Source organism: Poecilia reticulata, chromosome 2, assembly GCF_904066995.2.
Source record: "Poecilia reticulata chromosome 2, P_reticulata-male-v2, whole genome shotgun sequence".
Lineage (NCBI taxonomy): Eukaryota > Metazoa > Chordata > Actinopteri > Cyprinodontiformes > Poeciliidae > Poecilia > Poecilia reticulata.
In genome coordinates, this window is record NC_088831.1 from 319,821 (window position 1) to 391,909 (window position 72,089).

Here is a 72,089-nt window from a genome sequence, read left to right on the forward strand (position 1 = left end):
TGGCTAAGCAATGTAACGTGATCCTCTGATTGGCTAAGCAATGTAACATGATCCTCTGATTGGCTAAGCAATGTAACGTGATCCTCTGATTGGCTAAGCAATGTAACATGATCCTCTGATTGGCTAAGCAATGTAACATGATCCTCTGATTGGCTAAGCAATGTAACGTGATCCTCTGCAGCAAAGCGGGGCGTCATCACGACTTTACACCAGTGTGTCTTTACCTCCGCGGCAGATGCTCCGACGAACCCCTGAGATCGACTCACCGAATCCCTGGGGTTCGATCGAACCCAGGTTAAGAACCACTGATGTAAAGCCAAACGGCTAGTCACTAGTGAAAAAGGGTCATTTATGTCCAAATTGTGTGTAATATTACATTAAGGTGTGTGGTGGAAAATGACTACAAGTTAGCATCTGCTGATCATGTTATATGAAATGCTTGTGAACTCTCACCAAAAGAACTATTTGGGTTGGAAGTTGTTTTCTACAGCTGCATCAGAGCCCGACTGTCTCGCCTCTTGTTTTGAATTCCTTATCCTTGGTATAAAACTCATGTGTTGACTCTGCCTGGCAGAGCTTTTCACCCAGACCTGCTTCATTATTGATTGTCCTACAAGCTCTCTGTACAATATATGAATAAACCTGATTGAGTGATTTCACCTGACAGTGCTTGGTAATAGTTTTTTTCCACAACAGGTAGAACTCAACAAACCTACTTACATTATATTCCACAGTTCCCTTGTAAGACCTCATTTACCTCAGTAGGGTGAGAAGTGTGCACTACTCTCATGCCAGTTTTTGAGATTTCAACAACTAATAAAGCTGTGTGACATTTCCAGTGAAAACACTCAAAGAACCCAGACATTGTTGGTTATTTAACCATGTTACATAAATAGAATCTTTATTTCAGTTTGCATATGTTAGAAGGCTTTATTCCAACTTGAACAGCCTTGTGTGATAAACATTTAGTCAGAAGGAAAACTACAACATGAGGACAAACAGAACCAAGGCCTGTCATTTACTGCTAGAAGTCTTTACTTAGTTTCAACTAATAAAAGATTAAAACAGTTGCTATACATTACACTCACTATACATATTTACATAACTTACAAAGGTACAGTCATGCATACTTTATACAATCTCTGTGTAATACGTCCAAGCATGTCAGAAGGGGTTTAAAACCACCTAGATGGCAGCTGAGATCTCACCATCTCACCATCAGCTACAACGGAGAACAACAGAATATTTAGGTACCAGAAAGAAACACCACAAGTGGATTTACTGACTGGCTCAGTTCCATGTTGTGCACCGGGTCTGCCATGACAGTGAGGCATCCTGAACAAAAGCAGGAAGCTGTTTTAGATGCAATACATCCTGTACCTTCCTGACTGAGTGTCACAAACTGAAATGTTTGCAGTAGGAAAATAAAAGCTGTCTATGTGGAGAACAGAGGGCCGGTTGAGGCAGCAGTGAAGACGGGGCCGGTGTAGAGTCCAGGTCCGTCTGCAGGAACCTGCCAGAAAAAACAGGAACACATCTCAAAACAAGTTCATTGATACATCTCATGCATTTTATCATGACACTGGGTAGCGTTATTAGTCTAATGTTCCTGTTATGTTAATATTAAAGTTTCTTTAGGACAAGCAGGAAATGCTTGGACCACTATGGCATCTAACTCCAGTTGGCAACTTTATAATCTCCAAGTACATCAAATAAATTGCAATGTTATCTAAATGACTGTTTCAGAACACAATTTAAGTGATATTTATATCATTTTTTAACCATGTCAACCGTTAGAATTCAGCTGCATATGACTTTTTCCCCACTACATGGCATTAAAAACAATAACTTTGTTTTAGAACAGTGAAGATTACTTACATATTTTTTTTTACTAAACGCCAGATTACGACGACGCATTAAAATCATCGTAGATAGAAAAAAAGAGTGTAATTCCACCAACTGAGAAACTTTCTAGGAAAACTTTCTACAAGAGTTTAAGATATTGAACATTTGCTTGAAAAATCCCTGAAATTTGGAGATTAATGTCAGAATATTTTGACTTTTGAAAATCAGTATTTGAATTTTTTTTCTAGGAAATGCAAGGAATTCTCAAAGTTTCAGATTTTTTTCTAGCAAATTTTTGACTTTTCAAACTCAGAAATTTCCTTGTCTTTTATTACATTTCTGAGATTTCTGAAATTTACTCTCACCCCCCCTCTGCTCGGTACAACATGACCCACTGGCCTAGAATCATAAGGAAGACTGCTGACATTACAACTACTCAGCTGTCAGAAGCTTGACCACAAAGTTATGTAAATAGGAATTATGAAACTAAGTTTGCTTAATGGAAACACGCCAAGTAAAAAAAAAAAAAAAAAGTTTGAGGTGGTTTTTCCACTGCATCAAAATTGGTGTATTTTGCAGAACTGTAATGGAAACACTTTTTCTGTATTCCATGAGCCGTGATCAACAACTGAATGTTACCAATAAGAAGTTAAACAGGAAGTGGTAGCAGGATGATGGTGCAGCTTGTTTTTTAAATAATGTGAACAAGCTTTTGCAAAATTGTATTTTTTCACCATTAGCGGAATATTGAAGTGCTGCGCACATTCTTAATGCAAACTTAGCTACTGATAACCTCCACAATTTGGCTTAGAAGGTTGGCGTTTCTGTTACTGTATCCTAGCATACAAGTGGAAAGTTGAGTGGAAGGATCACCAGAGTAACATCTTGCAGCAAGTTAATGCTACAGTCCTTCACTGCACCAGCAAAACTATCCAAGGTGTTTTGTTGGCCTCATGTAATATTCTAATATTCTGAAAACTTGCCATATTTAATATATTGCTCTGGGGAATTAATTGCTTTAATGAGCTGAACTTTATAAATTTAATTACTAAAATAAATTAACCTTTTTATGCTGTTCTAATCTACTGAGATGAACCTGTTTGGAAGAACAATAGGCCATGTCCCCATAATCAACACCGAGTAAAAATATTTGCCGTTATTGGCTTGACTCCTACCGTTTCCATCACATCTGATTGTTTGCGGCACAGGAGTTTTCCAAGGAGACTCCAGTTAAAAAGAACTTTTTGTGAATAGCTTTGCATACAAATGTGTGAATAATTAGAAGTTTGCAAAGAGGCTAACAGCAGCCACAGCGCTGAAGGCTGCTCTCACTTCTACCTTTCCATGTTTGCAACAAGATGTTACGAATCTTCAAGAAGTTTGCGGCTGAAAGAATTTCCTTCACACCCATCTGTTGGGGCAGCAGCAGTAATTTAAGGAAACTGATTGGAAAGTTCACTGTGTGGGGAGCTGCCTGTCTAATGAGAGGCTACAAAAATATCTCAGATTTTTTTATTTAGATTTAGTCTCTGATGGATGTACATGTAAATAACTTGTAGTCTTGAAACTATTAAGGCAAAGTCATCAGAAAACTTTTTTTAAACCTAATATTAAAACATCATTTGAAGATGTTCTTGTTTATAGTTGAATTCCACACAAAATTAGGTTTTTTTATGGGTCTACAAGCTAGAATAGCTGGGAAGATGGACGTGACTGATTACCTTATATTTCTTAAAAGTCAGCTGGCCTTTCGATAAGGAGCAAAAACAATGGAAATATAGTTTATTAAAAAAAAATACTAGACAAACAAAACTATATGTAAGATGTGATCATTTCCATATTTCATCTACAAAAAGTGTGATAGAAAAATCTCATCTCTGGTTTGTACTTTGAAAAAAAAAAGATCAGTTTTCTACACCATGAGACACTGATGCTAACCTTTGTGAAATCTTGGATAGCGGCACCAAATTTTATCTAAGAGCAGCCAAATGTCTGGAATATTGGATATCAGGAAGTGACCTTATAAAATGCTTCCAAATACGACCTTCAATAAACTGCTGCTGCCTCTGAGACTGATGCTCTTTACTGATGGAAACATGTGTCAGCACATCTCTGCAAACGAAAGTCACACAAACCCAAAGCTCTTTCACTTTAAAAAAAAATCAAAACTACACTTAAAGTAAACAGCAACTCCACTGCCTGTAATGCATCGATGGACTGACTGACCCCTGAAACATGCAACACCCTCCATTCTCCAAGTTAAAATCCTCCAAAGCTGCATCCAACCCCCCGAGGGCCGGACAGAAATAATGGCTCCAACCATATGGGTCAGGATCTTTCTTTCCTAGCCAGGCTTTCCTCTTCAGGCTGTGAGCTCAAATAAAAAGGAGCATTTTAAAAGGAAACAATCTTCCACCTGACATGTTAACCTCAATGAGGGTCAGTAGGGTCAATCTGCGGACAGCAGCAACAGTCCCTTCTCTTGTTTTTCTTCTTTTACACTCCAGGGGCTCAATACAGAGAATATAGAGAGTAGAGGTGGAGGAAAAAAAATGATTCCGTAGAGAATCACAATTCTTAGTACTGGGAATTCTGAATCAATTCAAAATGTTCAAAAATCAATTTTAAAATGTTTTTAAGTTATCTATTTTATGACAAACACAGCACACTAGTCAAAGTCCAGGTTGAAGAATCTGTTGAAAAGCAATTTTTAGTCAGACTTTAAACAAATATGGTGGTTATGGAAAACCACAAGGGGTTCTGTTTGTAGTTTGCCACAAGGGAGCCACAAAAGAGCTTAAATTAAAAGAAGCTTTACTTCTTTTAATTTAATTTCAGAAAGTACTCCTGGATCTGTGTTTCTGTTTATTTTTGGGGTGTCTGTTTTGTTTTCTCAAACCCCCAGTTGGTTGCAGCAGATGGCTGCTCACACTGAGCCAGGCTCTGGTTCTGCAGAAGTTTTCTTCTTGTTTAAAGAAAATGTTCTTTTCTGTTTTTGCTACATGTACCCACACAGTCCAGTGTTGACTGTCAGTGACTCAGCTGGCCAGCATTTTAAACCAATTTGAATAACATCCTCATCTTGACTGCACTGACTAATAACTAGAATCAGTTGGAATCTATGGAGTTGACCTTTGAATGTGTCTGTATGACTGGACTGTATGGAATTTTATGTAAAGTATCTTGAGACAATATTTGTGAAATGACAAATACATAAAACTAAACTGAACTTTTTAGACACTTAAATCCTCAGTCAGTGACATGCCAAAAAAATCCCAAGAGCTCCATCTCAGACTCCACAGGCCTCAGTTAGCAGATTAAAGGTAAACGTTCAAACAGGAGGTTGCATCTGATTGGAAGACAAGACTTCTGGAACAATGTTCTTTGAACAGAAGAAACCAAAGTAGAAATGGGACAGAATCCCAATCGCCCCGCAGTCGACCATGAGATACCAACATTTCCCAAAATTCTAATATGAGGCCATCGTTCCAAATCCAGCAGCTAATCTACAACAGAAAAGAATCAACAGTCCAGACATCAATCTGTTTAAAATACAATGACTTCTTTTCTTACTCTGAGGTTGAATTTCACTCATTTCAGAACATTCAAAACGTCTTGATAAATAATCACCATGAATTAGAAAATGTGATTCCAGCTTAATTTCATCAGGTAGATGTTTATTTTCATTCAATATTTATAATGAAAAGGTCAAACTATTTCATCTCTTATGACAGCTCACTAATGGACTAATGGGTACAGTATGGCTGATAACTAATGGATCAGTGATAATGGAAGCATTAGTGATTCTATATGGCTGATCTATAAGCTGTCACTCTGTCATTTCATCAAAGTATAAAACCAACTCAAAATCTACTTCCACTTGCTTCCTTGGAGAAATTTTCCAATATTTTCATTTCATGACCTGCAAGCATTCTACATTACAGGAAAGAATGTCAGCATAAACTCAATAAAAATGAAGCACACCTTTAGAAGATGCAAAAGAAAAAGCAACAATTCTGCAACGCTGCAATCAATCTGAGGAACAGACATGCCGTTTTTAGCTGTGTGTATATGTAGATATATGAGTCTTTTTTTCTTTTCAGAAAAATTCACTACCATCATCTTGGCCCATTTTCAATTCATTCAGCTAGATTAAAAATACATTGTTTATCCTAAAGGGAAATAAAATGTTATCATAACTCATATCATCCAAGTATCTTCAAAGAATTGCTGTGGATGGTGATGATGTGGGCAGGAAGGATCTCCTGTAGCAGTCAATCTTGCAATAATTTTGAAGAAGCCTCTGACTTAAGACTGTTTTATGACTATCAGGACATGTAACAGATCAATTTCCAGGCATCAGAGACAATATTCCATGGCAACATGTCCTCGATGACACCATCAGTTGCTGGTTAGCTTTGCTAATCCACCTCATTTGCTTTTGCTGCATCACTCTAAATCTGTCTGACATGGTTAGATGTTTGCGTTTCTTTGTGCAATGTGAAAGAATTTTTCACAAAGACGTTGTTGGTTACTGAAGCTGTGTGGTGAAAGGACGTCTTGGTCTATTTAGACTGGGACTCTGAATAGAGGCCGTCTGCAGGCATTCCCCATCTTTAAAAGGACATTAAAGATTTAGACACATTGAACAACAGTAGGAAAATATTCTGGAAATAGATATTTTCACTGCGTGTTGATGCTCTGAAGCTCCATCCATTTCCCTTTTACATCTCCAGTTTTTTTCTTTTCTTCTTACTTAAAGCTAATTGTGGGAACATTTACCAACCAACGTGTGGTCTTTGGCTGGTTTTCTACCGTAGTCATCTGTGATCAGGCCACATCCCAAATAAGTGTTTTATGTCAACCAGACAATTGTAAAATCCACTGATTCCTCTGTGATGGACTGCCGACCTGTCCAGATTGTTCCTCGCCTCTTCCCAAAATGAGATAAGCACCAGCACCCCTCCTGACCCCACTGGGGACCAGGGTGTAAAGAAAATGGATGGATTGATGATTCCTCACTGATGACATAATCAGAACAACTTTTTCATCAAAGGGAAAAATACTACTTGTGTTAATGCTTTAAATAAACATTAAATTCTTTGCTTCATAGTCTTCAGTCCAGCAGTTCTACAATACCTTATCCTACAGCTGAACTTTTCCACAGTAATATGTTATCTTCTTAAGCAGTGATGGTTGTGGTCTTCCCTCCTTGTGGAGGGTGTTGATGATTGTGTTCGACAGCTGTGATGTCTATAGTCTTCCCAATAATTTTCTAGGCCTTAACATAATGGATTAATAATGTAAGCCTGTATATCTGTGGTCAATCTAAACACGATAAATGTATTCAGTTGAATCAAAAATGAGCTCAGCTTTACAGTGATCTGATACTCTCACCTACACAGCAAAGCGTTGAAATAAACAACTGAGAGAGAGAAAAGCTGAGGCATTTTTAACAAGTTAAAGGCCACGAGAAAATAACAGCAGCTGTTTAAAGGCTCTCTAACGGGGAAGTGCAGTTACAACAACAAGTGTATTCTGTTATTTCGACCCAGGTGGAAAAGAAGACGAGGCCATACCTCTCCGAGAGCCTGCAAGGCGACGGTGGCTGCCATGGCCTTGGCGTGTTTCTTATTGGGACTGGCAGTCTGCGGCTGATAGTCCACCCCGTTCACAGTGACCTGCAGCAACACAGCATATGGATGGCTTTAATAACACAGGAGCTATGGATTCAGTTGATTTACGCTTTTAATTACAGACAGTGAAAACAAGAAGGTCAGGAAGATGTAAACACAGAATATTAGATTTACTCAAAAATATATGAGAAAATGTATGACACTAGCTGCATTTCCATGAATCATAAAATTGTGCAAATTGAAATTACAAAAGTATTTTTGCTTAAAGGGGCAATACTATGTATTAAAATGTATTGGGCAGGGGTTTCACAGCGGCGCAGTTGGTAGAGCTGTTGCCTTGCAGCAAGAAGGTTCTGGGTTTGATTCCCAGCCCGGGTCCTTCTGCATGGAGTCTCCATGTTCTCCCTGTGCATGGTGGGTTTTCTCCAGGTACTCCAGCTTCCTCCCACAGTCCAAAAACATGACTGTCAGGTTAATTGGTCTCTCTAAATCCTCTGTGTGTGCATGGTAGTTTGTCATGTCTGTCTCTGTGTTGCCCTGCGACAGACTGGTGACCTGTCCAGGGTGACCCCTAGTTAGGCACAAGCCCACCTACTAAGGACAAGGGTGTACAAAAAATGGATGGATGAATGGAATAAATTGGGCCTCTGTCTCTTTAAAAGCTCCTCCTCTTTATGAAACTCAGCTTTCAGGAAGTCAAACATGCCTCCTCTATTAACCCTTTAATGTGTTCATCAGTGTTACACTGAGAAGTAGCTCAGATGATGTACAGTTCCACCAGGTGTTAGCTGATTGCTGCAGGCTAGTCTGAAGGAGCTGAGTGTGGGAGTAGAAGCTCTGTGAGGCAGAAGCCTGGAAGCTTAGAAACTGCTAGCTCAACCCGAACGTTTTTCACAGCTGAATGGTTGCCAGGGGACATTATAGGATTTCTCAAACATGCATGAAAGAATCAAAGCAACACTAGAGATATGTTTTTAATGAGGGAATAACAAATTAACATGATGTAAAGCTTAAAATGTTGACTTTACACAATACTGCCTCTTTAGGATGTACACCTGTCACCTCAGTGATTTTAAATGACTTATCATATGAACAAGATTATTCATGTCTGACTCTATTTGCATTTCCAATTTAATAGAAATAAGAACTGGAAATGCTTTGTTGATTTAGCAGAAAATCGACAAAGTTTCTCACACAGTTGTACAGGAAACACAGCTACTGAAATGTTGTTATGGACAACTGGTTTATTGTTTGGTTGATTCTGCAGGGCTCAATTTTAATGAAGTTGGTAAGAAAAAAAAATCTTCAAACGTTTTTAGTTCACAGTTGAAAGAAAAGCAGAACCAATGTGGAGCCAAGGTATACTAAAATTATAGAGTAATCAGCTTCGATGAAACTTTCATCTGTTGCCAAAATACGACAGAGAATAAGGTATGATCCATAATCATGTTTTAAGGATCCATGCTAATACAGACACTGTATCATTCTGAATTTACAGTCATACTCAGTTAATTGGAAAATAAGTCGCAATGAGCCTTGATTGTCATATTACATGTACCAACAACTATACTTTTAAGCAAGTATAAAACACCTTTCACAAAGCTCACATTTCTATTTTTAAACACGATTTTTTATTGGTCAAATATAATAATCTACTTTTAAATGTAAAGTGGAAAATCATCATAATTAACAGAAATAAAGGTCATCTGTGCAATTAATCTTTATAATGTATGTCACTTAGTGAAAAAGTTCCTATAATAAATCGGCTTTTCAATAATATTCACATTTATTGAATGGGTCTGCTTATCAGACGAACCGACCTTGAAAAGGAAACTCTTGCGGTGGTCTGGTCCGCTGTGGTGAACCATGACAAATTCTGGCTGCGTGATCCGCTTCTTGTTGCACAACTCAATGAGAGCAGAAACCGGGTGCTTCCCTGTGCACAAATAAAACCAGCATGAATAAAACGAGAAGGAAAGGATGGCGACCATTTTCACAAGTTTAAATAAAAGACATTTTCTGTCAGAATCTGAGTCGTGTCTTCAGAATATCAGGTTTTGATGGAGTTCTTTGAACTGCTCCCATTCTGGGCCACACTGTGATAATGAGAACATGAACAAGCAAACAGATCAATCTAATGCTAATTTCAAGATTTACTGACTTATTTTATGTATACAGACGCAAGGAGAATCTTTTGTTTAAACCAGCGGTGAAATCAGGCAGGTGGGTCACCATCTATTTCATTAAGTTCACTGATCCTTCCTGAAGAAAACATTTCTTTCACAGTCAGGAAATGTTCTAACACCTACAGCAATGGGCCTTATGTCCAGTTTCAATGGACCACAGGACAAGTCTATGTATATGAATGAGCGTTTGCAAACTGTAATCTGGATTTTAATGCTTCATTAGAGTAAGGGCTTCTTCCTCCCTGTGCAGCCTTTCAGGTCATGTCAGAACACGACTCGTTTATCTCTACAAGATTTTTAGCTTTTGTTCTGGGGTTGAATCACAGATTCAGTGAATCAATTCCACTGAATCTGAGAAGAGACGGGTTCTGCATCCCAAATAGGACACAGAACCCGTTTCTTTCCTGAGCAGTAAGGTAAACAGATGAACGTGGAACCTTCAGATAAATTGCCCCAGTAATTTTTGTGATAAACAATAATATTGTTGTTTTGATATCACTTTCAAGTAAATATACTGCTCAAAAAAATAAAGGGAACACTTCAGTGTTCACTTAAATGTTAAAGTGTTCCCTTTATTTTTTTGAGCAGTGTATATTGATAGTGGTGTAATAATGCAAGTTCTCCATCTCAAAGTGGAATCAGTAGATTCCAGAGTGGAATTGGAAGTTATTTTAAACATCCAAAATAAAATACAACAGCCAAAAACAATAAATAAAATGGAAATAAAAACCACACACAACATGAAGCATTAAACATGGATTATGAAGTCTCTGTAAACAAAATTGCCCTTCAAAAATAATATAATTAATATTGAAATGAAATTATTTTTAATTTGTAATGTGATTAATTAAGAACTAAAAGTTCCTGAGGTCGATTCTGTAAGATGTACATGCCTCGAGTAGCTTGATATTTTCATTTAACTGATTATTTTTCTGTTGTATTTGTTGCTGCCTCTTGGCCAGGATGTGTTTTTATCCTGGTAAAATAAAGGTTACCGTATTTTCCGCACTATAAGGCGCACCGGATTATAAGGCGCACCTTCAATGAATGGCCTATTTTAAAACTTTTTTCATATATAAGGCGCATAGAATAGACGCTTTAGTTTGGGTTGACAATTTGTTCCGTACTCTATTATTACACATCCACATTTGTAAAGAAATGGTCCCCGAGTACTTTATATAGTAGCTGCCCCAGTCATTGTTTCACTCATGGTGTTGGTGTTGGGATATTGTGCCCAACTGCTTTCTGGGTAACACAGACCAACCGACACTCTGCCGCCGGAGTCTCTGTCTCTCTTCCCCTGCCCCTCCCCCCCTGGCTTTAAATGTATTATCAAACTTTATTAACAAACCAGTGTTCTGACAACTATCCCAGCATACACCGCGCACTTCTTCTTCTACGGGGGAAAATGAAGTCGGCAGCTGCTTACCGTAGTTACTAGACCTGTTGTGGCTCAATATTGGTCCATATATAAGGCTCACCGGGTTACAAGGCGCACTGTCGGTTTTTGAGGAAATTGAAGGTTTTTAGGTGCGCCTTACAGTGCGGAAAATACGGTTAACAAAGTGTATAATTTGAGAGGATCAGTGACTTCAAAATAAAAAATAAAAAAAAACAAGTCAGAAATAAACAAATGGAACATTGCATTTCTGTTTATGGAACAAATCTGTCTAAAATAACCAGAGTAGATACATTTTTACTTCTTCAAGGTAATAACATATAATATTCTAACAAGGTATAATGAAGTAAATTGACCCAGTAGAGTGCTGTATCATTACAAAGATATTTAATCTGTTTTGTGCAGAGATATGGTATCTATAAGGATGGCTGATGATGACAAATTGACTTTTGGGAGAAGGGGCAATTTTTTTTTCTTCCAACTACTCCTATTTATTCAAAACTTTCTGTTTACATCAAGATGGGACATGTTCATGTTTAATTGTAATTGAATGAAACAAACTAAAGTGTGTGTTAATGGAGGGGAGCCTCATCTGGAATCACTCCACTGCCAGGGCGCTTTGAATAAGACAAGTCTAAACCCAAGTGCTTTAGAGACAAATCAAGAATCAATCAATATATCTGGCACACAAAGTTATTTTTCCATATGAGTCTTTTCAGCAAGAGCAAACAGACAGACATAATGCAGTAAATGTGTTACCCATTAGGTCCTTGGTTACAACAAGTCCTCCTGTTTGCTTCTGTGGCTTTTCGCCCTCAGCAACAAGACCTGGAAGATAAAAATCAGTGAGCACAGGAACTCCATTAGCACTGCTGCCATATTTATTATGATCATCTGTCTGAAAATCTCCCTAAAGAGTCTATCAGTGGGATGTGGAAGGGGCTGATGGAGCTGCAGAGAGAAGCAGGAGATTTAACAGGAAATTCAGTGTTTGCATGTGGGGAGTTATTATACAGTACAGAACCAAGAATTAACCCTTTAAATGCCTGTATAATAATTTTCATGAAAAAAAAACAGCTAATAATTTTCAATAAAGTAAATGATTTGTACTAAATAACCCAAAAAAGATAAATTCACACCTTTTCTGTCCACCTTGAAGTCAATGACGATTGGTTCCACCGTCCCTTCGCGGTTCCTCCCTAAACCCTCCCCCGTTCTCCAGCCCATCTTCCTCATGAGGAACTCCCCAACGCCGCCCGACACCGGAGCCGCCCTGAGGAACTGGTCCTACACCCAGGAGAGAAAAAAACTCTGCATCAGCACAACTCTACATAGATCCAGTGGAGTGACCCATTCCAGGTCACTGGAATGGGTCACTCCACCAACGTTTATGGCAGGAAGAGGAAGTTATTCAGTTATAGTTTTAATTGTTCGTGTTATGTACACGTTTCATAGAGTTCATTCAATATGCTTAAGAACCAATCGCAATGTTTCTGACTGACAGACCCAAACCTGACAGTTAAATCGGATCTAAACTGCTGGTGGGTTTGACACAACAGACTGTTACCATCCACAGAGTCAACAGGGACAGACATGCACTGAGGCTCCTGACAGGCACATGTCAGCTTGGTGTCTAACAGCCCTTAGTAAGACATGTAACCACAGACCTGCAGCGCTAACAGCTGAGGAGGACTTTGCAAAGTTTTACCTCGGGGGAGCGAACGTTTGGACTGGTAAGATATGAAAGCATGTTACTGTGGGGGTTTGAAATCTTTGAAAGCTATTTTTCTCTCTCTTTTTTTCATTTTGCTGTTGTTTGTTTGCCGTTTTGATTTTGTTTAAGGATTTAGGACACAGGTCTCATTGATGTCAGTGATTTTACTACCTTCCTAGAGCTGTACTGCTCTATCAAACATCGGATATTATATGTGGTTTAAAGTATCTGCACAAAGACAGTGGTAGGCAGGCTGAGGAGAGTAAGAATCAGCTCCATAATTTACAATTGAAAAAATACACTTACATACACTGAATAAAAAGACATATTTTTCACTATTTGAAGTAAAATCAGACCAAACTATTCCTGTTTTAGTTTCACTAGAATTACCAAAATTATTTGTATTTGTAAATCCAAGCTTTCTAGCAAACAGAAATAAATTTGGTGATCAGATTTTTAACAACATATATTAGTTTTTTTCATACACCAAGATAAATCATTCAAATCAATCTTTTTCATTTCCATAAATAACTTGTTCACATCCTTCTGCCTTTCCTACAGGACAAATCCAGAAGTTAGAACAGAAAGGGAGAAGATCACACCGGATTACACAACACAGTGTGTTAGCCCACAGTTTGTGAGACTACTTCAATGTTGTTGACTGGATGGCAGGAGTCAGCATATAGAGAGAAGCAGTCTAGAACTGAGCTGGCAGCCCTACCACTGACTGGTAAAAACTGATCCATCTCATTAAACAGGTGAGCTGCCGCCGTCAGTCTCAGCGCCCGGTTAAGGTCAGTAAGTGTGTTTTTGCAAGAGGAAAAAGGTGAGATGTCTCCTCTGTCATAAACTTTCACACCACAATGTCTAATTTGTCATTGACAGCTGGGTTTAAAGCAGTTTGTCTGATCCTGCTGCTAAGCTGCTGGTCAGCCGCTGAGCTGTCACAGAGGATAAAGATGGACGGAAACCAGAAACAATGCAGCAGTGAACGGCGATCGGTCCTGAACTTTTAACAAATGCCAGCTCAGATCCCAAATACAAACAAAACACAGAAAACTGTTTTCTCAGGGTTGGTAACAAACTGAAGGTTTTGTACTGAACGGTTTCTTTTCAGTTTCCTTTTAGAAACACTGCATATTTTTTTCTTAACTGGTATTAAACGTGATGCTGCACGCTTTCCTAAATTCCCCATAGCGGGGTTGACCGGCACCTGATGACATGACTTTTGTGAGTCCTGACTCAGCGATTGAGAAAAACTGCCTCAAGTCAACCTGGGCCTGAACGCCCCACAGATTTGGTCACCATGTTTTTCTTCCAAATACTTTTGGGTTTATCATCTAATTTTTTAAAAGTTCCTGCAGAGTTTTGTTTAATTTTCCTCTGAGGCAAGTAGTTTGGGGTTCAATTCCCAATTTGTGACCTCTCTGATTACTGTGAAAAAAGAAAATATTAAAACTTTTTGAGACCCAAAAATCCTCTTCTTTCAGTTTACACTCCAAACCTTTCATTCAAAGTTCCTTCATTCAGAACAAACATGATCTCTGAAAAGACGCTGGTACATGTAGGGATTAACATTTAATCAGCCAATATTTGTTCTCCACTCCCTTTAAGTGGTTGCCAGGTCCATGATTGTTTTTTTGGGTGTTGTTCTTTAACCTAACTAATCACTAAAATATATTTGTGTGATTCCTAAAACCAGTTTCATGTTAAAAGTGCAGTGTGATTGAGAGTTGACAGTGTTAGGGAGTTGCTGTTTTTCCTGAAGAAATGCAAATCCTCTGCTTAATGGACCAAAACTTCAATGAGGATTTCCATGTTTTACACATTGAACCACTGAAGACCGATGATGAAAGCTCTGCAGAGAGTAGTGAAGGCTGCACAGAGGACTGTTGGAGTCAACCTCCCCACCACCACAGACATCTACACCTCCAGATGCAGGAAAAGGGCCTCCTGCATCATGAAGGCCCCCACTCACCCAGCACACTCACTTTTTGTCCCGCTACCCTCAGGCAGGAGGCTGCGGAGCATCAAATGCAGGACAACCAGACTGAGAAACAGCTTCATACCTGAAGCTGTGAGACTCTCAAACTCCTCTCAGTCTCTCTCACTGCACTGTCCCTAACAATAACTTGGTCACTTCAACCCCCCAATGACACTGTATTTGCACTTTACACTCGGACACTTTAAAATGTTGCACTGCTAAATTTATCTTCCCATGCTGCTACATTATTCATACTTCATCAATTTTGTACATTCCTATTAATATACATTTCATTTTTCTACTTCTTGTTTTTATATATTTGTAAATATTTTTCCTATTTATAACAATTTGATCTTGTAGCTAGTTTTTATATTTTATACTTATATTTGGATGTAACTGGGGCCGTGACTCTCAATTTCGTTCCACCTCATGTAACACGTGATGTGAATGACAATAAAGTCTCTTGAAATCTTGAAAAATGTCTGTCCTAGACATCCTTCATGTGACTCACCATAGGATTTTATGTTAAATGGACTGAATTGGGCCACAGTGGCTAAGTAACCCTTACCTTCTTTAACCATGCTTGTGGTCCGCTGGTAGACAGCTCCTCTGAGCTGAGAACCTGGGCTCCAGTAGAACCAGTAAAGAGACCAGGAACGTTACTGGACTGAGCCCATGCATCCACCTGTTAAAAAAACAAGTATTGTCTTAAAAGCCAGCCATTCAATTTTAAATATAACTATTTGAGAAATCAACATTTCCTTATTAATCCTGAGTGAGAATTATTCTACCTGCTCTTGAGCGCGGCTGAGCATACAAATGGCACTGATGTCATAGGGGTTCTCAGCCAATCGCCTCTGAGCTTTGATTCTCTCCGTCACTGCCTGGGTGATATCCACATTCTGAGGGGGAGAAGAAGAAGAAGAAAAAAAGGCTATTTGAAGTGATGGAAGAAAACTACCACTAGATCGGTTTGGACTTTTCTCTATGCTTCACTGCTCATCTACAAGGACCCATCTGTCCCAGCTGCTGCTTCAAAACTTAAGGCTTTACTTAAATCTTTGCTGTTTCCACACAGGAGCAGCAGTTATGATATCTGCCAGAGAAGTTCCAGATGGGAGGCAAAGGAGAGCTGGGTGTTTAATATACAAATATGTCTGACTGGAGTTAGCTGGAAAGTGCTGAGGAATATATTAGAATAATAAGATGCATGTTTTCAAATTAATTTATCTGGAGTGCAACAGCAAATAGAACAACATAACAGCAGTCAGGTTTCTATGGCTTCAGGTCAAACCCACTTTATTCTTGCTTGCAGTTAATGCTTTCATTAATTATCTTCTGCAGAATAGAAGTAAAATAACTGTATATTTTAGCTGCAGGTACATCTTTTGATCAAGCATTCACTAGATAAATTCTGTTATCACATTTTAGGCAATAACATTTTTATTTTCTTATTTAAAAAGGGAACTATTTTAATCATTTGTTATTGGGGCCTGCCATAGCAATGCATGGCAGGAACCTATTGTTCTACACCCAATAAGCGGTCTCTTTATTAGTTTATTTATTTTTATTCCGTCACCGTTAGTGGAGCCCAAACCGCTGCGTGCACCCCCACAGAACTGGTATCAAAACGTTCAGCTTGATCCCGAGAAGGGAGCTATTATTTTTTAGTGGGATTCTGAGTTACAATGACAACATAAATTGATAAAAACGAGCAAAAATTGAGGCTGAGTGTCTCACAGAATCAGTAATCTTTCTCTCTGAAACACACACACACCACAGTGGATTTCTGACTCCAAAACTCTTTTTAACTCCCCCTCACAGGCACAAATATCAGTCTACTGGTCTAAAAGTCGGTCATGACATAGATACACATGCCTGCTCCCGTAAAATGTTTTTAAAATGTTGCTAGGGCTTATGGTTTTTTTGTCAGGGTCCTTCAGACCGACGCTGGGTGTCTCACAAATATAGAAACTCCAGCACACTGTCTGACAGCGAGAGCCAGCCCAGGTGCAGATAATTACCATAGCAACTCAGCTCAGTGAGTAGTCTCACAAACAGGTAGAGACAGGTCTCACAATGCATTGTGGGAAGAATACATATTTCCTGTGACTATTCATATTTAGCTTAAAGTAAATTATTTCTCTGAATTTTCTAGTGTGAATTAAAATCCTTAGTATGAAGGTTGAAAAATTTCGAGACATAAACAATTACCCACTGTCTTTTTTTTTTTAATTTCGAAGCGCGAGTAATAATCACGTGCGAAGCTTATAGTCGTCAGTCTCAGACTAAATTTCATTGTGCATGAGGTTCAGCAATTGTACTATTGCAGTGAACCATGTCAGCACATCAGTACTGCACTAATGTGCTCTTAGGTGTGTCCAACTGTGCAATTTATAGCTCAAACGACGGGTCCAAAGTGACGGGCACACTTTTACAGGCCCCGGTTAAATTTCTTCAGGAATTTTCTAGTTTGCATCTTTTAATGTATTTCTAATGTATAAAAAAAGGCTGAAGAAGATAAATAAAAAAAATCTGCAAAATGTGATAATTACTAACGAATTACGAATACGAATAAATGATAATCGTCAGTATAACTGATTGACTACTCTAATAATTGTTAGCTGCAGCCCTAATATAAATGTGTGAAAGTCCTTAAATTATTGGGGTTTTTTTTTCAGAGCTTCTTTGGCTCAATTTAACACATTTTTCTAACTATGAACACAAAATGTGCCCTGCTACAGTTTATGCTCAGTTCTACTTTATTTTTTACTCTTCTTAGTCTATGAAAACTATTGCAAAATGCAGCTCTAGTTCTCTGGAACAAAAGAATCAGACTTGCACAAACATGTGAGAGATTCTTAGATCATTCTGATCAGGGAGTTTATAAACACAGCCAACGTATAAATCTTCTGTAGCATCTGCTGCAAACACTGTTTGGGCAACTAGTTTTTTATTTTATGACACTTTCGCTACATCAAGAACAACATACATCTGCTGTTTTCCACTCAGAAGCTTTTTCTGAGATTTCCAGCTCCAAACAGCCTGAGTTTGGCGTCTAATAAACACACATTCTGACAGAGGTTTTGTAGCTTGTTCTGTCTCAGAATAATATCCCTGCCTGCCTACAAAATACCTTCATCCACATGAAAATATAAAACACTGCCAGAGCACTGCAAATTGAACAGTGACAACGAACTGTAAATACTCAGAGTCCAAGTGTCTTGTTATTTCTCATATTGCTTGTATTGACAGCCCAAAGGCGCTGGCAGTGATGTGTGATCTCTGCCAGCGCTGACAGCCGATCTCATTACAGCTGTCTCTCTCTGCATGTGCCCACCAAGCAGAAGATGGTGTCTTGTTATTCTGCAGAAACAGCTGCTTTCTGCTCAAAGCTCTGATCAGCACGGCTGGGTTGGGTAACAGTGACCTCTGTGGCACACATGGATCAGTGTTGATGAAGAAGTTATTCATAGCATTAAAGTGATCAAACCAGAAGCTTTTTGCATTTTCCACGGGTGAAAGGCCTCCTTGCCAACACCATAATCTGTAACTCCTCCACAAATTCTCTAAAACTTCACATCTACACATTAAGAAGAGACACATCATTGTTTTGTCAATTCAGTTCAAGAACACTTTATTAATCCCAAATACATGCAACTCATCTTATCCAAGGTTCTTCAAAGAGTTTGTGTTGATGCTGATGACTGTGGGTAGGACTGATCACCTGGAGCGACTGAAGAAGCTCTGTTGTGTAGAAAGAAGATGCCAAGGGTTCTGCAGATTTCTTTTTTATTTTATTGTATCCAGCCAATCCTTTAACAGCAATACTGCAATGACGAATGGGATTTTATATAATGTGGAACTCTACCAACCATCATCCTCTTTAGGAAGGTACAAAATGTTCAAATCAACCCAGATACAAACTGCAACAATACTCTAATCACACACAAGTTAAGAGATAGTCAGTAAGTCCTGTTACTACAGGACATTGGCTGAAAGGCCATTCAGAGGAAGAAGACATTACTCCAGATGCAGCAAAACAAATCTAGATGAGATTTTTCAAATGTACTGAGGTTCTGATGAAACTAAACCAAACATCCATCTATTCCCTCTCATCCCTGAAGCTTCTCAAAGGAGGCTGGTCCTCAGCGTTCACTGGGCAACAGGTGCAATTCTTCCTGGACAGGTCGCCTTCAAACCATTTCACTGAAAATAAATCTAATACACAGAATAGCTGCTTCTGTTTTATCTTCAAATATTTAGTTATCTATATGGAGGCTATTAAATAACATGATAGACCTTGTAAATTCTTTGCATGTCTCCACCTGACTTCAGTGTTGGCGTCAGCAACCAGCTGCTTCTGAACTGGAGTCTAGCACCACCTTCTGGTTCAGAAATGAACTGCCATCTAGACAAACATGCCAGACTTCTACATACTTTTGCTTGTAAAGTTTAACATTTCTATAAACTCTTTTTAATAAACATGCATGTAAAACAGTAAAACACCAACAACAGTCAACAGGCATATTGCTGCAGTTTTTTTTTTATATGGAGGCTCAAATAGCCACAATGCTAAAATATTTCATATTTTTTGGGCGCCATGGTTCTCTGTTTATGGCACCACGTGGCACAATTCACTGGGATTTAAACTATAGCGCTTTGTTTATGGGAAATGTTGCTTTATTCTCCCAAAATGAATTGTAATTAAATTTGTAGGACAGTGTTAGTTTCTACAATAAGCTCAGATCTCTCCAGCTGCTGCTCTGGGAGCTCTAAGTGTTCAAGCAGGAACTGATATGGGTCATAACAGAAAACAAAACATTTTAATGATACTGCACAGAGGTGGGCTTTCCTAAAATATCAAAACATGAAAGTCCAACCAGAACAGAATTAAAGTGACTTTATTAGACACCAACAATACCTCCAGAGAGTTTATGTCTTACCTGCTGCCGTATTTCAGGGAAAACACTGTCGTTGTCAGGTTCAGGTGCTACCTGCTGCTCCATGACGTCGGGTAACCCTGAATCTGATGCCGCCTCGCCCGACGGTAAGGCGGGCGTCGCTGGGGGAGCGATTGACACAGACTTTTTGCCCGTAGATGTAGATTTGTCAGCTGTTTTCTCAACTGGAACCCACTCTCCATAGGCAACCACTCCTTCTCCCTCCTGCATGGTAACATTATGAACAGGAAGAAGCATTAATGTATTAAAAACAGATGGAAATCCTTTGCTTATCCTTATTGGTTGAAGAGATGCATCCTGACCTTCTTACGATGTTGTGACCCTGAAGACACAGGAAACTCCTTGGCCATTTCTGCATCACTACGCGATGTTGGACGAACTGTTGTGTTCTGAAAGTTGGAAAAAAAAAAATTGCAATAGAAATTTAAATGCTCATTTTTATTTTTCTTAAAACATTATCCATGTAAATGCTGAACGGTAATTTTTCAACTTCACTTATGCACTACAGGCTGCATTTAAAGTAATCAATAATCAGCTGCCAGATTCAATACAACTTATTTTTTCCTATTTTTAAGCCATAAAGCCATATTTTTGACAAATTAACAAATGAAAATCTGCCTTTTCTGTATTTCAAAGAGCTTTAACAAATCTTTTATTAAAAAGCCCCTGTCAAATCACACCAACTACATCTTTATATGTGCCCAGTTTGCCTCTTCAGTGTCCATTTCTCAGACTAAAAAAGACCTAAAAATTACATTAATGTTGAAGTTGATGACTTTTTGCTCTCGAATGGTTGATCCTCCAAAGAGTTTGCCATCATCTTCTTCATCGGAAACATGAGGTAGTGCCACCGGCAGCTCTCCAGTGCTGTCTGCAATCATCTTGCATTTCTATAAAAACAGAGAACAATAAAATGACTTAAGAAATATGTTCCCCCAGTTTGAGATCATAACTTCATCTTAATATATTCAGCCACTATTTGTGGTTTTAAGCTTTGGAAAAATAGAAGGGTTGTAAAGGAGGTTTTTTTTAAATAAACTTTTCTAAACATGCAACAAAGCTGTAGGTCTTGACTTCTATGTGGTTTCAAGTGGAAGAGTGCTGATGTTTAGAGTCAGAAGTAAGACAAGGTGACATTTTCCTTTTTTTTTTCCTGACAGATTCCAGACTGAATACATGTCTGGTCTTCAAAGTGTTGTTTGTCCTTAGTAATAGACTCTGCATGGAAAGAATACTACAGGAAAATCATCTGCCAATCAATTCATGCCTCCTTTCACTTTCAAGTCGGTTATCGTGAAGTTCAGTACTTAGAAACACTGTTCTATGAAAAACTGTCGTTTTTAGCAACAAATGAGCATAGCTGCAATCCAAATATATTTGAGCATTTATTGATAATGCATTATTGTTCAATTCATTATATATTTGGTTAATGTATATTGAACATCCTTAATTTTCACTAACAAAATATGTCAATCAGATAAGTACTGTATTTAATTGTATTGGTTTTTGATGGGGATTTATAAACATACAAACAGGATTTATGATTCTTCAGTTGTATTTTTGCAAATAAGATGAAACAGAAACTTTAAAATATGTATATTGGTGTTAGTTAGTATTTCTAGTAAACTTACGCCAGTAAAAAAATTTCTGCTGGCTCCTTATAGCCTTAGCTTTCATATATAGCCTCAACATTTTGGCCATGTTTTGGAGAATACCTGACATCGATATAATAAATCATCCAAACTGAGAGCATGCTGATGACTGCTTACTATTTTTAGTGCTTTGTTTAATCCTGAAAACACACACAGTGGGGTCTTACATCAGTAAACTCCTTAATGCTAATGCTGTTGGCCTGCTTCGCCACTTTCTTTTTCACTTCTTCCAGAGCAGCCGAGTTGGCCTGGATGCCAAGGATAGATGGCTTGTTACCAACGGAGGACAGTGGGAGCAGCGAAGACAGAGTCCCCATGTTAGACAGAGCTGCAGTCACAGAAGCTACAAGGGAGACAAAGATAAAAGATTTGAAAGAGAGCCGATAAAACGGGTTAGCATTGTTCATTAAGTTAGTGGAACAACAACACATTTATTGTTTTTAATTCTGTTATGTAGGTCATTCAACCATCAAATTGGTGCAAAGCACTATTCTACCCATTCAGCTTTCAAGTGTTTCAGGAACTTTGATCATTCATGGAACTTCTTTGAACATATTTTTCTTCAGAAAGTGGACGATGACATTAATGTTGGGAACATCTGTGCTTCTAAATCAGATCATGTTTGGAAGAAAAAATTAAGTTCACGTGGCTTATGCGGCATACTAGGAACACTCAAATATAAAAGTTCTGACTGGAACTTTTGCATGCAAAAAAAATAAGGTGATTAATTGTGTTAAAATGTTTAACTCATTAAAATCTATTTAATTAATTAATTAATTGAAATTATTGTGTTAAAGTCCCAGCCCTAGAATTGGCCTTTTAGAAGCTATGTCTTCATCTCAATACCTCAGACTCATTATTCTGCATTTAGTAAATAAAATACATTTTGATCATTCTAATTGATTTAAAGCAATTGAAGTTCACTCTAATTTAAGGTCAAACACTGAAAAACATTTCTGTGTTTTTATTTAAAAAGGCGTTTTTTTATATTACCGTACTCAGAGGATTTATCTAATAAAATGTGAAGCCCAATTTACACTACACGATTCTAGAATTGTGGTCGACCGATTTTCACAACCTGAGACCCTCACTAGCCGACTAAAAATTGTAGGTATAATGTCTTCGATCGTAGAGTGTGAGAAATCCCTTAAATTTACACGATACCACACCTGAATTTAGACTGAACAAACATGGACAACGGCGTTGAAGCAGTAACTGTAGATTGTGGACGTATTTTAACCGAAAAAAGACGCAACAAAAAGTCAAAGCTTTGGATTAAGAACTGGACTTGGCGAAATCAAGAGTTATATTTATTGCACTACAATATGGAGGTGAGTTGTACTTTTTCTCCCCTTTTAACAAACATTACACTGGGCTTAATATTTTTTCTGTGCTGTTGATTAATTCAGTGTAACCGTTTAAATAGAAGTTTTTCAGTTTTTGATGTGTTGATGTTATAGAATATGTGCATGTACTGGGCTTTGTGTCAGAAAGCTGAAAAACTGAAAGATCAGAGCAGCTTCAGCTAGAAGAGTGCATGTCCTGCGTATTTATTTTTAGAAAACCAGATGGCAGTGATCATTATTTTTTTCCCAACTGATCGTGAAAGGGTAACGTCTTCCCACACCGTTTATGGGGTGCATGGTGATTTAATTGCTAATTTTCTGGCATCACCTCTGCTGCTCTTGCATGCGCAATATTTATGCAGCGCTCAACGCTCGTCAGTTTAATGAACTTCTGCACCTATTTTTTTCTCAATTTAAACTACAAATAGATAACACACCATAACATTTTCTGTATTTTTCTCTGTTGTGTTATTGCTGCAGACTGAAATCAAACGAGCCATTTCAACCAAAGAATGCGTTTAAACCAGATGTACTCTGTGCGAAAAGTTTATCATTTTTCTGTGTTTTATTTATTTATATTTCTGATTGGCTACCTGTCAAACTCAACAGGTTGCCTTCTCGCTCCCAGTCGATGGACACCACACACATTGAGATTATTGGGACATGACAAACATGTAGAATATTCCTGATTTTAGATCTGACTCTCTACCGACTGGGCCCGATCAGTCATAACACACCACACACTACAGGATGATCGGTTACGATCAGTGACAATCTTAGAACGCCGAACGTTCTAAGATTGCCATAAGGGCAAAATGGGGGCAGAAAATCGTGTAGTATGAACTGGGCTTAAGATAATCTAACCAACATCCCAGAATGTGACATATTCAAGAAATGATTTCCAGATTTTACCAGCAGTCATGCTAGCCATTGCTGCATTCATGGCCATGTTTGGTAGGGCCAGAGGAAGCACTGTAGTCCTAAGGCTGGCAGGGACAGGCATCCCAGCCTTCACACACATGGCAGCAGCATTAGCCTTGGCTATTTCCAACAGCTGCTCCTTATCTGAGGAAACACAGAAACATGAATAATTAACCCCAATTTATTCAAAAACATCTAAATCATAGTTGCAAATGGTAGCTTTGACTGTGGAATGCTGGTTTAGAGTATCTGACCCAGTTCACTGATGCGTTTTGGGCTGGTACTCCTGCTTCGGTCCTTTCTTGTGGGTGATCTTTTTTTGCGCAGGATGAGGACGGGGGAGTGGCTCGGTTCACGTTTCCAGCGGTCCCTCTGGCTGTAGGTTAGCCTCCTGCGGTTGCGTGATGCAGACCGTGACCGGGACCTCCGGGAGCGCCGGTGGACCGACCTACACAGAGAAGAAACCAACAAAACACAAACGATGACATCGGTTCTGATGCTGGTAACCAAATGTTGGATGTTACAGAATGAAAACGTAACGCTACCTGGAGCGCGACCTCTTCCTCACTGAGCGGCTCCTGGATCTGGATCTTCTCCTGTAGCTCCTGCTGGGGGACTTGGATCTTTTTGCCTTCTTTGATGACTTCCTGTCTCTGTCTCTGTCTGGTGACCTGGATTGCTTTCTTTTCCTCCTAGCTGGTGATTTGTCATGAGACCTGGGCTTTTCTGAAGCTTTCTGCTGAGGGGCGGTGGACTTCGGGGCTTGTTTGGGTTCAGAGGGAGTGGGTGGCTTGTGGGCAGATAGACCAGAACCTAAAGTTTTAGGAAGACCAACAAACAAATTCTAATCGAGCTGAAAGTCCAACTGGTGCTTTGAGACAGTGTGACATAAACCAGTGTATGAGTGTGTGCGTGCGTGTGTGTGTGTGTGTGTGACCTACAGCCTTCTTGAAGCTTAACCAAGGAGCCTGCTTCCATTTATTAATTAAAATAATTAAATTTAAAGGAAGCAGCATTCAGTTAACAAAACCATTTTAACAACAGTTCAAAATTGAAATAGTTTCATACAAGGTCTGAAGCATAACTATTTATTCTTAATTCTTATTATTTATTACACTTTCATTCTAACAGTAGTAGTTTGTTCTTTACAGTTCATCCTCCATGTATTATTTTCTAATAAGTGTATACTGTCATGTACATATTAGCATGTTATAATGTTTAACACATTATAACATTATAATGATTAAAAGTAAACTTTTGAAAGGCAAATATTAAGCATACTTTTCAATAACTTAACTTACTTTTATTGGCCTAGTGTAATATTATAATCTTAAATGTGTTTTCATCAGCTACATTTAGAAATTAATGACAATTAACATACATAGAGACTGAAAATCCTCTACATATACACAAATCTATTCAATAAATTTAAATATTATTGAAAAGTCAACTTATTTCAGGGACTTTATCTCTATAACAAACTATATAGATTTCTTACACAGATGAACTCATTTATGGTCTATATGAGGATTTTCCACTTACAGGTAATGAAAACATGACATTTAAAATCAGACCTTTAAAAAATATTTGATATTCCACGTCAGATTGTTAAATTGGGTGAGATGTGTCTCATTTACTTATCAGTTACATACTAGCAACATCTGACACAGAGCTAATAAAAGGCAGCAACATGTGAGAGCTAAGCCTGTGAGTCAGAACTGTGCAGAGGCACTTATGGGGATTTGTTGGCTTTACATGATCTTACTTTCTTTTTCAGATTTGTCTCGATTCTCTGCTGGCTCAGCTGTTTTTGGTTCAGCTCTCTCTTCTGCCAGCAGGGGTCTCTGTGCAGAACTGAGGTTCTTCACTGGCGACGGAGGCCTCTCTGAAGGACACTGGGCATTGAGCACGGATTCACACAAATGTCTTGTCGTCTCAGACGGGCTGCAGTCAACCACACCACAACATCATTTGTTTCAATTAAGAAACATATCAAACAATTAGACATTTTCTGGCCTGTGAGGGACTGTCTTAATTACTGTAATGACAGCATTTGCCAGTATCCATGAAAAAATACATTAAGTAACCAGCAGCCCAGAAGATGAGCTTTGAAGCTGTGTTTTTGGCCTTTATATACATTTTAATGCCATTTGTGACATCAATGGGAAATGTCTTCATGCATTTTCCTTAGAGAGATATTTACAGCTAAAGTGGGATGAGACTGTCTGGGCTGTCCTGTTTATATTTAACAGTATTTATGACAGTGAAAAGCTTCTTCTGGTGATTGTGTAGTGTAATCAGCTGGATGGTGAACATGAAACACTCATGCAACTTGTCATGTTTTTATTCTTTGCTGAAACTGCCAAAGCAGCAAACCGCTTTGATTACATCTTGTGGTTTACCGCTTTTATCCAATTTAAAGCCAAAATTATTCTAAATAGGCAAATTTGTATTTTCTGGGAACTAATTCCTCCATTTATGGACTTCTCCATGTACAAAAATATTGCACATCATTATCTGTTGAACTGACGAATATCAGCTGGGAAAATGTTGCATTTCGTTTAACATTAGTCAGATGTTGATGCTACAGATGGCTGTAACAAACAGGAAGTGGAGCATACATCTCAGAAAAATGGAGAGTAGTCCCCGCTGTACTTGAGGTTTGGACATTGAAACTTTCAGAGTTTGTGCCTCTGGTGAGAAACTTTGCCAAGTCCCCTCCCCATATAAATCTTTTTTCAGAAAAGCTAAAGAGCAGCTCAAGCCAGCATACAAACTTTGAAGAAATTATATCAAATTTTGCAGTTTCCGTCAACCTTTTCTGATGGAATACCACAAATTACCCGGAAAAAAACATGGATCAAACCAGAACCTTCTAAGGCAGAAGTATGTGGTACACCATAGACCAGGGGTGGGCGATCCTGGTCCTGGAGGGCAGGTGTCCTGCAACTCTTAGATGTCTCCCTGGTCCAACACACTTGAATCCAACAGCTGAATCCCCTCCTCAGTGCAGTCAGGTTCTCCAGAGTCCTGCTAATGACCTCATTATTTGACTCAGGTGTGCTGAAGTTGAGACACATCTAAAAGTTGCAGGAGTCCAGCCCTCCAGGACCAGGATCGCCCACCCCTGCCATAGACAGATGAGGAACACTAGAGCAAAGCCAGATGAAACATCCAGACGAGAATTATGGGACAGCATGGGATTAACTCTGAAGTGATTTTAGCAACCAACTCTGGTTGGTGGAGAAAGTAATTCACTTGAAATTCTATTCAGTGTGAACAGGGTCTGATGACCTGGTGTGCCAACAGCAGAGGACCTGAAATGAAAAGCGAGTTATCAAAATAATGAGAGATAAATAATAATAGGACTCCCCCATTCTCTTCCTGGAGGACATTTTCAGGACTCTCCCACAACATTCTGGCAGAATGCATCATTCTCTGCGTCCACCTGTTTTCTATTTCAACGTGCATTCTTTTTGCTCAGGGCTACCCTCTATATTTTAACCTTGGATTTATCTTATGCAACAACAATAACCCATTTTATAATCTATTCTATAACAAACAGAGTCAACAAAACAAAGTGCTACATTTTCACAGCTGATATAAAAGAGGCCCAGTAAAGCAGGACTTTTCAGCGCCCATGTTGGCTTGCTATTGCAGGAGTCTCCAACCTGTGACTCTTTAGAGTTTCCTCATTGGTTCTGAGTAAAACTGATGTTAATGTAGTTGGACTGAGGGTTAAAATGTCACTTTGGATTAGACAGGTTGCAGACCCCTGCATTAGTGATGTAATTAGGCCCATTTGTCCTGGACACTGACTGAAAAAACTAAGAGTTCTTTTATTGAACGTATCTAGAACTCCCTCTGGGACGGGCATTTATCATAACATTTGTTGTGGTAATACATGTAATACCTGCTTTCGCTTTGGTGGCACTTTGAAGGAGACGGTGATTGAGTCTGTGATCTTTGGCAGTGGAGTCCCAGCGATGAGGTGGGGTTGCTCTTCATTGAGCAGGAATGGGACTCAGAATTGGAATGTGATGGTGGACACGGGCTCCTGCTCCCAGCTCTCTTTTCATTCCCATTCCCTTTATTGGAGCTGTCCTGTATTATAATGAAAAGCAGCAAAAAAAAACAACAAAACAAAACATGATACATGTATATGTGATGTCAACACAGACAGTTTGGGAAACTCATATTTATACACAGAGAGAAGGATCAGAATCATTACAGCTCATCTGCTACTTGTTGGGAATTTGAAGAATTTCATGTATTAAATGAATAAACGTGAAAGTTTTTACTTCTGGAAATGCTGATCTTATTTATTTAAAATAAATAAATGCTGTCCAACAGAAGCTGGATTAATTAGAGATTTTTAATTTGAATATAACACATTACAGATATACATGGAGGATCTTATGCAAATGAGTGAAATCGGGCATTTTTGGGTGGAACTCTGACCAACAGATGGAGACAAAGTGTTTCAACAAGAAGTGGTGAGGTAAACACATTTCTGGGATTTATTCTGTTTGAATTGTTTTTGTTTCTTTACTTGATTCATCATGGAAACAGACCAGTGGGAAAAATATCAACCATCAACTCCATGTAACCGATTTCAAAAAGTCAATATTTTAACTTAAGATAGTAAGTAGAAGATAATTGATACATTTGATGAAACTGATAATTCATATAAACAAAGCAGCCTCTATTTACTCCAACATGAATTATTATTACCTGTTTGGGGATGATATCTGGCAGCTGATCCTGTCGAGGCCGCAAACATTCATTGACCTTCTGCTTCGACGTGACTTCCGAGTCCGAATCGGACGTGTTCTCTCCACTTCTCCTTCTCTTCTTCTTCTTCTTTCTCTTCTTCTTCTTTCCTGACGAGTGCTCTCTGTTGGAGCTGGACTTCTTGTCACCTGGACCATTCAGAAGAGACCTTTAAGACACCAATGACTCCCAGAGAAGGAGACTGAACCATGTAAGATCCAGACTTCTTCTCTTGTGAGACTTAAACAGCAAAATGTAAAGTTATTGCACTACAGCCATTGGAAAAGAAAGTGCACCCTCTTTTCAATTCTCACCTAGTGCTTTGTGGACTCCTAATAGTTCAAGCACCACTTACACCTTAATATGAATTATTATCTATGGTTTTTCACCATCTCTGCTCTTGGAGTACAGTCAATCAGCACCAGGGAAAATGAATGTAATTCCTGGATTGGCTGGTTGAAAACATTACCCAATAGTGTGTTAAGTAGCAATGTATCTACTTGACATACCTTTGGAAAGGTATGCCCAGCCCTAAGCTGGGTTATCTTTTGAATGTTTAGAATAGGCTCTAGGAAAAATTCTGGAATAATTGTCTTGAATAATTCACTTTGGTGTCCAATAAAACATTGTTCCAAAAGCTCCAACTTTCATTAAGATGTTGCTTTTCAAACTCTTTCTCCTTCAACACTTCCAAACAAGTCTTGCTTATCCCTGTTTTCCTTTCTCAAACCTCACAGGTCAACAAACTGAGGCCTGCAGAGTCTAAGTTGAAATCCTCCTGGAGGCTCCTGGGAAAAATCACAGCTGTCTAAAATGTTTTCCACCTGGGGATAATCTGGAAATAGTTTGAAAACAGCATATATCCATCCTGGCATTGTGTTAAGATCAGTCTGTATGCTGCAGACTTCTGCTTTAAGAGAGGAGGTTCACCAGTTAACACATGTGATTAGCATCAGTTTTTCTCATGACAGCACTATCTCACACTGACAATTGTAAAAAAAATCTCCAGGCATTAATTTGTGTCTGGTTTCACTAAGAAACAATTATTTTTAACAAAAACGCCAGTATTCTGACGTGAATACTGCCTTCTGTAAGTAACAGCAGTTTGAACACTCCACTGGTTAACTATAGGATTTAGATCTTCCAGTCTTCCAATAATGCATAACTATCAAGTGGAATTTTCTAATTTCCTGTGAAGTTTAAACATATTTTAACTCAAAAACATGGCGGTCAGCTGGGTGACTGCCTTAGTGCCCCAAGCTCTGGGCTTAGCATGTTTTCTGGGGGTAAACACTGAAGAAAGCATGAAGAAGTTTTCCAGTTAAAATTAAACCCCCTGTAAGACTGCGATGGTAGCCTCACTCCCAACAACCAACATATAATATCGGATATGGATTATTCTGGCCTTACATTTCAGCTATTTACCTCCAAATTGCTACTAAATTGCACAGACTTACTTTGACTAGACTCACATTTGCAGAGTTTTACAAAGCAGCACATGCTGTTGAAGAAAGCTAAAAGATTGATGTGTTTTCATATGATGTGGCAGGTGCGTCACATCATATTCATACACCAGGGAAACAAGAAGCAGTTGATTACTATCAAGAAGTTTCAATTCTCTTCAGGAAGTAAGAAGACATAAATTAAGATTTTGAAGGGTTTGAAAAGCGCCACATGTGACGGTTTTCCCCACTCACTACAAAAGTATAAAAAAGGTAAAATTTTAAGCATTTTTCCCAATAAATATGACCTTTTTTTCCTCCATTCCTGTAAGACACATTGATATAAATCCCATCCCAATAAATCTAGAGCAAAAAGTTCAAGGTTTGCCCTCAAAAAACACAAAGCACATGTAAAAGGTGAATGTTTTTACTCAGCTGTAGAAAGTGCAGATGAGCTCTGGTCGACTCACCTTGCTCCTTCATCTCTGGACCTGGTGTCTCTTTTCTATGGGGAAAAGACAAAAGACAGGCAAGGCACAATGAAAACATGCACCACAACTAAAAACATCACAATGTGAAGTCTCAGAATACGCCATGTTAAGCATCTGTATTACATCCATTTGTAACTTTCACAAGCTCTCCCTCTCTTCTAACTTCATTATGTCTAGAACTTGTTTCAGCCAGGTCATTTGTAACTATGGTTTTCCAAAGCTATGGTTTAAAAACTGTAAAAAAGTTTTCTCTTAGAAATTCCAAACTTTTTAAGCTCTACTAAATTAGCAGATAGCCTAACATTAGGATTTATATTTGTGCTACTCTATAAAGAGAACAAGAGCAACTCAGTTTACTAAACACTTCCTTAGCATGTTTTTACATAATTTTTTAATTCATCCTGGCCCTTTTTTTCTTCTTACTGTCTGTTGTGAAATTAAGTAAACATTTAAACATCCCCTTAAAGCAACACGGAGTCATTCTGGTATCAAAATGGTAACATGACCGTTAGGTAAAGTGCATTCAGGGATATACAGTAAAGGATAATATTATTTCATTTTAAGATGGATTGAATCTTGGCTGCATTAAATTTCAGTTAAGATCTATTATTACTGTGATTGTGTGGCTTCTAATCTACACAATACAATATTTTCTTTCATTTAAAGACTGAGTTTAGGATTTTCTGGAATAAAATGATTAGAAATTATAAGATAAATTAGATAATGAATTAAAATAAATTAATTAAAACAGATTTTTAAAATTATCACAGTGGTAAACGTGACATTTTGGAACAATAATGAAATAGAAGAAAACAATTGACTTATTAATATTTAATTGAACTGCTGAAAAAAGTAAAAGGAATTATTGAAGGATATTGTCAACATCATAACATGATTTTAGATCCTCTTTCAGATGAACCTGTTTGGACGATGAACGTTTTACCTCGGCTCTTGTCCCTCCATGTCGGCTCCAGACTCAGAACTGCTCTCCTTCTCATGGTTCTTCCTCTTCTTCTTGCTCTTGTGCTTTTTGTGCTTCTTCTGCTTCTTTTGGGACTTGCTGGGGTCCTGATCCTGGTCTCTCGGAGGACTTCTCTTTGCCGCATCACTAACTTTACCTTCACAGTCCGCGCCTGTTGCCTCACTGCTGGAAAACGGATCAGAACATCGCATGTTACCGTCTGAACATTTAAGGAACACGAGAGCAGCATTGAAAAGATTCATGTAGAAGCAGAAAAAAATGTTAAGCGTTGATCTTTCTGACAATACCGCTGTTTGGCCTTTAATCGCCATCGTAGTGAAAATAATCTTTAAAAATCAAGCAGATGATCTTTATAAATATAAAAAAAACAGTTTCCATCTGTCTGAAGACTTTCAGCGGTTTCATCCTCTGTCCTTCCCGAAGCCTGCATGCTCTGCATGGTTAGTTCACAACATTCAGAACCACATGATTCGGCGACATTCAGACTGTAAGGCTATCGTTAGAAACAGTCCGTCAGCAGAAACACAAGCTAAATACGACTGCCAACATACCTTTTATCCTCCTTCTGCTCTTCTATCTCTCGAATCTTGTTAAGAATAAAATCCTGGAAAATTTGTTCTATGTTGGCCGCCATGTTTCAGTGTGTAACTAGATTAAACGCCCGGGTAGGAACTCCATCCGCTCGGTAGCTGCACCCATAGACACAATACAAGAGTAGACCCCGCATTGGCTGCTCCGGCGCAGGAAATAGGGCGGCCATCTTGGAGCGGTACTCCCTCCTACTTTGCTCAATCGAAACAGCAGAAGATGCCTCAGCACTGAGGGATTTTGTTGTTCAGATCGATGGACTATTGATGTGAGGCTCCACAGACAACATTTCACAAGTAAGATTGACATATTATTGTGTATATATTGTGATTGGAATATTACTTTACTGTATTTATGTCCACTGGCGAGATACCAGCTAATATTAGCTACAGTGCTTGGTGTAATACGGGGTTCAGCCGCTATGAAGGCTAACTGAGATAATGTAAATCTAAAATGATTAATTATTCTCTAACATTGACTTAGATTATCTGACACAAGAGACTATATTACAAATGAAACAATATAACCAGGCACGTGCAGAGGGGGGGAGGGGGGGAGGTGTTGGGCGGCTGGGGGTGCTTGAGCACCTGCCCTTTTTGCTGCCAAGTGCCTTTTTGGTCAATTTTTATTTTTATTTTATTTTTTATTTTTTTTGTATTATTATTTTCTAAGCCCTCTTAGAAAATAATAACATGTACATGTACATAACATGTACTAAAATTATTATTATTATTATTTTATTTTATTTATTTTTTGTACAACATAATAAGCCCCCCGGTCACCTTGTTACCTTTGACCTTTTGCCCGTGACGCATGACCCAGTTGCCTCTCGCTCAGTGAGATAAGGTGGCTAACTGGAGCTCAACGTAGCGAACGTTCCAGATTACAGAACAGTTTTTGGTGAAAAAAAAAACAAACGTTTTGGTGAATAAAGTGGAGTAGACCTGCTTCTTGTCAGATGACGGAAAACGTTGAAGTATCGTTTCTGCTTCAGCTCGGAGTCGCGGTTTAAACAGAGAGGTAATGAAATACAACAGACACTGACAGGCCTCTGCGTCTGCCTTTCTCTGAAGAACTACTGAGGGGAGGAGACAACCAGGTGAGGAGAAACTGTTCTTATCTATCATTCAGTATTTTTATTATATGGACATTAGGCTGTTGTTGTTGTGCTATTAGCTAGCTGCCAGCTAACGACTTTGCTAGCAAAGCAAGATAACTAACAGCTTCTTCCCTGTACCGTTAATGATATCAGTCATTCTTTAGTATTTATTATGCAATAAGGGAACATCGCCCGTCCAAAACCGATCATCTCCATAATGGATATATGTCCGATCTTCTAATTTCCTTTGCTGCATAATGTACATTTCATTTATTCTAGCATTAGGTAAATGTATCTTGAATGAGAATAACAATTAAATAAAAGTCCAACAAGGACATTTAGAATTAAAAATAACTCACCCTGAATTAGATATAATGAATGTAATAAAAATGTCATTAATGAAGGGAAAAAAACTCAACCCAGACTTTAAGTTTAGGGTCTGGTTCACAGAGTATGAAGTTACATTTTTTTCCCCAATTATTCAATGGAGAAAAAAAAACTAACCTCAGTTAAGTAAAATAAAATTGTAATCAAAACTTTTGGAATTTGTAATGATTTCTTTTTTTAAAAACAAATCGTTTTGTTTAAAAAACTTTTTAATTAAATAATTTTTTTGTCTTGTGAACATAAAAAGTTATTTGCCAAACATAAACTTTTATTTACACACATCAGAAATCTTTTATTGTGACTTTAGGCCCCGCCCACAACTCATGTGAGAATCACAAGCAAAACTTTGAGTCAAACAAAAACTTAGAATATTAAGAAAAGATTTCTGACATGCACAAATAAGTTTGTTTTGCAAAAAAAATTCACTTCATGAGACAAATGTGTGATTTAAATGTTTAAAAAAGTTTTTTAAGCAAAACTCAGTAGGCTTTTCTCATGGTGACATTCATTAACAATTCAATATTTGATTTAGTTTTTTTCTTTTTTCTGCAGTTCCACGTTAAAGTTTGATGCAGCTCTGCTTTCCTGAATGGACCGTCTTCATCTCCACTGCAGCAAACAGGCAGATCTTTGTTTTATAGATTACAGTCACTAAAAGGTTGCTTTGTACCCTTGTTTATATTTTTAATAGTGTAATTATGTAAAGACTAAATATGTCTGGTGGTCCAGCTCTGATTTACATATCTTGCTAAATTGTTTGAATATTGCAAAACTTTCCTATAACAAAATAGACCTGCAGAAAGAAATTACTAATAAAATATCTTACATATGCATAGTTGTCTGCTCTATGTAGAGATTCTCTTTAGCTTTGATTGTATATCTCACAATTTTGTAATTTATCATTGTTTATTAAACTTTGAAACTGAGAGGCTTTGTTAATATTATGTCCTAAAATACGGTTGGATGGGCCCTTTTCTTTTTTTGAGCACCTGCCCCTTTAGTGGCCTCTGCACGGCCCTGAATGTAACACATATTATACAACTTATATTATGTGTTATAACATTCACCAGTAAAGTTTACACAGGTGGTAAAGACTGGTAATTAACCGTATGTAATTCTTTCACTAGTAAGGTACATCCCAAATCTTCCGATTTTGTTTTGAAAGTTTCATAAAGACACAATGTGAGGAAGAAGAGGGAGAATCTATAAAGAGAGACAGATTCACTGCAGCACGGGTCAATCTCACATTGGATTTTGGACTCAATCTCAGCTGCTGAATCACTCTGAAGCTATAACTCGTCGGCTGAAAACGATATATATATATATATATATATATATATATATATATATATATATATATATATATATATATATCCTCAGTGTTGTAGACTCGAGACTCGGTCTCGTCTCGGACTTGACCGCACTTGGTCTCGGTCTTGTCTCGGTCTCGGGCGCTGAGGACTCGGCATTTTATTTCAAGACTGGTCGAGACCGCAACTATGAAAATATCACTAAACGTACAGCATACTGTCCAGTTTATTTGTTAACATCTTTGTTTTCAGTGGATGCAAAACCCACAGATAAAAATCCAACCAATAACGTGACTTGCCAATTATGTGTTTCTGTTACTCCAACCCCCACGTTTCTCTCGCACTCGGCGCTCCAGGACATGCGCAGTGGTTTTCTCTCAGCAGCAGTAGATCTGTCTAATCGTCAGTAATAGAATAAAGCTGCATAAATCATAAGAAACCCGATGGCCACAGTTAACTCAGCAGCGCTTCGCTTTCACAGACGGTGGGGACAACGTCTAACTTTTTTCGTCACTTAGAAAAGTATCTCAAAGAAAGGTAAGCTCCGTTGACGTGATGTTAGCAAAGCTGGCTGTGTAGAGACACATGAGCATTGTGATGAAAAAAAGTTGTCACTCACTGCCTGAATTATTGTGCGGAGATGTTGACTGACCTGCAGTTTTAACAAATGGAGATGAAGACGTGACCCTCCCGCACCCAGAAGGAGAGCGATGCTCAGAAGGAGCGCGGCAGACGTAACACTTGTCCGTTTTGGAGAAGCGAAACCATGCAAAAAATATATAGGCTATATAAATAAATAAATACATCCTGGCAAAAACGCACGCTGTCACAGTATCACCTCTGATCTGGACGCTTTAACGGACCAGAGGCTTTGGAGCGTCTAGCGCAGCTGATCCGCATCTGCGGGGTTTTTCTTCCCGGGTCCGAGGGAAGTCAGTGCGGGATCAGAAAACGATCAGAGTTCTGCCGTCTTCTAATCACGTCATTTCGTGAATTGTTACCTGATTTCAAAAACGTTCTTGCAGAGAAATACTAAATGTTTCGTTTGATGTCTTAAAATGTTTTTTTTCTTTGACGGACAACAACCTCTCCTTGGGCTGCCACCTTATCGTGGTGGAAGGGTTTGAGTGTCCCAATGATCCTAGGAGCTATGCTGTCTGGGGCTTTATGCCCCTGGTAGGGTCACCCAAGGCAGACAGGTCCTAGGTGAGGAACCAGATAAAGCGCAGCCCGAAGACCCCATATGATGAACACAAACTTTGGACTTCGTTTTCCCTCAACTGGACGCCTTCCTGGTGAGGTGTTCCGGGCACGTCCCACCGGGAGGAGGCCTCGGGGACGACCCAGGATATGCTGGAGGGATTATGTCTCTCGGCTGGCCTGGGAACACCTTGGGATTTCCCTGGAGGAGCTGGAAGAGGTGGCTGGGGAGAGGGAAGTCTGGGCCTCCCTTCTGAAGCTGCTGCCCCCGCGACCCGACCCCGGATAAGCGGAAGAAAATGGTTGGATGGATGGATGGATGGATGGATGGACGGACGGACGGACGGACGGACAACAAAAAACTCTAGCGAAACCCCTGCTCCAAACTCCGAACAGTGTCGGCCCCTCTTCGGGTTTTTTCTTCTTCCTTTTTTTTTTTTTTTTGTGGAGGATCAGTAAATAACTTATTGGTGTTTTACCATCAGCAGGTATGAAGTGCTTTAGCCTTTGAGTTGCACCACAGCGCAGCACAACTGAAACATCCAGGAGAAGAATTTCAGCTTGTTTTTATGAGTATAAAGGAGGCTGGTATCGCGCCTATTTATTTCTGTCATCACATGGACTTATATAAAGTTTTATACATTTTATTTTCATATAGCCTATTTATTATTGTTTTTCTTCTTTAGATAGTAGGTTGGCTTAGAATGATTCCAAATAATGTACAGGAATGACCTGGTGCTGTTGCATGTCAATCATCTGGGGGGGCCACTAGGGGTGCCAATCAGATGACAGGGGGGGGGGGGGGGGGGGGGCAATGGCCCCCCCTGTCATCTGATCAGGGTTGATCAGGCGGAGACCTGAGGTGTCAGTCAGTTCCCACATGGAGTCTAATAATTCCTGGATGAGGTTCCGGGTTTCTTCTACCCCTCTTGTCCTTCTTCTGCAATGTTTAGCAAACATTGGCCAAAACTTGTGCTTCTGTGGGAGGATAACCAGCATATTATTTTCTTCAGCTCTGAGCTCTTAGCTTCTTAAAGGCAGCTGACATAACCTTGAGCCCATTCAAAAATGCAGATAAGTATAATAAAAATAAAGATAAATAAAAATGAGATACAACTAATATTGACAGTCATTGACGTTTAAGTAAAATCTGAGCTAACAAAAGAAGTTTACTTTGCTTTTAAAGATCTACACTGTTCTAATGTCTCTATGTACCGTACGTTTATTTTGAAACTCTAACAGGAAGTACTGGTCTAATTGAAGGTGAACCTGATTTACTGTCAAACAGCCTTTCCTGCTCTTTTGTTATGTATGTGACTGCAAGCTGATCTGTACGGTAAGTGGAAACAGACTGTTTATTTTGCACTGCGTGTTCTTCATGTAGACGGTTAGCAACAGAGACGGTACACAAAGACAAAGTAACGCACCATGTGACCTGTTCCAACGTGTCATTACTGTAGGTCTCTCCTGTGGCAATGAATTGGAACAAAGTGAAAAACATGTCCACAGAACACATAGAGGAAGTACTATTAACATATAATTTAGGAAATAGTTTAATTTCATTGGGTAAAAATAAAATGGTGTCGTTAGAGGATTTAAAGATTCTGTATGGTAAGCAATATGCGAAGGGAAAAGGTGTTTGAAGTGTTGATTTTTACTCTTTGCAATTGATCATTTCTTGCACAGAATTGCTCATGTTGCAGAAAGACTGGAAACTAACTGAACTTCATTGAGCAAGTTCAGACTGAGCACACTAGAGATAACCTAATGAAATTGTGACTGTTTTCAGTAACTATGTGTTGGCATTGTGTACATACTTGTAATTGTATAACCTTTGCTGTCTTTTGGAGAGGGCTCCCTTGAAAATAGGTTTTAATCTTGTTTTAAGTCTCTGGTTAAGTAAAGGTAAAATGATATTAAAAAACAGGGATCACTAATGCAATCCAAGATTTATTAGTTTGTTGGGCTTTGTTAAGTTACAGAGAACTTAGAATTTTCTCTCTTTCACATTATTGTGGAGGAACTTAAGCTCATTCGTCTTTGTGCTGTTTCTTCAGTCCATTCAGGCGGTTTTCTCAAAGTTAAAGTCTGGACTTTGACTGGTTGTTGCCCCACTGTGTTTCTTCACTTTTCAGCCATTCTGTTGTAGATTTGCTGGTGTTCTGGGTCATTTAGCTGTTTTATGACTGTTGCGACTTTCTCAAAGTCATAACAAAACTGGAGACCATGCAGTGGTTAAAGTGCATGAAAAGGAATATTTATTAACATAAACAACAATGGATTGTGGATGTCAGTATCAGTGGTGTAATGCAAATGCTTGGAGGTGTTGTATGAGTGCATATGGAACTGTTGAAGTGCAAAAGCAAAGAGAAACTCAAATGTGCAAAAGGAGGGGAGCTGAGGCCTGGCAACAGCACCACAAGCGTCAAGCAGCAGAGTGGATGCCAAAGGCGACCCAGAAGATGGAGACAGCCAGGCTTAAATACTCTGTGCTCAAAATCATCCAGACCAGCAACACATGCAAAGGGGAGGAGCACAAAGGCAGACAAAAGCACCTGCTACCCAGCCCACAAGGCCCAGGGCCGTAATAAGGACAAATGTCAAGCCAGCAGATGATCTCGCATTAGTATCTGCAATACTTTAGTACAGAGGAGTTCATTGTTAGGTTAATGACTACAAGGCCCCCAGTGTCCTGTGTTTGAGTTGGTGTCATGTTTTTTTTCTGATATGCTGATATCATTCCAAATAATATTGACCCAGAACTGTTATGCCTTCTACACATAAGATTAAGCTGTTGAAAAACACACACATCACACCAGTGTGCTCATCTGTATCTTCCTCAGACTTTCTACTGGTCAAAATGATCTCCGCTTTGATGCCACATCCTTATCTGCTCCTGATGTTGCTCTTGGTGGGGAAATCTGTACTTCTACAGGAAAACATCAAGCCCAATTTCATCCTAATGATGCTGGATGATCTTGGAATTGGAGACCTGGAGTGTTATGGCAATACAACATTAAGGTACAACATCAGAAGGGTTTGCCAGAATATCAGCTTTAAAGATTAACAGGGTTGTGCTTTTTCATATAGGCTGATTTTTTTTATTCAGCCTATACTCTTCCTGTCTGAGAGTGGTCAGACAGGAAAGTGGATATATGGGTCGTGGCATGTATCCAGCACCCAAAGTTGAAATTTGACCGGATTTTGGTGTGCAAGTTCATTGATTCACAGTATATACTAACACTTTTCCAAGACTTCAACTCCTTTGGTGATCTTTTGAATGCTCTGGAATAGGGTGGATGCAAAAGTCTGCATTTACCACAACCAATGCCCAGTTACCAATGTAAAGGTGTGCTGTAAAGAAATCAAGAAACGTTTCAATAACACTCTAATTTTCAGTCAATGTGTTTTCTTCAGCACATGCAGGCTTCAGTTGCTCATGTCAAGTTTCAATAAAAACCCAACTTTGAAAGGCCACTGAATGTGACTTGTCATTGTTGATCATGTGATTTATAGGACATCCAATATTGACCAGTTGGCACAGGAAGGGGTGAAGCTGACTCACCATGTTGCTGCAGCAAGCCTCTGCACTCCAAGTCGAGCAGCATTCCTTACGGGACGATACCCAATAAGATCAGGCCAGTTCACCCAGAAACACCAGAATACATAACTGAAACATCTGAAATCTCAATTCAAAAACACACTTTTTAGTTATGTACCAATCAAATCTGGGAGTTGAAAGCATTCTCATGGAAAACAGTAGGACTGACACTAACTTGTTGGTGAGCTCCCAACTTCTCCAAACAGAATGAATTCTGATATTTAGAGAACTGATCAGTTGAGCATTTACATGGTGTTGTAGCTTAGCTGGTCGAAGTGACACTCTTTTAAACAGGAGATCCTGTTTAAAAGTGTGGACGTCCTGTCTTAAACAGCTCCCCTTAGATAAGCATGCTCCTTTAAAGGAGAATATATGTATGAAATCTTTAGAACAGGGACAGATCAGTTGTGGATATTTGTCAGAGTCAATGTGGTGTTTGTTTTGTATTTCTATTTGTTGCCAATTTCAAGACATAATTGCCAGAAACCTTTTCAGATTGACTTTGCGCTATATCTTATGTCTGAGTCAATGCTGTAGCTTTCTTTAAAATAACATGACAAAGCAGTTTTCTACACAAAGATGGTAGCGATACAACTCTCTGTATCTGAGAACGTCAAAACACCTGGCTTGTCCAGAAGATCCTGGCATCCACGACTTGCTTTGCTTTTAGATGACATTTTACCATTGGGAAAAAAATCTAGAAGTAAATCAAACTAAATGAGCTCATTGAGTTTAGCTCAGGTTTGAGATGGGGGTAGATGTACAGATCTCTGCATTCAAACTCACAATTGACTGATTGCACTTAAAAATGAAATAAGGAATTATATTCTCTCTCTCATTCTGTTCTCCAACAGGTATAGCTGGTAATTTAAGACCAGGGGTCTTTATATTCAACGCAGCGTCGGGAGGTCTACCGGCTCGAGAAGTTACTTTTGCTAAAATTGTTAAACAACAGGGTTATAATACAGCTCTTATAGGTGAGCAATACTCAACTATTGACCAGCTGGGTGAAGCTGACACCCCACCCACGTCAAAAAATCCAACAAATAGTCTGAATGGTTAGTGCTCCGTTTGTGCAGTTAAAATTTTCATTTGTGCAGCTTTGGTTTCTGAGATATTAAAAAGGATTTTTTAGGTCATCAAGAGTTCACCTGATGGTGTGATCCATCAATATGGGGTGATCCCCATATTGCTCCCAAACAAACCAAAGTGGGCTACTTTGTTAGTGCTGCGTTTGTGCAGGTTTATGCCGTTAAAAATTTGTTTGTGCAACTTTGGTTTCTGAGATATTAAAAGTTATAATTATGGCCGATGAATTTAATTCAGAAGATGTGCCCTTTATGCATATGCTTAAGTGTTAATAATTCAATATAAATGTAAAGGCTGCAAGATAGTGCCTCTCTATGTTTCAATAGGTTTAAAAAGTCTGGATTTCAAATATAAGTTGTGAATTTAAATAAATCCATATGTAAGCTAGCCATGCATACATCCTCTCTGATTTTATGGGGATGGATTGCATTGAGTCAATATTTTATGTGAAACATGAGCATTAATTTACTTACCTTGTTCAAAAATGAAAATCAGAGGGTTGGAAAAATTCCAAAAATTACTTATTCAAAACGATTTATTTGAGTCTGCTAGAATAATTTTAATGAGAGACTGAAATTACACTTGCTCTGCACCAAATCCAGATCGGGGGTGGCTTTTAAAAATCAAGGATATAGGACATTAAATGTCAGAAATGTCCTATTTCTGACATTTAATGTCAGAAATAGGATGAAATGAAAATTGTTGTATTTAAAATATATTTACTAAATATTAAGTACATTACGTGGATGAACTTTGTTGAACCAGTGACGCACTTCCGGTTTACTCTGCAAAAACTTTGCTCAAGCAACTCGCATATTAGCTATGGATTTTTTTAAATTATTATTTCTACCCGTTTGCTGCATAATCAGCAGAAAGTAAGTCAACAATGTGAATATAATTGTTCAGATCACCTCTGAAACCAAAGCACAGTTGAACAGGTTATACACATTATGTTAGGGTCACTGCTGCATGTCCTTTATTGGCAGAATTCAATTATTGTGGAGAGAGAGAGAAAACGCTATATTGGTGAGAAAACATTGCTATCTTAAAATATTTCTTGAAATGAGACAAATTTCTTCTTGTTCTAAATCTTTATTGAAGTTAAAAACAAAAGAAGGTACACATTGTACAACAGCTGAAAATCTGAAGAATTTAAACAAAGTAGCCCACTTTGGTTTGTTTTGGAGCAAGATTGGGGGAGTGTGAACTCTGGATGACCTAAAAAATTATTTTTAATATGTCAGAAACCAAAGCTGCACAAACAAAAATTTTAACGGCACAAACGGAGCACTAACAAAGTAGCCCTCTTTGGTTTGTTTTGGAGCAAGATGGGGTGACGGTGACGTCATCGGCCAAAATTATAACTTTTAATATCTCAAAGACAAAAGTTGCAGAAACGACAGTTTTAACGGCACAAACGGAGCACTAACGAACTTGGTTTGTTTTGGAGCAATATGGGGGGACGGTGAACTCTGGATGACCTAAAAAAATAATTTTGAATATCTCAGAAACCAAAGCTGCACAAACGGAGCACTAACCATTCAGACTATTTGCTGGATTTTTTGACGTGGGTGGGGTGTCATCTTCATACAGCTCTATTCACCTGGACTACTGTAAGAACCAGAAAGTGAAATTTTGTACTAACTTTTAATTTGTAAGTGGCGACAATGTAGAGTTAATGCAAATGTAATTATTTTTTGCAGGGAAATGGCACCTTGGACTTAACTGTGAGAGCAGTGATGATCACTGCCACCACCCCAGTGTCCATGGCTTTGATTACTTCTTTGGAATTCCTTTAACCAACCTGCGAGACTGCCAGCCTGGACACGGCACTGTTTTCCAAATCCATAAGTACTTACCGTACGGTTCGCTGGGAGCAGCCTTGCTCAGTGCGGCTGTTCTCCACTGGAGTGGTCTCATCCTGCTCCGAAGACGACTGATCTTGGGTCTGCTGTCCGTGCTGGCTGGGGTCACCATACTGGTAGCAGGATTTATCAAGATCATTCCTTATTTGAACTGCATTCTCTTCAGAGATCACAGCATTGTGGAGCAGCCGTTCACTTTAGAAAACCTGACACAGAAAATGACTCATGAGGCAGTGGATTTCATAGAGAGGTATGGCACTTTAACTCGGCTCATGTAGCTCAGTGTTTAAGTTAGGCCCAGGTAGATTTAGCTTACAAAGTAATGTTTCTCCAGACTGGAAGTAATATTAACATGTTGGAGTCCTGACATGAATTCAACAGAGAATCTGTTAAAATCTGTAAATTATTTATGAAAAATAATTCATAGCCTTCTGTATAATCATTAAACATATTGGTCTAATTGCATGTTCCATCTGGTATTTAAAGGATTCACGTTTGGGGTTTACCTTTGAGGTTGGAAGGCCACCAAACCGTTGCCCTAATCTTTAGCTCCCTCCACAGATTTAAGTCAGGACTCTGTGGGATCCATTCCAGATCACTAATATTGCTTCCAGACAGAAGAAACATGTTAGTCAAATTAAAAGTTTCCCTAAGGAGCTCCATGAAAAACACTCTCACATATAAACTAATACTTTGACCTGAATCTCTCTGAACTCAGAGGAAGAATGAGTGATGGTCTGGTACAACTGAACACTAACTTTTGGTTACACCAGAATCCATCACATCATACCCACATTAAAACATGGCAGTGACCACATGATGCTCTGTTCTTTGGATGGACTTTGTCATTTTCCGATAGTGGATGAAATCATTAACAATCAGACATTCATCTACAGCTTCTCTCTGATAAATTTAGTTGCTTTTCAGTTTAATTGTACAAGGGACACATTAAAGGTGAAATTCTTTTTTTACTTAATCTGAAATGTTAAAGGGCTAACTAAACTTGTATATCCACAATTTATCTATATATTTAAGAAACAAGACCATTAAGAATACATCCTCAATAAATAATAATAAATCAGTTATTACTGTGTTGTCTGTCTGCAGGAACTCAGGAAGGCCTTTCCTTTTATTTTTGTCCTACTTACAAGTTCACACGGCCATGTTTGCTTCTGCTGCGTTTAAAGGAACAAGCAGTCATGGTGTCTATGGAGATGCTGTTCATGAAGTGGACTGGAGTGTTGGTGGGTCAGAGCAATTGAATAAAAATATAGTATAGGAAATATGGGTGAAATATTAAACATTTTTCAGCACACAGTAACATTTATTTAGTGGAATGCTTTAAGAAAGAAAATTCCCAAAGTACAATTATTTGCTGCTGTGCTTTTTTTAAAGGTTTTGTTGGCTCTAGTGGCCTTTATTTGAAAGTAGTTTGACAGGAAAGAGGGTTATGAGAGAAGGGGAAGACATGCGGCAAATGTCACCAGGCCGGGAATCAAACCTGCAACCACTGGCATGAGGACTAAGGCCTCAATACATGAGTTGTGCTTTGCCCCTGCATTAGAAAATGTTCTAAAATGTAACGTTTATTTGAGATGAGCAACATTTATACTTTATTTTCAACTATGTCACAAAACATTGGTGTTCATGACTTCATCACATGGAATCCAGAAAACCTAACGCTAATTATTGATTCCTTCCAGGCCAGATCCTGCAGACGCTGGACAGACTCAGAGTGAGAGAAAACACTCTGCTTTATCTGACTTCAGACCAGGGTGCTCATCTAGAGGAGCTGACTGCTGCAGGCCAGGTGCATGGAGGATGGAATGGAATATATAAAGGTATATCACAAAGAGAATTTGGCTAAAGTTGATATTGTTCAGCGTCTGTCATTGCCAGACCCCAAATGTGTTGAAATGTTCATATAAACAGCTAAAAACCCAATCTGCCAATAGTCATATTCATATATAAAATAAAACTTTACCTGTTTTTCTTTGCAAAAAGTTGAAGTTTAGTCAGATTGGATGGAGATTGTCTCAGATGAATTTAGGTCAAGACTTTGACTGGGTCATTCTAACGCGTATGTTTTGATCTAAATCAGGTCATTTCAAAAGGGTGTGAATACTTTTGTGAAGGTCTTTATATTACCTTTAGCTCAATAGATTACAAAAAAATAATAGGTTAAATTTCTGATGTACATTTTTTTACTACTAGGTAGTGGGACAGTGTCTTCAGAGTCTTCCATATGTTCATTTTTTCCAAATGTTGCAAATAAGATTTTTATTATTGTTGTTTTCAGGGAAGTTTTAAGGATAAAAAAGTATTTTTGAATTATGGCAACTGCTTCTTTTACTTTCTGAATTTGACTTAACTGCTGGTTTTCCAGAAAACGTTCCGGTCAGAGTGTGCCTCTGCCTCTGCAGAACAAACTTTGCCCTGGATGTTGTTGAAACTTCATCTGCTGTTAAAATTCTGTAACCTTACAGAGGAGTCTGGCCTTATGATGCCCTTTGTTACTATAGTAACCAACCAAGAATTTTTTGTTTTGGAACTAAAAATGCTTCATTGGAACATTGTGTTCTGTGTTTGAGCAGCAGGGAAGTCTACCAATTGGGAAGGAGGGATCCGGGTTCCTGGAATTCTGAGCTGGCCGGGTCAAATCCCCAGTGGCACAGAGATAGATGAGCCCACCAGCAACATGGATCTGTTTCCTACTGTTGTTCATCTAAGTGGAGCTACAATTCCACAGGACAGGTTTGTCTGCCAGTCAAAACCAACCTTGAGTTTAGGAGTTTTGTTGGTTGTGTGTGTTTCTGCCACACGGCTTGCTGACTGTGTGTTCTTTTTTGTAGGGAAATTGATGGCCACAACCTCATGGATCTGCTACAGGGAAGAGCTGAAAGGTCCAACCATGAATTTCTGTTTCATTACTGTAACTCCTACTTGAACGCAGTGAGATGGCATCCTCCCAACAGTAAGTCCCATGATACAGAATGTTCTGACTTCAAGCTGTGGTTTTATCCACACTTCAATTTACTGAGTAAAAAAATCTTGAAAGAATAATAATGGACAATAACTGCAAATTCATATGTGGGACTTGATTAAAATGTTTAATTCAATTAATTGCAGGGTCTGTATTAATCAATTACAATTTATCATATCATATATTAACATTTTCAATTAAAAAGCAATTTGCTGCTAAATTATTGAATAATTAAACATATAAACACAACAACAAATATTTATTGTTTTGACAGCATGTTATGAAAAGCCGTCACTTAAAATATCTGTCAAACATTCAATTTAAAACGAACCTCACTGCGGGAGTAAAACGACATATTTGGAATGAAGGAGAAGAATTATCCAATCAAAACCATTTGAGAGTGGGGCTGGATTTTCAACCACGCCCACTTAACGGGGTTGGATAGTGGCAATGTTATTCACCAATGAATAAGTACTTGTAAAAACAGCAGCATTAAAGAAAAACTTCTGCTGAAATGACTTTTGTAATTTCTGCTCCAGTTCTGACCAGCATTTTTACTCTGATGCACAAAGTCAACCATCAACACTACCATTTCTCTTTACAACTAAGTGTCACATTAAGGTACTGTTTGACTTGTGGTAGCATACTGATATACAATTAGACATTCTTTAGGCTCAAAGTGAAGTTGCTACTAAAGAGTTTTAGAAGAGAACCCATAAGAGAAAACATTACAACCAAAGAAACAACAACAACACAGTTTTAGATTGGTCCTTCAGTTAAAGCCATGATTCCAGTGCTTTCATTGGAAAGTTTGCAACAGAGTGTAAGGTGAGGAGAATCTTCTACCTTCACCTGTTCCACTTCCATCCTTCTATGGGAGAACGTAATTGTTCGTAGTCTATCCTCTGTGTTTGGCCAATTAAAATCAAGTTTCACGTGTGCTCAACTAATTCCTTTTGGATAGGTTTATTTTGTGGAGAAAAACAACTAGTTTTATTGATTACAACAATAAACAGTCACACTTTGTGGTTCTAGATAATAACAATGTCTTTAAAATCAAGTATCTGCTGAAAAGCAGTTTGGGATTTATTTTGACAGAAAGTGTCAAGATTTTTAGATTTTCTAGCTCTAAAATATGATGGGCTTTTAAAGTCAGCTATTGTACATATAAACCTACGGGACCCATAAAAAAGAGCAGGTTTTAGATGGTAGTGACTACATGTAGCCAAACACCATGGAACAGCTGACCAGGAAAAGGTAACTGATCTTCAATGTCAGTTCTGTAGAAGAACTCTCGAAAATTGAAGGAAACATTTTGCTATAAACACAAGGACAAAAGCATATATAAAAATATATTTTCTATTTATTTAAAAAAACAAACAAAAAAAAAAAAAGGTTTTCAACAACAGATCTCAAAAATATAGCAAAATGGAGCCAAAAGAAATCAACTCAGGCAAACCTAACTCAGGATAACAGACCAAAACTGACCTCACACGATGAACACACAGGGGAATTTATACACACAGGCTAGCCTACACAACCGAGGAGGGGTGGGAGAAAAGACGACGACAAATAAACATAAATTACTCATTTAAACTAAAACATTTTGACTATAACACAACTATAAAAACAAAATAACCTAACACCAAAAATGTTACAACCAATCATCTTCCCCCAGCCAGTCCTTCAGACTCAGCAAACAAAATAGTTAAATAAACATAAGGTGTTTACTAAATGTGTGCACCCACAATATTAAACATCCTAATGCAATAATAAGCATGACGTCTATAAGGTGACCAGTCGTAACAGAACTGGTTCAGTCTCATTTAAATCAGTTGGTCTCCCAACACAACATGTCCTAAACAGTCCTTGAACCTTTCAGAGTGGTGAAATCAGGGCTCTTCAATAACTTGATGTTAGCCTTTTTGATACTTTCTATAATCAGTGTGAATGTGTGTTTGGAATCAACTGTGCCGTTTCAACCATCTACCTTTGGATTAGAGTTGAAGTCCTTCCTGGTTGTTATTCCACTCACCTCCTTAGATGTGTTAGAATCACTAATAGCAAAACTGACCTTCTGCACGATTACATCCTTCTTAAATTGACTCGATATGAGTTGCTTTAATTGTGGATATATTTTTTGGCTTCATGTTACTCTGTCCACAAACACCTTGTCATCTCACATACATGATTTTCCTGATCATTCCGCAGGTGGCTCCGTGTGGAAAGCCTTTTACTTCACCCCAGACTTCTATCCAGCAGATAAAACAACCTGTTTCCACACACATGTCTGCTTTTGCACACCAGATCATGTGACCTACCACGATCCTCCACTTCTTTTTGATCTCTCAAAGGACCCATCAGAGTCAAGGCCACTGACCGCTGACACAGAACCGGCGTTCTACTCGATTCTTGCTGCAATGAAGCAGGCAGTGGAGGTCCATCAGAGGTCAGTGAAGCCTGTGGAGTGCCAGTTAAGTGCGGCACACATCATGTGGAAGCCCTGGCTGCAGCCCTGCTGCTCCACCTTCACACAGCTCTGTCAGTGCCAACAGAACTGACCCGGGGTCAGTGGACGACCTCCATACAAAACTTCTTCAAGACCAACCTAAACAGAATCCAATTAAGAACCGTCCACGTAGAATACTAACTTTCAGGAATAAGGAGGATGAAAAACTTTATGACAGTTTATGACATGGCATTGAATGAAACTTGTGAAGAATATTCTATGATTTTCTTTGTACTGTATATAAAGTTTGCATTATGTAAACCTAATGGATTTAATACGCTATCTGTTTAAAACATGAAGTATATCTGGGTTGGATTAAATGGATGTCATCTGAGACAGTTTCTAACTTTCACACAGACCTTCAAAAATACAATGTGAGTAATTCATACTATGCAAAAATTTAATGAATTAAAAATATATATATTAAAAAAATGCAATTGACAGTGATTGGCTTTTGATGTGTAAAGCAATTCAGCTCCACTAGCAACTGGAGAGAATTTATAACACCATATCAAAAGCAAACTAATTAAAGTAAAAAAGGGCAATGCTGGAGAGATTACATAAACCCAATCGAATGCATGTCATTTGGTCATGTAATAAATTACAACCATTGTGATCAGATGTTGTTGGGATAGATGGAGTTCTTCAGTGTAAAGTTCTGATGGATCCAAAGGTTTTAATTCTGGACGGTTTGTAGGGACACAAAACAACACAAAAACTGTGGTGAAAACAAACATTGCATGTGTCATCCCTCTGGGGAAGCAAGTATTAGAAGCACCCAGGTGTTGGAATCTGTTTCTTCATCAAATAAATAAGATTCTAACAAAGTCAGGGATCAGATTGAAAATAAAGTCAAATAAAAACATAGAAAAGCTACCTTGTGCTTTGGTTGTACTTCATATTAATGTGCTACTTTGTGTTGGTTTGCAGCATAAACATCAACTACAGTGGATTCATTTTTTTGCAACGTTTTCTGTTGAATGCTCTTCCAAACTATTACTGAAAAATTAGACATTGATTTTTTAGTAGAACAGATCTAAAATATTCTAAAGAAAATGTAGCTTAGGAAGCTAAAATAACTAGCCAAAATACTGCATGACATGCTATGGCTGGCGTTTGCAACACAGCCACTCCAAAAGCGACATTAATATTCCTTGCCACTGATTGGCTGCATCCCCAAGAGTGGAAGACCATGGATAAAAGCTTCTATGGTAGATCTAAGATGGTTTTAATTTGATGTATTAATGCATGTTGAGGTATATTTGCTGTTTCAACTATTAAAATAGGTACTTCTAACTATTTTTTGATGGGGTCTAAAGGATTTGTGGATTTCAGGTACTCATGTGCAGCTGTGATCTGTAACATCTGTAATTACTGTGCAGTAAACTTTGACACTAAATTATAATAATGCTAAGGCACTGTATATAATCATATTATATACAAATATGAAATATGAAAATATTACATACGAAATGTTTATCCAGCTGTAGAGGACAGAGATGTGCTGCACAGGTTAAAGTGACTGCATGGAAGTAGTTCTGAATGACAGAGCTGCATGCAGCTCAGTGCTAAAATCTGCATATAAATGAGAGTGTATAGTTCAATGTCACATCCTTTTTATAGGAGGTGATTGGCAAAAACCCTGAAGTAGCTGTTGTGTAATGAGTACTGCCTCAGAATAAGCTGTGTTGCTGCCAAGCACTGCAGAGACGAAGCTAAAAGCAGCCATTACAGCTGCTGGATGGAGCGGGCAGCTGACAAACGCTCACTTTGACGAGCGGCCATTGTCTTCCCAGTAAACCAGAGCATGGCTGTCACAGCTGGAAGCTGTGCAGGTGTGTAAAGCTGAGCATCATGATGCAGAACAGGCGCCGTTTGCTTGTTTGTGTCCACACAGCCGCCCACTCAGCGTTTCATTACTGGGGAAACGATGAGCTGAATAATGAAGAAAAACACGAGCTGGGGATCATCAGCAAGGTCTGAGCTGTAATTTAAGGCCGTTGCAAATAACAAAAGCAGCAAGTGGGCTGAAATAACAAGAGGCCAACATCTGCAGGCATGTTTTCTGTAACATGACTGAGTTCATCTCACTGCACATTCATAAAAGCAGAAATGTTTCATATCAAATGTTTCACAATACTCTGCTCCATGAACATCAGTTCACCAAAACATTCAACAAATCATAATTATAAAAATTTGACTACTTGTTTAATTAACTTCTATTAGAGCTGGGTTTGTGTTAATCATGTAGGCTCTGTATATGGACAAAGTTCATTTTCCCAAATTTCTAAAAGCAAAGAAAAGGCTAAAAAGTAACAAAAAAACCCAGTGTACAAAGGTAGACTAAGAATGAAAAATTCTTCATTAAATGTTTAATAATAAGAGTAGACAAATAAATTAAGTCTGTAGTTTAGTTTAGAAATCTGTAATTTTATAGTCCTTTCTAAATTTATCAAGAGATTCTTTATACAGTAGATGTAACTATTTACTCACCATCACTATCTTCACACAAACACACTGGTTAACATTTATCTGGTCTTTTATTTTGTGGGAATTTCATTTTAGAATCTCTGCACAGCCACAAAGAAATATTCAACCTTTCTATGAGGTTGCAGCATTATTTTCTGGATCATTTCATTCTATCAGAAGCTTTTAAAGTGAATCGAGACTGCTGGGCTGACCAGAAGAGTCATAGGGTCGAACTACTAAAGCCACTTAAAGAAATGACAACCATTATTATCTTTGCATGGATTTCCATCAACTCTAATATCATTTTGCTGTCACTGCTAAGAAGAAAACCTTCTTGCTGTGACATAAATGTGGCCTTTGATTTTAAAACTTTTCTACATGTTTCTGTGCTATGTCACTAGTGTAAGGCACGTGCAGAGGGTGGGACTAGGGGGGCTTGAGCATCTACCCCTTTTGCTCCTTGCCCCCAAGTGTCCTTTTGGTCAATTTTTTTTTTGTTGGTATTATTATTTCCTAAGTCCTCTTCTGACACATAATAACATGTACTAAAATTATTTGGTTTTGTGTTGGGGTTTTTAGCCCTCTGGTCACCTTGTTACCTTTGACCTTTTGCCCGTGACGCATGACGCAGTTTCCTCTCGCACAGTGAAATAAGGCGGCTAACATGAGCTCAACGTAGCGAACGTTCCAGATTACAGAACAGTTTGTGGTGAATTAAAAAAAACGTTTTTGGTGAATAAAGTGGAGTAGACTTGCTGCTTGTCAGATGACGGAAAACGTTGAAGTATCGTTTCTGCTTCAGCTCGGAGTCGCGGTTTAAACAGAGAGGTAATGAAATACAACAGACACTGACAGGCCTCTGCGTCTGCCTTTCTCTGAAGAACTACTGAGGGAGGAGACAACCAGGTGAGGAGAAACTGTTCTTATCTATAGATTCACTATGCGTCACGGGCAAAAGGTCAAAGGTAACATTAGAGTTGATTCAAGTTTACTGAGTGCTGTTCCTTCACCTGCTCTTTGAGAACTGACCACAGGTTCTTAATGGAAATCATTCTAGAAGAGTTTGCCAAATTATAGTACGATATAGTAGTAGTATAGTAGTAGTAAGTAGTATAGTCCGATCTTTTCATGGCAGTGTGAACAGCACAGGTCGGATTCTTTCGGATGCATTTAAAATAAGCTGGTTTTAGCTTATTTCAAATTTAATGCATCAACTTAACGCTGATGCATTACAGGACCCAGGGATGGATGTGCTGTCTGACTGTTATTTGATGAAGCGTGCTACGGTTGAATTTGGCAGGAGGTCGCACTTCAAGGATCAAAGACATCCTGACGGGGGATGAAGTACTTTGGGTGGTAACCCTCCTTTGTTCTGTGACTTTTGCTTCATTTTCTCCCCCACGACCATTTCTGTCATCAAGAGCTGACCTCACTTCAATAAGTGGACATTGCATACACTGTGCTCTATGGATGCTTGGCCTGTTCCGGGTGTTTTTACAATATGGACTCTGCTCAGTTCTCCATGGGCAAGTTAAACCATTGAACATGTCAAGCTGCAGCTCAGCAGATCTCCTGTTTGTCTGGTTGCCTGGTGGTCCTGGATTCTCCACCTCTCGGCATGTGACCTCGGTCCTCTGACCCCTCCTTCAGCGTGCTTTGGCCTCAGAGTTGCAAACCACTGCCAGTTGCCAGTTCAAGTTGGTAATATTTCATTATTTTTTCCAAATTTATCTTGTATTGAGTGGGATGCCTGCTTTTTTTTTTTTTCCCTAACCTAATTTATCATAGGGGATACTACATTTACTGGGTTTATTGCCTCACATTCTTCTCGCTTGACATTCTGATCTTTTTGGGTTGTAGAAAAAAACATCTCAAAAGTTGATGATGATTGCACGACGTGTGGTTACAACTCTTTGCCTCAATGGTTCACTCTGTTTGTCTCAAATCATTCTAATGTGTTTTTCCCTTACAGAATGACAAGAATGGAAAAGGGACTAATTGTTATAATTACATATTTTTCTTAACCATAACTGACTTGCATTATTTGCCACGCTTCAACTACAGAGGTAAATGAATGATCTACATTTTATTTCGTTCATATCACAGTGGCTATCATTCAGTGAAAACTAAAGTTCAATTAAATTAGAAATTTAAATTTAACATGTTAAAGTGGACTAAGCGGTGTCTGTAGAACATACTGAGCTAATGGCACCAAGTTCTGTCTTACTTTCCTAAATTTTAAACCAAATGTAACATTTTTGATTGCGGTGTGCAGATTGTAATAGCATCTGGGAAATCATGTTTGAATTACATCCAGCTGCGTTACATAATGCTGAAGTTAACAGTGACAGCAGATTTCACCTAACCTGTGTGGGATTCTTATAATATTCTATGACAGAACATTTATTGTTATAGAATAAAGAGGGAGAATTAACTAAAATGTATAAATTGAATACACTAAACTTAATAATATTACCTGTCAAATAGTTTATATAAAACAGTGTTTCCTAAAAGAGGGAAAGTGATCGTTGGATTATTGCATCTCTCTTCATATGGTTTAAAATAAGTTGTTTAACTAAGTCATCCAGGAAGGCCTAAAACTAAAAATTGACATCATTTAATAAATTTAGTTGTATCAATCTTCTCCCCAAAATTTAAAATATATTGATAATTGATAAACAATATAAAAGGGTAATTCATTATTCAATTAAATATTTCATAAATAGGTTTTCAAAAGAATAAATGGATCAAAGGTAAAAATGGTTGAAATGTTGGGATTTAAAACTATGATTAGAATAACAAGTCATTTTTTGATATTTAGTGACACGGTTAACTTATTCTTGTAAAACAGGCCGATTATTCTTTAAGGTTTTAAAATGACAAAAATTATGATGATTCAAATTAAATTGGTCTAAATTGGAGATTTAAAATGAACAATTATGGAACTGCTTCTAAAATACAGTTAAGTTTTGGGTTCAACACGATGAGAAACATTAATTTCTCATGTAAGCTTTAAGGGAGCAGCTTTTTAAAATGCTGAGTTTACTGAGTTATACAAGGAAAATTACAGGAGGAGAGTTAATATAAGGAATGAAATTATAATCTGAAATGAAGTTATAAAAACAAAATAAAACTAAAAGCTACTACAAAATCTCTCCCTTACTGATAATAAAATAAAATAAACTATTAAAATAAGATTTGATAAGAACAATATAAGACTTAAAACAATAAAGAATAATTAGGGTCTTAATTAACAAATCAGTACAAATAAAACATTAATTCAAATGGAAGAAATGACTTATTTTAAAATACATTAAGAAGCTGTAGATAGGGTGACAGACTCTGCTCCAGTGTGCTGAACCAGCTGATGCCCCCATTGAACATCAAAGGACCACAACCTGGTGAAACTGAGAAATCTTCAGCGCTGGCCGGAAGATGACCTCACACCTAGATGCTCATCAGGAATTCTGTCATCAAAACTGGAAAAAAGGAAACGACCTCTTTGTTAAACTCACCAAAAAGGTGAGTATCTGTTACTCAGGTGATGAGCCTGAGTTCAAAACTGAGGAAAATGAGCTACTGGAGACCAGAGGGTTAGGGTTTGCCAATTATGTAAACTAACTGAACTGTGATTTAAATCATTTGAAATAACCCTTAAACTTTTTAAAAATAAAATAAATGCTCTATATACACAGAAAGAATGTATTAACTGTAAAATAAATCATTTTATTTATTCTTGGGTAACTGATGTGATGAGGGATCTCTGTTTCACTTAAATAGGATGTTTGCAAAATAAAAATGTATCTTGTTAAATACATTTTAGGGTTAAAATAAAGAAAAGGAGCAAAAAGTTGCAAAAAACAGAGATATAATTTCTTGAAGAACTTCCTTCTTAGTTCCTTATTTTAGTAGGATGGATAAAACAGTCATTAAAATAAACTTTTACACAAATTATTGTATTTCTCACCATCATTTCATGCCAATAATATACAGTATAAATGAAAGCTTTTCTCAGTTGATCTTTGGCTCACGTCTCCACCTGCTGGAGGAAAACCAAACAGTAACCCTGCAGAAACATCAAGCACTTCAACGCTTCCAGCCTCCATGATCTCTTAGACCTTCAAGTTAAGAAAATGAAATGGCTCCTTGGAAAATTGATGAGTAGTCCATGTCCACATGAGGCACCAGCAGGATGTTCTGCTCCAGTCAGCAGAAGATGAGCGTCTTCCCTCATTTACACTATAAAAGAACCCTAAAGAAGTCGGGAGTCTCCTGTAAATGGTGCTTTGCTTCATCCTGAGGGTTAGGATCAGCTCATCAGGTCTTCTCGCTTCAGGAACCGCACAGCATCGGTGTGGCCTTCCTCACATATGGCATGCATGGTCCTGAGGGACGGAGGGAACAAAGCCTGGTTCAGACGTTTGATGTTCTCCATGGAAAACTGTGGAAAGCAAGCAACAGATTGCATTTGGAGCAGTGAATATGTGAATTTGGCATCCACATATGCATTCAAATGTGAATGCCATGTGTGGTGTTGGTTTGGTTCACTCCAACCAAACCAACACCAAGGTTTGTTTTCAAACCAGAGTTTGTGTTTTTGGTCAGTTTCTCATTCACACCTCCCCAAACAAACGGAACTTTCTAGACAAATGAACCAGAGTTCCATTAAAGCGGACTAAACAGGACTGGTGGGAATGCAGCTTTAGTCCACAAGACATAAAAAAAACATCAGTGCACACACTCATAGCTCTAGAGAGACCATTATCCTTATCATAGAAGCAGGCACAGAATCTACATATAAAATAAAGTGATAACTTGAATTAGATTAAATAAAAAAATCATCACAAACTAACAGAGTGATATACAAAGATTATTCATTCAATGTGGAAAGTCCTAACAACTTATTCAGGGTTGTATTTAGCAATTTTAAGAGTTGTCCTTTACAACCGAAGACAGTCTGAATTCTAATGTTAATATTCCAGATTTTTTTCAGTTCTTATGTTTGCTTTAAAATAAAAATATTCACTGTGAATTTAGAAGGGAGGCTTCACACATGAATGAAACCAGAAGGAGAGAAGGATGAGGAAGGAAAGAGTCAACAAGAAAAAGACTGGAAGGGAGGGAAGAAAAAGGAGACAAAAAGAGAACTAAGGAAGAACATAGAGACTTTTTCAATATTTATGGAAAATATTGAAATGAAATGTTACAGGTCAAATGTTTTGAGTTAGTTTCTGGAAACTAACTCAAACTAGAACATTAACTAATCATGTTTTAAGATTTTCATCTTTACCAGTAATAATATAACTTGTGAATCTCTCTTCTCTTCTGGAGTTTTTTTGTTTTTTGCAGGATATGTTCTGTCAATGCTGGTTCTAGCAAACAATCTCCATGTTTGATTCTTCATAAGGCGGTCAACACATTTTTTGATTACTATCATATATCTAAAAATAGTCCTGAAAATGTCAAAAATTGCATTTTTGACATGCTATTTTATGCTAAAATGTTTTATTGTCTGTCAAATTTTACATCAAAAACCAACCTTTTGGTTGACTATAGCAAATTTTAAATCTTCATTAATTAAACTTCATGTGTTATTGAAATAATTGTCCACTAATTTAATAATTGAATAATTAACTAAAAAAAAGTTAATGATATTTAGACATATTTAGAAAGTAAATGAACCAAACTTCCACAAAATATACATAACATTTTACATTTAAGATAAAAAACACCTTTGCCTACCAATATGTTTTACCCAAACTCCTTAAGTCTTCATGTTAAATAATCCTGACACTTCCTGCCTGTAAATGTTAGCTGAAACAGGAAGGCATCCCGCATCAGTGTTTGATTAGAAAAAATTTTATCACTGCAAAGAAATAATGACATTTAAAAACACTTTATGCCAAGTATAGATATTGTTAATGCTATTTACTCACCATAACTTTCATGTTGGCAATGCTGAGTTGAGTGTTGAAGCGCCCCCTGTGGACAGGACACACATCCTGCAGTCCAGCAAAGGGAGACACAGTGATGGTTCTCCCCACAGGCAGGATGGGCAGGCTGTCCGTAAACCCTCCATCAATCCATTTCTAACAAAAGTCAGCGAGTGTCTCAGAATAAAAACCACAGCCAGATTTTAGACAGTATTACAGACAGAAACGGAGCTACCTGCCCGCTGAACTCCACCGGTCTGAGCCCGGCATAGAGAGGCACAAAGCTGCTGGCCAGCAGAGCCTGCAGACATTAATACACGGAAAGCAAATGATTTTATTGTAACCTTAACAGACAATGAGCTATGGAAGAGTGTGTGTGTGTGTGTGTGTGTGTGTGTGTGCGTGTGTGTGTGTGTGTGCGTGTGTGTGCGTGCGTGTGTGTGTGTGTGTGTGTGGTGGACACTGACCATTATGAGCTCATCCCTGGAGGGAAACCTGGAAACGATGTGGTTCTTCCCACTCCTGCAGTGAGTTATAGAGACATAAAGTCGGTCGCTGGCCAGACTGTGAGCTTCACTGGGCAGAATCTCCTCTAGTGCTTCCCTGCAGACACACATTGGTCAGATGATGTCAATGAGACGTCACACACAAACAGTAAGGTAGTTCACAATCTATCACATTTTTTCTGTACTTTCTGGGTTTTGACTTGAGGTCTTCCATTTCAGCAGGGCATCTTCTTGCATGCCATACTTGTTTTAGATTTTTATTAGAGATGCACAGATCCAGTGTTAATATCAGTATCGTCCAGATATTGAAAAAATAAGTAAATATCGTGACAATGTGCCCAATCCAAGAGGGCAGATCTATTCAGTCTAATTCTATGCTCCATTATTTATTTTATATTGTATTTAGAACTCCTAAATATGACCTAGAAAATAGATTCTATTTTAATCTATTTTGTTTCTACATGTTTTTTAGCTTGTGAAGCTATTGGTGTATTTCAGCTTGCTGCACTGGTGCAGACTTATCAGTACATTTATTTATGTATGTGTTTAACAAAAGAAACATTTAAGTCAATTGTTTTTCTTTATCGGATCAGTATTGGTCCATACTAAACTTCAAATACGAGTCGGAAGTGAAAAACGTGGATAGTGTATTCTTAATTTGATTGATACATGTGCGATTTTTGTAACAGGCAAAAATAATAACACAATAGCTAACTACAGGCCAGTAACTTTAAGAAAGCAGCTGCCATTTAGCATTTAACCTTAGCATTTACCGTAGAATGAGCATGAAGTTGAATCCTGGTGTGATGGCTCCAAACCTCTGTTGTCTCACACTTTCAGCAAACTTGTAGGTGAACTCTGTGCAGTGCTGAAGGAAGGAAACAGACATGTCATGCTGAAATTGTCTGACATCAATCATACATTTATATCCTCTGACTGCACCCATCCAACCTCCAGCTTATCTGGAGCTGTGATGAGGACAGCAGCCATCAGCGCACCGCCTGATGCTCCAGCACAGGCCCTCAGGGAGCCCAGCAGCTTGTCTCCATGACGAAGAAAGGCCCCCACAGCACCCAGGTGGTAGATCCCCATAAAACCACAGGCAGCAAAGGACAGGTTCACAATGGTCATTGTTACGCCTGCAGAAACAAAACAATATGACAACTTCCAGAAAAACCAGCTGCTCTAAAAGAGGTGTGAGCCTTCACCTCTGAAGGAACTGAAAGAACAATTTTCTGAGATGGTCACGTGCAAGAAACGGGAAAAGACTAAACTAATCAAACCATAAAAAGTGTTTTCTACAGTCAACACAAAATGCCACTTTTAATGTCTTCTGTAGTCTCAAAGACATTCAGCTCCTTCAGGACAAACATGAAGGGCTTGACAAGCACCAAGAGTGGACTAAGAAGTCTTAGTCCACTCTTCTTGGTCAAAGGTCTCCAGTCCCATGATATTCTCCAGATTTTACGCTCCGATCAGCATCAGTCTTCAGTCAGAGGCCTCTTCAGATTCACTGTAAGACAGACTGCTAGTGTAGATACTTCCTGCCCACACCATCACCATCCACAACAACACTGAAGATAATTAGATGATATGAGTTACAGCAACATTTCATTTCCTTTTGGGATAAATAGAATATTTTTTTATTGAATTATTACCATGTGGGTTGCATGTGTTTCTTTAAGCTTGTATGCATAAGTTTGGAGCTGTGTAGATCAGATAGATGTATCAAACTTGAACTTGTGCAATTAATCTGTTTTTTAAAAATCCCTGAAGTTGTTGGTTGTTTGATCATTCTAACAGCTCCATGTCTCAAACTGTAGCGTCCCGGTTGAAAAGATGGTCTCTTTAACTGATGCTTCACGTTTCTTTATTCAACAGCCTTTATACATGAACACACTGCAAGAGCTACAAACATACAAACAAATACCATTAGCAACTCTTAGTGGTTCCAACCTATAAACCTCACTTTATGTAATATCATTACATTTACAATACATGCATTTAATTAACTGTAACATTTCTGTATTACAAATGAACTAAAACATATTCCAACTGTTTCAACTGTTTGACAGTTAATCAAATATTAACAACATTTCATGTCGAAACATAAAAATCGCGCTCAATAAAGAATTCAGTCATCAAAACACCAACCTTGTTCCCTCATCAACCAAGCGCTAGTTAATTGATTGTCTGGACCTTAATTGGACTATTCCCTAGTTATCTCCACTCGTAACTCTTATGCTCACTCTCTGCACTGTGTCCAAAACAGAAAACCGTCAGTTACTGTCAGAAGTTTGTGTAGATCGCGTAGCAACCGTGTCTCTCCAAAAAAACCCTCTTTAAATCAAAACATCGGTCAAAAGGCAACAAACAACAAACAGCCAAATGAGGAAACAACATCATAAAAAAGGACAATAAAACAAAACAAAACAAAAAATCACATTATATATATATATATATATATATATATATATATATATATATATATATATATATATCAATAAAGTCATTTACATAAACTGATCACTAAAATCCCAAAATGAAAGCAGATGACTGGATGCATCAATCTGGTTTGTTGGATCGTTTCTCACCAGTTGATTTTTAAAGGGCTGGATAAACGTTTCCACAGAAATCACAGCATACAAGCCAAGTGACGGAATGAAAAATATCTCATCACACTCAGTTCATTCACATGAGGGGAAACCCAAACGTTTCCAGAATGACGCTGCTGCACGCAGATTCAGCCGCTGGGTGTTTGTTCCGCCAGGCCTTCTCAGTCAGGTTGCCAAGCGGCGTGGATGTGGAAGGTTTCATCTACCAGCAGTGAATTTTCTTGGAAGAGCTGTTTGGTCCAGCCGTCGTTTTTCTTCATGGAGAAGTTCTATCAGCAGCGCGGCTGAAGTTTTGCTTCCTGCTCCGGAAAAAAGCATCGGAAACCGTTCAAATGTTGAAGACCGCTTACAGGGACGACGCTATGTGTCGAGCTCAAGTTCACTCGTGGTTCACCTGCTTTAAAAATGGTGAAATGTCAGTTGATGATCACAGCGCGGCTGTGAAGTTTTGCTTCCTGCTCCGGAAAAAAGCGGTTGATCATCAATTGACATTTCAATTGACGGCAGCAGCGTCATTCTGGAAAGCTTTGGTGCCCCCTCATATAACCACTCAGCTCTATTCTCCTCTGGAAAACACAAAAACGTTTGAGAAATGTGGATTACTAAAACGTTCTTCCTTATTACACCACTTAGCCAGGCTGCTGGGTCCCAGGCTGCTGGGTCCCAGGATGCTGGGTCCCAGGCTGCTGGGTCCCAGGCTGCTGGGTCCCAGGCTGCTGGGTCCCAGGCTGCTGGGTACCAGGATGCTGGGTCCCAGGCTGCTGGGTCCCAGGCTGCTGGGTCCCAGGCTGCTGGGTCCCAGGCTAAGCCCGACCCGTCCTGCAGGATGGACACATTAATGAGACAAACAGCAGGGGGCTCTGCAACAAAACAAGTCCAACATCCCCACTGAGCCTCTGGTCATCTGGCTGCCTTTAAACTTTAAGAGGCAATTATGCTAAGTGGAGTCACAGAGGCGATAACCTGAGGCTGCTGACTGACTGTGAGCATGAAAGATACGGTCAGCAACCGTTATTTTTTATTAGAGCTCCTCACACACAGGTGGCAACGGGCCAGACCCTGATGCTCCACAGCTCAGAACACTTTGAACAGCATCCGCTGAGAAAAAGAGTATTAATAAATCATTTCTGTTTCAGCCTGCTTTCAGGATGGGCTCTGTTCTGCTTTCACAGAAGGAAAGGCTAATTGTTGAGGTCAGGGAACATTTAGAGCAAAGTAGCATAAAAGAAGCATTACGTCTCTAGGGATGCTCTGATCAGGAGACGATGCTCTACTAGAGATTTAATGTTAGGAAACATTTGAACCTGCCTCAGTATTTCTGATGTACAGTTATAACCACATGTTTACAAGAACAGACGGATAATTAATTACTGATCTAATTGTGTTAATCTGAAACTACTTTAATATCAGTCCTGCAGTAAAGCCGTCACATGGAGAACCGCTGTATGTGACATGAAATGACAAATGTATGAACAAGTCAGCAGAGCAGAAACTGAGAAAAAAGATAAAAAGCACCAATTTCTGAGAAAAGTGTTTTTTTTTATTCCCCAAATATACTTGCTGAATTCATGAAGGAATCACTCCATGCTTTAAATATCAGTTTCAGATATTTAAAATAATAAACTTTGTGATTAAAGTCAGCTTGTTTACAGAGTAAATCTGAGGCATTTCATAAAGTGTGTGTGTTTGTGTTGGGTGGGAGGAAACTCAAAGCTGATTATCATACTGGGCTTTACTGGGTATTCACACACTTTTTCAAATAAGTTGCACATTGGAAGTAAACAGATGGCTTATTAATAACTACCACATCATTCAATCCACACCGATAAAGGCGATAGAAAGAAAGATACTTTTTAGATGACAATATCCAGCATAAAGATACTGGTGAAAAGAAAACAACAGCAGGACAGCTTATATGATTAGAGGAATTCGTGTCTGCAGGGATATTATTCAGTTTCTCTGGGTGAGTTGCAGAGCTTTTATTGTTTTTGGACACTTATGATACATAGCATGCCTCAGGCACAGAGCTAGGTCTGCTTGGCCTTGAGCTGCACTGCTGTGGCTCTGCTGAGTGTGATATGATGGTGATGAGGCAGTGAGCACCACACCCACACATACTAATAACGCCCACACTGCTCCAATAACACCATCCATCCATTTTCTTTACACATGATCGGGAGGGTTGCTGGTGCCTCTCCAGCTAACGTTCCGGGCGAGAGGCGGGGTCACCCTGGACAGGTCGCCAGTCTGTCGCAGGGCAACACAGAGACACACAGGACACACAACCATGCACACACACACACACACACACACACACACACACACACCACACACACACACACACACACACACACACACACACCTAGGGACAATTTGGAGAGGCCAATTAACCTGACAGTCATGTTTTTGGACTGTGGGAGGAAACCGGAGTACCTGGAGAAAACCCACCATGCACAGGGAGAACATGCAAACTCCATGCAGAAAGACTGGGGCCGGGAATCGAACCCAGAACCTTCTTGCTACAAGGCAACAGCTCTACCAACTGCACCATTGTGCAGCCCCCACCAGTAACACTTAGAATGAAATGATTATTTACGTCAGGCTTCCTTTGGGCTGAAAGAAAACATTGTTGAACATGTTACATTTATTGTTTTCTTCTTCTTATTTGAGGGAATATCATGCTGTTCTCAGGACTGCTGAGAAACCTTCCAGTGTGTTCCATGGATTATTCTCCCACAGGAGTTCAGGGTTCTTAGATGACTCCATACCTAAACAGTTGCTCACAGCCTAGATGGAAAATGGATCAAAATCTGATTACCTCTAATATATATAGATATATAGATATATATATTTAGATAAGTCAAGTACCTGCTTAGAGTATTGATGTGACGTTCATCAGCAATTCAATTTTGAACGGCTCGATTTTTTGGGGGTTTGTTGTGACTTAGGTTGCTTATGATGCTCTGCACTTGTCAACAGCTATTATTTTAATTTCAAGTAATTTATTTGACAAATAAATACAATACATAAATACAACTAATAGAAATGGGTAGATAACGTTTATGTTCAAAGGTGCAGAAGAGGATTTTGTTTCTGCCAAAGCAACTCAAGTCTATGGTTTTTTTATTATGCTTCTACATTACAAATAGCCCTAACATGTTATTAATAGACCCAACACTTGTAGTAAAGAACAAGTAGGCTACATGTTCTTTACTTCATAAATGTCAAATGTCAGGTATTTGACATTTATATTTTAAAATGTTGCATTTTATGAAAATACATAACCATTTTTTCTGCAAGAACATATACTGTGGTTGTATTTTGTAGAATCTTAATATTAATTTACTGTTATTGCAAAGTAATGTGAATGAATATTCCCAAGAGCAGGTTGGGGGAGAAAAGTTGGGTAAGAACTTTAAGAGCTGATTTCTCTGCAATCTCGTTTTTTGAGTGCCAACATTCCAGTAGCCATATCTTTTTCATTTCTTTTTTTATGTCCAGATTTCCCTTAGAATCAAAATCTGCAAGTAACTCAAACCACCTGACTTCTTCTTGCTTTGCTGTTTGTTGCCAGTGTGTTTCATCATCCTCCGTATTGACGGAATTCTTCGTTCAAACTACGGTGAGTGTTGTTTTTTCATAGGGAAGCTAAAGGAGCAGTCAGTAAAATGTCTCCAAGGACAACCTACCGTGTTTCAGTCCCACCTCGGTGAACAGGAAGCGGTTGGAGGACAGCCGGATGTCTATTATATCAGCTAGAAGGACATTTTGACAGGTAGGACTCCGTGTTGCTCTGCCGCCCCCTAAACACCGGAAGTAAATAACTCAGCTCTGGGTCCTGCTAAAGAATTTCAAAATAAAACTGGCAAAGTTCTGAACCTTCTTATCTTATCCACAAACTAATCGTGCTTATATTGCTAAGTTATCAACCATATCTCCAGCCCTATCATGTCACATTATGTCACACATTATGTCAGTGCAGGCTGCACTCTAATATGAGTTTTAAGGTAATTGTAAGTTTGTTATTCCATAAAGAATTAGAATATTTTTGGAAGACAGAATAGATAGACCAAGACTTGAAAATATGCAGATAGACAATATAGGTTTTCACCACTAAATTAGATTTGAAAGCTCATTTCATTGCTGCAGAGATATATAGGCCTTTTGGTACTTAAAATTCTTTATTACAGAAATGAACAGTGGAATCATCCTGACAATACTGTATCAAGAATAGGATGAGCTGCTGTCTAATAAAAATCTGGAAAAAAAATAGCCGAATTAAATTTTGAATTCAGTATCGACCAAAGATCTGAGACAAAATGAAGGTTCAAGTTTCATGAATGACACAGTGTAGAACTGACCATAACCCCATTTACTGTTTTAAACCAAAAAGTTACAATGGAACCAAAGTCCCCGAACATTTCAAAGTCTCATGATTTAATAAGACAAATAATAAGCTGTGTGCACTTTTATTACTAGCCCTACTTTATCATTTTTTCTCCTAAAGCAGGATCCCTGGGGTGTAGTTCTTCCTCTTCACTCAGCATTTATTTCCCCTGGACCTTCCACCATCGGAATTCTCTGCATTTTGCTTTTGCCCGAGTTTCCTAGCATGTCAGCACAAATTTACAGCTTCTTTACCATAGCCCGTATTCATCTATAGCCTAAAGTAGATTAGGTGTTTTGCACACTGTGAGAAATCGGCAGAGCTGAAGTCAAACAGTGAGGGAAAACAACAGGTGTTAGTCAGCTTCTGAAATAATGGAGGGAGGATAACGCATTTTGATCTGTGACAGTACCTGCTGTGGATTACAATTTTAAGCGAGAAAAACTTCCTTAATCTGTGGAAGTTATATAGTGGCTTTAGTTTTTAATGCAGAACATTTGTTTCTGCGGAATAATCTGGTCATTCACACATGCATTTCTCTCTACTTGCATTAGAAGCAAAATGTTACATAACTGTTGGAAATTCTTCTGATGTTTGGGATATTCTGCAAAATATGTCTGGCTATATTATGATCATTAAGATGGGAAATGAATTACCAGTAATGACCTTTTCATCATGGCTCCTTTTTGTGGGTGGGACATATACTCCTTGTCTCAAGACAAACTGGAAATGGATTCACATTTCACACAACTGGATCTGAACCAAGTTGTAAGCTGAGTTATTGGATGTATAAAAAGAAACAGGCATAAGACCATAGACCTCCAAGACCCCCCAAAACAAAAAAAATCAAACTGTAGCTGATCTAGAATCAGCCAGTTTGGTGAAAGTGGTCGTCTGTGGTCAAAAACTGATCTTTATTTTTTCATAATCTTCTTTGCCATTCATCCCGAAAGGTGTGCAGTGGACTTTAGATCAGAAAAAGGAGAAGGATGTTATTCTCTCTGACAAAGTCCTTCATCAGACAGGCTTTCCATATTTTGATGGAGCCTCTGTCACTGTGTTGTGTTGAAATGGGCACTTTTCAAAAGCCGCCTCTTTACAAAATCTTGCAGTAAAAATCCAAGTGGAAGGTGGTAAACTGACTTCAGGCTGAATAACAATTAATCTCACAATTATGAATAATTTTCCTTTACTTTACAGTAGTTCTCTATTTTATGCGTGTCTCAAACATAAAATCAAAACAACACACAATAAATTGTGAAAGTGGAACGTCACAAAATGCGAAGAAAATGAAGTGGCAAATTTTTTTTTGCCATTGTGTATATTTTAAAATTGGGGTTTCTGATGCAAATGTATTTTGTAAAGCTCTCAGAGAGCCTACAAATTCACAATTAAGTAAATTAAGAAGTTTAATTTTAAATGTCAAAATCAACATTTGGAGCAAAACTAGAAAGAAAAAAATATTAAAGGCACATTCAGAGTCAGGAGTGAGCTACATGTTTATGTGTTGGAGTAGAAACATTGTGAAGAGAGATTTATGTGTTTAAAGCCTAATGCTACTGAGACAGAGGAGAAAGCAACCCCCAAATATGCTGTTGGAATGACTCTACAAGGTCAAACACATAATAAATCGGCTGAAAGATTTATTACAAGTGTTTAAAAAAAGGTACCAGAGGCAAGACAGAAAAAAGATTTGAATTAGGCTGGAAAGAAGACGATGTAGTTAGAGGTATGGAGTCAAAGAAAAGAAGAACCCCTGAACTAAAAGTGACATAAGAGAGAGTGAATGTGATGGCTGCTGAAAGACCTGTAGTGCAATCACATCAACAAGATACAAACATGTATTGCCACTTCACTTCAGATCTGAAAAGGTACGGTTTATTCTAGTTTTGCTTTTTGTCACTTTGATGTGACTTAGATCATTAATCTGATTTTAGTAGAAGAGAAAAACAACCTGGGAGTAAGTCTTTAACAAGAAACTCTTTAGATTCCAGTTATTTCATCACAATTGAAGGGCTTGGAAGTATGAACTCATAACTTGTGTTTTGGATCATTGTTCTGCAACCAAATTATTATTGAGCTTAAGGTCACACACTGAACGTCAGACATACTTCAGACTTCTATCAATTACAGCTAATCACACAGTGAAGCATTGCACCATCACATTACCAACACCATGTTTGGTGATCGTTTTAAGAAGTAAGTTTTTGCTGAATGTGAGACAGACCTTTGTGTTCTTTTGAGTCAGCAATGGCTCTGACCTTTGAACTCTGTCATTTTTACACAGTCTGTCCTTATCGTGGAACCATGACTACTGTAATCGTTTCCAGACTGATGTCAGTGATTTTAGTTTTCATGTGTTCTGAAATTCTTTTAGAACGGGACATGAGGCTCCTTGAGATTTCTAAAACATCTTCCATTTAAAGAATTTACTTGTTTCCACAGATCAGGAATTAATTAGATGTTAAAACACAAAAATGTTGCTTATTATGGTTAGCTCATGATTTTTAAAAAGTATGGGAGGTCAGACAGTGTATATTCACAAATAGTTTTGATGCATTTTTTGCCTTAATTAGTGAAAATACAAACTGCTGTTTGCATTAATTACTCATATTTGTTGGATTAAAATTAGTTTAATATTCTGAAAAAAAATTGTGACCAAAAAAAGCACAAGCAGAACATTACCAACTCTGACAAAAGAGTCTCTTACAGAATTGTTGATTAAATGTCATTGGAGCAGAGACTGAGACTGAGACTGAGGTTAGTTGAAGAGTTACAGCAGTTTTCTAAAGCAGATGTGTAAAAGCACAATAGCACCAAGTTCGCAGTCTCTGGGCAATTTCTCTAATTTTAGTGGGTCTCCTCTGGAAGATGGAGGACAAACTATTTACGGAAGGCAAAATTGGATATCCTTCAGGAGGACAAAGGAGGAAAAACAATAATTGTGATTCTTTCCCCAGATGCTCAGACAGCAGGAAGAAGAAGAGAAAAAACTGTGTTGCGTATCACATGTACACACAATAGAAACTTGATAGGTTTCTGCAGAGGGTGAAGAAAAGGGCTAAAAGTTTTGTGGTGTCCTTGTAATTGGACAAGCTCCCTTCAAACCAAAACACAGCAGAGCTCTGAACCTGAGCCTCTGGTTGGGTTCATCAGTACAAACTGTTAGATTCTCATTCATTCTTTCTCAGGGTCACAGGAACGTTTCTGGAATAATGTTAGCTTGTATTCAACTTAAGAATATTTGTCTTTCTCATTCTTCTCTATGATGCAGGTAGACCTCTGTCAAACTGGATGCAGAGTGTGTGAATAATACAGTTTTAAAAAAATACCTGGGGCATTTTGTTTTTGCCTCGTCATAATTAGGCTCCACTTTGTGTTGGTCTGTCACTAAATATTTATGTAAAATAAATTTAAATTTGTAACTGAAACGTGGAAAAATCTGAAAAAAGTAGATATAAGAATGTTAAGCAGTGAATGTAGTAAACATGGATAATGACTTTATTAGTCAGATCTAGACACATAACTTATAGCAGAAAGTCAGTTGGTAAAATCTTTTATCAAAGGAAGCCAAAATAAAATATCTGGAATATGAATCCTCAGCTCTCTTTCTAGAAAAATAAACTGGTTATCTTTAACTCAACAACTGATAAAAGTAATAAAATGTGCTGTCTTTCAGTAATAATATAACAAAACACCAGATGGCCTTTATTTCCAGTTGGTTTTCAAACTGTGCTCCAAGTTAAAAGGCTGCCTTCTGAATATATGGGTTGTTCAGATTCATTAAATATTCATGTGTGGTTCCAAAAATAAAACGGAGAATCCATCTTTGGTTAAGATAAACCAAAGTCTCTTTTGATCATCCTCAGCTTTGATGCATTTTCGTCGAACTTCTCCATGTGCAGGTACAGTTTGCACACTGCTGCTTCTGCCTACAAATCAAAATAAAGTCAAACCAAAGTATCAGTAACACAACAAAAATATATTTCATAAGGAATTTTCTCTGATTTCCTACTTCATGCCAGAGATTCTTTAAAACATGCAGCATCATCCACCATCTTTTCTGTCTTTTCCACCAGCAGCAATGCGGTTTTTGATCATGTGACTGGTATGATTGGAAAACTGTTTCTGTTGCAGTTTTGCAAAGTACATTACGACACAACCAAAAAAACTATCACATCGTAGTGCAAAAACCTTTCACAGAAAAACATATTTTGTCAAAATTGCTGTTTTCATTAAACAATTTATTTTCGTATTTTGAATTTGCACAATTTTATGTTCAATGGGAATACAACTAATGAAAGGACTGAAGTTCTATTAAAAATGTAGCGACCAGAGCTAAAGGCTCTCCCATACTTCAGCCAAAGGCTTCAAATCGGCTCTCATTGACACATGAGGAAAATTCCGTAATTTTGTTCCCAGTTATTTTGCTTCAACTAGTCCACTACCACTATTTATTTAAATATATAAACTTGTTCTCAGTTGTCATGTAGCTTCGTGAAATATTCCTGATTATTTTAAACAAGTTAACAATAAGAATCACATGTTTAGTCCCATTCCTGTTTTATTTGTGTTCTGTATTTTGACTCCGTTCTCTTGTATTCTGCAGGGTACACAACTCTCAAAGCAGACACATGCCATGTTCTTTGTAATTTGCACGTCATACAAGCTGCTAACAAACAGGTTTTGTTCCTCAGTTTTAAAGCTCAATCACTGCATTAAATCACATCACAAGTCCCCTGAGAGCAGCTCTAGTAAAGAATGATCAATAAGAAAATAAATATCCACAGACTTATTAGCTATTCTCTTGTTTTGTTTGGGCCTCTGGTCAAAATGGAATGTTCTCTTGATAGTTCCATTGATCACAGCTGGCCTGAAAATGCAGAAAAGGGAAGTGTGCACAATTATCTCCAGCATTTGTTAAAAGTTGTCTTGGACGCAAAGAGAATACCTAAAACCCTAAAGCTTATTAGAATGCACAGAGGGCTGTGAAATAGTTTTTCTACTTTCTACCTCATTTGGTATCATACCTGATACCAATGGGATGATTTAAATTCATTGTGGCAATAATACTGATGAAATCACATGTCTGTTCTGGTAAAGGCATGACTTTATATTTCATTTCAGTGCACATGACTCTTTCTGCAATGCAGAAAAGCCTCAGATATTTCCCAGAGAATTGAACAAACAAGAGGCAGCAGGTCCAGATGTGGATGAAAAAGAAATAATTCAAGCTGCTAAAGTTGCAACCCAAACTGTTGCAACACTCAGAATAAATGTAGATATAATATTTCATCTGTTTTATTTATATGTGTGTGTGTGTGTGTGTGTGTGTGTGTGTGTGTGTGTGTGTGTGTGTGTGTGTGTGTGTGTGTGTGCGTGTGTGTGTGTGTGCGTGCGTGTGTGTGTGTGTGCGTGTGCGTGTGTGTGTGTGTGTGGGGGGGGGGGTGCGTGTGTGTGTAAATCACATCACAATGCACTTTTCCCCATCTAATCACACTATGTGTTCTTAGATTGCTGTAAAATGATGATCCTATCGCCTATAGAGCTACCGTCTTACTGGAGCTCATACATCCACTCTGAAAGAAAAAAAAAATAATATATATATATATATATATATATATATATATATATATATATATATATATATATATATATATATATATATATATATGACTCAATGCCACACACTTGGATCATTGAATGCTTAGAGATGTACAACATCAATAGGATTCTAAGAGCCTTCATTGCAAACTCAATGGGGCTGTGGAAAACCACCCTTGAAGCCAACTGCAAACCACTTGCACAAGTGTCCATCAAATGTGGCAAATACCAAGGAGATGCTCTGTCCCCACTGCTGTTCTGCATAGGCCTGAACCCCCTCAGCCAAATCATCAACAAGACTGGCTACGGATACCGACTCAAGAATGGGGCCACGATCAGTCACCTCCTCTACATGGATGACATCAAGCTGTACGCCAAGAGCGAGCGAGACATCGACTCACTGATCCACACCACCAGGATCTACAGCACTGACATTGGGATGTCATTCGGACTAGAGAAGTGTGGTCGGATGGTTACAAAGAGAGGGAAGGTCGCCCACACAGAAGGGGTCTCACTCCCAGAAGGAACAATAGCAGACATAGAGCACAGCTACAAGTACCTGGGAATACCACAAGCAAATGGCAACCTCGATGAGGTCACAAGGAAAGGAGCCACAGCCAAATACCTCCAACGAATAAGGCAAGTCCTGAGAAGCCAGCTCAATGGCAAGAACAAGATCCGTGCAATAAACAGCTATGCCTTACCAGTAATCAGATACCCTGCCGGAATAATTAGCTGGCCAATGGAAGAGATGAAGGCCACAGATGTTAAGACTAGGAAGCTACTAACCATGCATGGAGGATTCCACCCCAAATCCAGCACCCTGAGACTGTACACGAGCCGTAAGAAAGGAGGCAGAGGACTAGTGAGTGTGAGAGCCACTGTCCAGGATGAAACATCCAAGATCCATAAATACATCAAGGACAAAGCCTCAACGGACGATGTGCTCAGCGAATGTCTCAGGCAATGGGGAACAGAAGACAAGGTGCTGGAAGTACCATCATGGGAGGACAAGCCCCTACATGGGATGTACCACCGACAAATAACTGAAGTGGCTGATGTCAGGAAAACCTACCAATGGCTGGAGAAAGCTGGACTCAAGGACAGCACAGAGGCTCTCATCCTGGCCGCCCAGGAACAGGCCCTAAACACCAGAGCAATACAGGCTCAGATCTACCACACCAGACAAGACCCAAGGTGTAGGTTGTGCAAGGAGGCCCCTGAGACAGTCCAGCACATAATAGCAGGGTGCAAGATGCTGGCAGGGAAAGCGTACATGGAACGACATAACCAAGTGGTGGGCATAGTGTACAGGAACATCTGTGCAGAATATGGACTGGAAGCCCCGAGATCAAAGTGGGGAACACCCCCAAAAGTGGTGGAGAATGACCGAGCTAAGATCCTGTGGGACTTCCAGATCCAGACAGACAAGATGGTAATGGCGAACCAACCGGACATTGTGGTGGTGGATAAAGAACAGAGGAAAGCCGTTGTGGTGGATGTAGCAATACCAAGTGATTACAACATCAGGAAAAAGGAGCATGAGAAATTGGAGAAATACCAGGGCCTCAGGGAGGAACTGGAAAAGACCTGGAAGGTGAAGACCACAGTGGTGCCTGTGGTCATCGGGGCCCTCGGGGCAGTCACCCCCAAACTGGAGCAGTGGCTCAAACAGATCCCAGGAACAACATCAGACATCTCAGTCCAGAAATGTGCAGTTCTAGGCACAGCCAAGATACTGCGCAGAACCCTCAAGCTCCCAGGCCTCTGGTAGAGGACCCGAGCTCAGAGGATGAAACAGACCACCCGCGGAGGGTGAGAAGGGAATTTTTATATATATATATATATATATGTGGCAGTATGCCCTGTAGCCTTTGAACGCACCACACAAGTGCCTGAATCTAATTGGTTGTGGCGCTGGCTGCTTGTATATAAAGCTGTGTACAAGCTTCCCGTTTCCTCCCTCCTATCAGAGGCACTACTTAAAGAGCTCAGTGGTAAGTGAAGTGCTAGTTTTTGCATGCTTTTAGATTCCATTTCTGGTCCTTTTCATTTCCGTCCTGGTCGGTGTAAAACTGGCTCCTATCACTCGTCCAGTGTGGCTGATTTGGGCTGATTGGTGACCAGGTCGAACTAATCCTTCTAGTGCCGCTCTGAGTGGCGTCTGCTGCAGCGGATCGGTTTCTCCCAGGACAGACCTTTAATTTGGACTATTGCTGCTTGAGTTGTCGTGGACTGAATTGTATTATAATTTCCATGTCTTTTTTTTCCCTTTATTTTGACAAGAACGGCCAGCTCGTGGTGTTGGTGGTGGTGGACTTTCCGGGTGGTGGCACTCCTTCTGGTTTGGTGCACGATTTTCTTTTGTGTTTGCCCTGTTTGGTTTGCTGTTCTGCGACAGACTGGCGACCTGTCCAGGGTGACCCCGCCTCTCGCCCGAAACGTTAGCTGGAGATGGGCACCAGCAACCCTCCTGACCCCATTAAGGGACAAGGGTGCAAGAAAATGGATGGATGGTTTGCTGTTTTATTTTAGGACACTACCCCGAATTTCACTCCTATATGAGTTGAGCTAGAACTGACTTTTAATGCGAGTGATTTTAAACTTGT

At 38.7% G+C, this 72,089-nt stretch overlaps 3 protein-coding genes across 11 annotated transcripts; 1 reads left to right on the plus strand and 2 right to left on the minus strand.

Annotated features, from left to right (window-relative positions):
* Positions 1–855: 855 nt before the first annotated feature.
* On the minus strand, positions 856–32,035 carry sonb (SON DNA and RNA binding protein b). Of its 2 annotated transcripts, none has more exons than XM_008430183.3 (20): positions 31,887–32,035; positions 31,297–31,500; positions 30,333–30,367; positions 28,382–28,569; positions 27,561–27,751; positions 25,413–25,591; positions 24,193–24,460; positions 23,902–24,095; positions 23,639–23,791; positions 21,548–21,723; positions 20,484–20,618; positions 20,031–20,117; positions 19,711–19,932; positions 15,556–15,666; positions 15,333–15,449; positions 12,206–12,353; positions 11,826–11,894; positions 9,302–9,417; positions 7,425–7,526; positions 856–1,513 (listed from the first exon to the last, which is right to left on the minus strand). In XM_008430183.3, the coding sequence occupies exons 1-20, from the start codon at positions 31,967–31,969 to the stop codon at positions 1,436–1,438; spliced, it is 2,856 nt and encodes a 951-aa protein (XP_008428405.1). In that variant the 5' UTR covers positions 31,970–32,035; the 3' UTR covers positions 856–1,435. The 2 variants fall into 2 exon arrangements, with proteins under 2 accessions (XP_008428405.1, XP_008428413.1); XM_008430191.3 differs by having other exon boundaries at positions 31,297–31,497; positions 31,887–32,008.
* Positions 32,036–32,113: 78 nt separating this feature from the next.
* sts (steroid sulfatase (microsomal), isozyme S) lies at positions 32,114–48,842 on the plus strand. Of its 2 annotated transcripts, none has more exons than XM_081614289.1 (10): positions 32,114–32,219; positions 38,763–38,940; positions 39,436–39,557; positions 40,375–40,497; positions 42,313–42,724; positions 43,582–43,718; positions 44,178–44,315; positions 45,069–45,228; positions 45,327–45,448; positions 47,669–48,842. In XM_081614289.1, exons 2-10 carry the CDS (start codon positions 38,780–38,782, stop codon positions 48,016–48,018), a joined length of 1,725 nt encoding a protein of 574 aa, XP_081470415.1. In that variant the 5' UTR covers positions 32,114–32,219; positions 38,763–38,779; the 3' UTR covers positions 48,019–48,842. The 2 variants fall into 2 exon arrangements, with proteins under 2 accessions (XP_081470415.1, XP_008428427.1); XM_008430205.2 differs by lacking the exon at positions 32,114–32,219 and adding an exon at positions 37,149–37,255.
* Positions 48,843–54,136: 5,294 nt separating this feature from the next.
* Positions 54,137–63,292, minus strand: pnpla4 (patatin-like phospholipase domain containing 4). Of its 7 annotated transcripts, XM_081614300.1 has the most exons (8): positions 59,029–59,245; positions 58,533–58,782; positions 57,826–58,013; positions 57,648–57,742; positions 56,836–56,971; positions 56,604–56,669; positions 56,372–56,524; positions 54,137–54,876 (listed from the first exon to the last, which is right to left on the minus strand). In XM_081614300.1, the coding sequence occupies exons 3-8, from the start codon at positions 58,003–58,005 to the stop codon at positions 54,745–54,747; spliced, it is 762 nt and encodes a 253-aa protein (XP_081470426.1). In that variant the 5' UTR covers positions 58,006–58,013; positions 58,533–58,782; positions 59,029–59,245; the 3' UTR covers positions 54,137–54,744. The 7 variants fall into 7 exon arrangements, with proteins under 7 accessions (XP_081470426.1, XP_008428484.1, XP_081470439.1 ...); XM_008430262.3 differs by lacking the exons at positions 58,533–58,782; positions 59,029–59,245 and adding an exon at positions 63,179–63,286; XM_081614313.1 differs by lacking the exon at positions 58,533–58,782 and having other exon boundaries at positions 54,137–54,820; positions 59,029–59,248.
* Positions 63,293–72,089: the final 8,797 nt, after the last annotated feature.

What these genes read in the sequence shown, in the direction of transcription:
- sonb (XM_008430183.3), bottom strand. Translation starts at nt 31,969, where the DNA reads ATGGCGGCCAACATAGAACAAATTTTCCAGGATTTTATTCTTAACAAG. An exon ending in GCAAGAGTTTCCTTTTCAAG is followed by an intron (nt 7,527 to 9,301) that starts GTCGGTTCGTCT and finishes GTGTTGCTGCAG; the next exon opens with GTCACTGTGAACGGGGTGGA. An exon ending in CCTTGCAGGCTCTCGGAGAG is followed by an intron (nt 1,514 to 7,424) that starts GTATGGCCTCGT and finishes TTTTTCTGGCAG; the next exon opens with GTTCCTGCAGACGGACCTGG.
- sts (XM_081614289.1), top strand. Translation starts at nt 38,780, where the DNA reads ATGATCTCCGCTTTGATGCCACATCCTTATCTGCTCCTGATGTTGCTC. An exon ending in TATGGCAATACAACATTAAG is followed by an intron (nt 38,941 to 39,435) that starts GTACAACATCAG and finishes TGTGATTTATAG; the next exon opens with GACATCCAATATTGACCAGT. An exon ending in ACGATACCCAATAAGATCAG is followed by an intron (nt 39,558 to 40,374) that starts GCCAGTTCACCC and finishes GTTCTCCAACAG; the next exon opens with GTATAGCTGGTAATTTAAGA.
- pnpla4 (XM_081614297.1), bottom strand. An exon ending in AACTTCATGCTCATTCTACG is followed by an intron (nt 56,972 to 57,647) that starts GTAAATGCTAAG and finishes GTGTGTCTGCAG; the next exon opens with GGAAGCACTAGAGGAGATTC. An exon ending in CCAGGGATGAGCTCATAATG is followed by an intron (nt 56,670 to 56,835) that starts GTCAGTGTCCAC and finishes TAATGTCTGCAG; the next exon opens with GCTCTGCTGGCCAGCAGCTT.